Source organism: Perca fluviatilis, chromosome 6 (assembly GCF_010015445.1).
Source record: "Perca fluviatilis chromosome 6, GENO_Pfluv_1.0, whole genome shotgun sequence".
NCBI classification, from domain to species: domain Eukaryota; kingdom Metazoa; phylum Chordata; class Actinopteri; order Perciformes; family Percidae; genus Perca; species Perca fluviatilis.
Window position 1 is genome coordinate 13,120,808 of NC_053117.1, and position 72,089 is coordinate 13,192,896.

Consider the following 72,089-nt stretch of genomic DNA (forward strand, 5'->3'; position numbering starts at 1 on the left):
GAAACTTTAATATACTTAAAGGTCCCATATTATGCTCATTTCAGGTTCATAGTGTACTTGTATTTTGGGTTTCCACTAGAACATGTTTACACCCTCTATCTGAAACACTCTGTTTTAGCACCTGCCTCTTTAAGCCCCTCTTCTGAAAAAGCCCAGTCCGCTCTGATTGGTCAGCGTTTCTGGATCTTCCACATCAGCGCTCTCCAAGTCTCTTCACCATCATTGCAGCCGGGGAATGACTGTAACGGCAATGTAGCGGCACTTTCTACCTCTATAAAGTACTAGTGGTGACATCACAACCGTAGAGTGTTGGCTCGTAAAGGCACAGTTTCTGAAGACGGGCTGTGGGCATTTTTCTGTGTGGATTTACGGTGGGGACACAGGGGACATTCAACCCCCTCCCATCATTCAAACCAATTCAAACAGCCAGCAAGCAACTCAACGTTAGCAAAACAGACTACTTGCTTTGCACAACAGAATATTCTGCGGTCAGAAAAACCTTTTCATTGAAAAAATAAAAACACGTTCATGAAAGGAGGGCGCTGGGATTTATCATGCTTGTATTTACTAGAACATCTCTGGTGTTTCACTTTTCCCACTCAGTTTATTTTTGGGCTTTGACATTCTACCAGGCAACCTTTTTAAAAACATCAAAATAAAGTCACATTTTGTTTAATACAGAGCTGAGCTATTGTGGACATGTGAACATGGATGTGAGTAATGGTGGATTGGTCGTTAAATGGAATTTGAATGCCTCCCCATCTGAGCTCTAACAGCATTCTTTGTTGGCAGAGTTTAGAAGAGGGAGTGAGGGGGTGAAGTTAAGGGTCACAAGGCAATTGGAGCTCTTTTGAGATGCCATTGTTGTGGAGGGGTCAGACAGGAATGGATTTTAAGATGTGCAGGGGAGGGAAATGTGTGTGTGTGTGTGTGTGTGTGTGTGCGTGCGTGCGTGCGTGCGTGCGTGCGTGCGTGCGTGCAGGGGAAAGAGAGGGAGAGCGAGAGAGAGAGAGAGGGGGGGAGGATGAGATAGAGTACCCACAGCAAATTTTTGTCTGGAACTTTATAAGGAAGCCCATGAATTATGAACAGCGTTGTCCCTCCACTCTCAAGGGAAGTTGGGAAATGTTAGCTGGAATTTTTTCCTAAAGACAACACAGAATGAGAGGCATCACACTGTTACACATTCTCTTTAGAAAAAACTACCTTTTGAACTATTAACCTTTCATTCCAGGTGATTTAATCCTATTGTAGTATGTCTGACATTGCTTAAAGGGTAACTTCCTATTTTTTTCAACCTGGACACTATTTTCCTATGTTTTTGTGTCTAAGTGACTTGTGGGAACAACAATCTTTGACATTGGTATGGTATTAAGCAAGATCGCTGCTGTCAGCAGTCAGCGAAACAAGCTACAATGTAAGTTAATAGGGCAATTGTCCAGCTTGTATTTACCTTCACAACAGTGCTTGTTTTGCCACTGACAGGCTCAGATTAATATTCTAAGTGTCTGACAACATTATGGAAAGGATTTCTAAGGAGGTCTACCTTTCTGTCAAAGAGTAAGTTTTTTAAACATAAAAACATCTGCGAAATTGCATTCGCTCAAGCCACCAGACTCCATGTAAATAAACAGTAATTTTAGCGTCGTAAAATACACTTCATTCAAAGTCGACAGAAACTAAATAAAACTATGACAATCCGTTTTGGGTCGTTTTCCTACATTTCCAACTATCGCAACTCTAGGTTTGGTTGAAATAAACACATAGTTTACCGATGTACATGTGAAAGTATGTTGGCGCTATACACGCTAAAAGTATTGTTTTTATAAATGGAGTCTGGTGGGTTTAGTGCTAGTGACCTCAGAGCTGTTTCTGGTTAAACAGAAAGGTCTTAAAGAGGTTTTAAAAAGGTCTATCTCTGTAGGGATTCTTTCTATAATGTTATCAGACACTTATAATATTAATCTGAGCCTGTCAGTGGCAAAATGGCACTTTTAGTGGACCAAATTTACGATGCACATTTGCCCCATATGGTTACATTGCAGCCCGGTTTGTGGCAGCCGCTACAGCAATCTCGTTTAATACTGGACCAATTTCAAAGATTGTTGTTCCTATCAATCACTTAAGGCCTTTTTATAGTTGTCCGGCGTAGACGCAGACCCCTCCGCGTCTACGCCGGACCCTACACCGTAGCCTGACGTGCACCTCTTGAAAAATTTAACTACACGTCGCGGCGACGCACGTCGCTCGGCCGTGGCTTGGTAGCGTTGCATTTCCCCCGACTCATTTCCTGGTTCTCCTTCTCCATAAACAACATGAAATCAAGGAGAGAGTTAACTTCTACTGCTCCAGATTTCCCACCATGGTCAGAAAACACAGGGGAGACACTTTGTTTCTCTCACTATGACTCTAGAGTCGCTACTCGCGCCGAAGTTAATCACCGGCACTCTCTCACTTCTCCCTCTACCACACACTCCCCCCCCACACACACACATGCGGCTCGACACACACACCAGCGCACAAGTATAAACATCAGGCCACTTATGTAGGCTATGGCGATAGCTCTGCGTGGAGCCTCCGCACAACTGTAAAACGGCCTTTACACACAACAAATAGGAAAATAGGGTCCAGGTTGAAAAAAATAACGAAATTACCCTTTAAAAAGTTTGTTAGATTGTTATTTGGACTTTAGCATACCGTTGTGGTTACTAAATTTAATGAGCAGTGGGCAATGATTGACTGTAATAAACCTCTATAACCATTCAAGAAGAATTAGCATTGGCTGCCCATTAGCAGACAGCTGCTGCTCTTCCCACTGCTTGTAAAATACCACCAACAGTGTTTCCTCTTTATCTGCTTTGTACCAGTGGAAACTTGAACAGAGATAAAGACACAAGAGCATGTGCATTGTTTATCCCAGAGATTATACGCACTTTAACAGATTGTGAAAATGTTCATTGTAATTCGAAACACACACATGGTCCGTTCTTTATTTGGACTTAACTGTGTTGAATTATGATTGTATATGTCTTACAAAAAACACACATTCAAGCACTATGCCCTATTTGAGGTTGTAGATTCAAAAAAAAAATAATTAAAAGATGAGGCTGATATTCTATGTTTTTTCTTATTTCAACAGTCAATCTCTCACTACTTTCTGACTTCGCTACCCTGTCTGTAGCACTGTTTTTTTTTTACTGAAAATGTATAGTAAATCTTGAAAAAGGCTCACTAATTTCCTAAAACAGCTGGTCACTTTGTTTTTTTCATCAAACGCTACACAAACAGAAGGAAATAGTGTTAGGGACTATTTTAATCAAGCAGATTCATCCACATTTAAGGACGGTGTATGTGGGATTGAGTCAAGAAAGTGGTTTACTGTGTCAGTCCCCCCACTTTGTTGACCCAAGCTACAGTACCACTCACTCCTGACCCCCTCCCTCAGGTATTTTGTGATGGTGTGTTGCCCGAGTGCTTGTGCGCATACATTTGAGTATCTGGTGTGCCTACTAATCCACAAACAATAAAGTGAAATAACACAATCCAGTCCAACCCCTTTTTTGTGGTCTGCCTAGATCAGAAAACATGGGATTTAACAAGACATTCAGATTTGGCTCCCTATGCAGGCTTATTTGGACATACTGCCCCACCTAATCTGAGTATCTCCACCCATGGCTTGAAAACTACCTATAGAATGTAAAAATAATGGACGTAGCATCCATGTCGTCACCCATTGGTTTGTGGACTGCCGTTTTGAAGCCTCAAGTTTAGCAAAACTCACCATCTTGCGTTTGGGAAGATGATGCAACCAAGCCAGTGTTGTTTATGGTTGCAATAGCGCTTCGCTAAGCTAGACGCTAAAGAGGGAAAGATGCCAATCTTCTGAAGCCAGTCATCCAGTGGAGATTTACCTGCAGGTAAATATCTCACTATTTATCTACTTGTACATGTACGGTAGAAAAGAAAATCTGGAAACTTTCCTTTAGTTACCAGCTAATGATAGATAGATAGCTTGGTTGGCAGAACGCTGAATAAGGCATTTCTAGGTGACCCAAATATTCCAATTAACTTTAATGAAGTGTATGCCTAAACACAGAGTGAGAGGGTCAAAGTTTAAGATGAAATCATGGACAACACCCCAAAAGAAAAGTTTTAGATGTTTGTGATGTTGTTAATCTGTGAACTAAACTCTCGGTGTCTCTCTGTATTACCATACAGTGCAGGCGTAAAGGAGGAGGGAGTGTTGGCATCCTGTTAGTAGCTGTAATTTTCCTGGTGTGAAGTCTATAATTGTTGTGACTGTATTGTGTATTGTAAGCATGTTTGTTTATCCACAGACCACTGCTCTGTATGGCCCCATGGGTAAGATGCAAACACTGACAGTTACCACCTTTGACTCGTTTCCTGCTTCCAACGTTAGCTAGATGATAGCTGACATAAGCCAGTCACTATATAGTATTATGTTGCTGTGAGCTGTAGCTTACATTCACCACTTCTAAACAGAGGCATAACATGATGTAATCTCAGAGATTATTCCTTCACAGTGCTGTGCAATCTCAGAGGTGAACTAGGCAGACACAGCACTTTTCATCAGACTCAACCTGGGTCGGGTTAATTGAGTCTACTGCTAACTTACAACACTAATAACATTACCGTCACCAAAATACTTCACTGTTAACCATCAAGCCACTTAACCTGTATGGAAATGAACACCTCTGCTGAAGTGTTAAATTTGTTAACAATCATAAGACACAAGACATCTCTCTCTCTCTCTCTGCGCGCACACACACACACACACACACACAAACAAACAGTCCGGTTCTGGTGGTTGATGAACGCAGACATGTGCTGATTAACGGGCCAGGTGAAAATGTGGAGTAATCAGACATTAGCCTCATGGACTCATGGGTAGCGCACTGCCATGAGTCCATGAGGCTAATGTCTGATTACTCCACATTTTCATTGTGATATTTTGTGATTACATTCTGAATATGCAACGTTCTCTGTCAAGTTAATATAGAAGTACAATGTCTTCCTCTGATGTAGAAGTAGCCTACACTGTAAGTCATACAGTGGAGTTGCATATTAAGTGGTTTGGGGTCCTTCTGTAAGTAATTTTGGGGTAAAATTTGGTTTTGAAGAATTACAAGCAGCAATACCACAGGCCGAGCAATACCACAGGAGAAGCAATCAGCCCATTCCAAACGGGCACATTTTCAATGGGCACTGTACTAGTTTAGATAATTACAGGTGATACTTTAATACAATATCACTTGTAGACAAGAGTGTTTATTTATTTGCCTATTCTTGCTTTTTATTTTCATAGTGAAATACTATTCATAATCTAGTCTAGACACAATAAATCAGTGTGCTGGTACATTTGGTTCCACAAAAGTATTGAAAATAAAATGAATTTCAATAAGAAGTGAAGTCACCCTGGAAGATTTTAGAACTTTCATCACACACAATAAACAACTAATATGACTCAGTATTGGAGTCATTGACATCAGAAAGAGAAACCATGCCAGATAGACCCATTGGATACCATAATTTAAAATTTTCAGTGAAGTTTTGCAAAGATTTTGAGGAATTTTACGTTAAATACAGAATACTCATTTCTCATAACTATGAGAGAGAGAGTCTCAAAAGGATGTTCTCATAGAACATTATCATTATGATGTTTTATCTTATAATTGTTATTCATATCTTAAAATTACAATAAACATTGTAATTATGAAATTCATCATTTTGAATGAATTGTATATAACCGCGCTGCGGAGGAGGGTCTGGCTAGTCCACACAGCATTCCGGGATGGGACAATAACGTGCTCTGGTTTATTGGCATTTCTTTAAACCAATCACAATCATCTTGGGCGGTGCTATGCACCGTACACAGAAACAGTGCCTCTGCAAAATAGCCTCGGGAAGGAACTTGTTTTGGTGGAACGTGTATGTTCAAAGGTTGTTTTAGTTATGCAACAGAAAACTCAGATTGGACAGATAGCTAGTTGTCTGGATTTACCCTGCAGAGATCTGAGGAGCAGTTAACCATAGTCCTCATTAATCCACCGGAGGTTAGAACGCCAACACAAAGAAAGAGGAAGGTGACGGACATCCGGCCGAAATGAGGGACATCCGGCGGCACCTGAACAATCCCGGAAGTGAAACATCGTTGATATAGATCAGTCTTTGACATATCACAAATACGCTTCTAATTAAAGTCTGCAGATGTCCATTTTCAATTAAAAATGATTCATATATATTATTTTGATTCCCCAAGTATGTTATAGACTTTTTACTAAATTATTTCAATTATAAAAAATCCTTAAACAGTGAGACCAGTACAGTGGCTTGAAAAAGTATTCATACCCCATTCCACATTTTGTCATGTTACGACCACAAATGTAAATGTATTTCATTTGGGATTTTATGTGATAGACCAACACAAAGTGACACATAATTGTGAAGTGGAAGGAAAATGATACATGGTTTTCAAATTTTTTTTACAAATAAAAAACTGAAAAGTGTGGCGTGCAAAAGTATTCAGCCCCCCTGAGTCAATACTTTGTAGAACCACAAAGTCTTTTGGGGTATGTCTCTACCAGCTTTGCACATCTAGAGACTGACATTTTTGCCCATTCTTATTTGCAAAGTAGCTCAAGCTCAGTCAGATTGGATGGAAAGCGTCTGTGAACAGCAATTTTCAAGTCTTCCCAGAGATTCCCAATTGGATTTAGGTCTGGACTTTGACTGGGCCATTCTAACCCATGAATATGCTTTGATCTAAGCCATTCCATTGTAGCATTTTCGAATGATGGATTGAACAGTACTCCGTGAGATGTTCAAAGCCTGGGATATTTTTTTATAACCGAACCCTGCTTTAAACTTCTCCACAACTTTACCCCTGACTTGTCTGGTATGTTCTTTGGGCTTCATAATGCTGTTTGTTCACTAATGTTGACTCTAACAAACCTCTGAGGCCTCCACAGAACAGCTGTATTAATACTGAGATTAGATTACACACAGGTGGACCCTATCTACTAATTAGGTGACTTCTGAAGGCAATTGGTTGCACTGGATTTTATTTAAGGCTATCAGAGTAAAGGGGGCTGAATACTTTTTCACGACACACTTTTCAGTTTTTTATTTGTAAAATTTTTTTTTAATAATTTTCCTTCCATTTCACAATTATGCGCCACTTTGTGTTTGTCTATCACATAAAATCCTAATGAAATACATTTACATTTGTGGTTGTAATGTGACAAAATGTGGAAAAGTTCAAAGGGTAAGAATACCTTTTCAAGCCACTGTATATAAGGTCAGAGTGTCTAAACACTGGAAATTGTATTGCTAAATTTTACATATGAATTTTATGGCATTTTGGTCATAGGTCTATTGTGATATGTATGTTAAATATTATTCTTGTATTTCATTTCCCTACTTTTTGTTTAATCTGTTATGTCAGTGGTGCTTATGTTTTGTTAATAAAGAGGTTAATAAAGCATTAATAAATCATTGGAAACCATTTTAATCAATGATTCAATTAAATGTCTTCTGTGCTCCACTTAGGGAACCCTAATTTACCATATCATTTTCCTGACTGAAATAACTGTTAATTTAGCTTTAACGTATCAGTAGCATCAATAGTGTTACATGAAAACGTATAAGTATTATCCTCTTGTGACAGATATTTAAGTGCTAGGCTACATGTGATTTCAAATGCTGAAATATGTGGCAGGGACTAGCATATTCATTGCCGAGTGATTTTCTTTCTTTCTTTCTAGGTAAATGCCAGTGTTTCTGTACAGTGCTGTGTTGTCTGTGTGTGTTTCCCCCCAATAAATCACCTCTGCCCACACAGAAAGCTTGGCTAGTTTTCACCTCCATTAACTGTGCAATAATGTTGGTCTGTTGGGCCAGGACCGTGGCAAGGAGCAGGGCTGTAGTAAAGTTCACCTTTGTCGAGTCCAAGACAAGTCCAAGACCAAGACTAGTCGAGACCATGTCAAGACCGAGTCCAAAGAGGTTCAAGTCCAAGTCAAGACCGAGTCCAAATGAGAGACCGAGACAGAAAAAAAGAATCCTCTTCAAGACCACTCACTTACCTGTTCATGATTTGTGTGATGAGAGGGACAGTATATTGTCTACTTTAAGATGATAACTTTGCTTTAATATTTGTAATAATCAAGAAACCAATGCAGAGTAACACACTATAGGATCAAATTAGGCCATATTAAAATATAAAATGGAAATGTTCCCATTCTTGAACTTATTACTTGTCCTGAAGAATTCACAGTACAAAGTGATCGCTGACATTGGGTCTGTGACTAAAATGATACTTATTGATGCCTGATGGTTGAGGTATATGATGCAGCCAGGCGTATATCCCAGGCGACCAATCTCAATGCCTGTTCTAGATGGATTTTGAATTAAACTAATACCTGTTTTCTGAACGAGTGTGCTTCATCAATGGTTTTGTTTTGAAGGAAGAAGTTACTTTAGAACAAAAGCATATAGTGCTGTACTTGGTCGAGACCAACTAGAATATTTGGTGAGTCCGAGATAAGACACAGTCCAAATACGAGTCCAAGACGAGTCCGAGACAACAGAAAACCATCTCGAGTCCGAGTCCAGACTCAAGTACTACAGCCCTGGCAAGGAGGGTATAAATGAGTTAATAGAGAGACCAAATTGCCATTTCGTTGCTCATTCAGTTTAATTTTTAGATAGATGTTTTGGTTTGGAATCTGCGGGGTTGTGTTGCAGTCTCAACGGCCGCAAATGGAGACCTTTGGCAACACCAACACTGACGCCAATGTTTTGCCGCCTGATTGGATCTCGTTCTCTAAGACTAAGCTACTAATGTTACCATGGCAACTACCAGCAACTGGCGGAGTATACATGCTGCCTCCTGTTTATGCCTAGTATACGAGAATGTTGATGAGATATGGGCGTGTTAGTTTAAATAGAGATTAGTTCTGGAACTAAAAACACTTGTGTGCACGCAATTTGCTTTTGGCTCAAAACTCGTAGCGATGTAAATGTAGCCTGAGTTTGAGTTTGAGTTGTACATAACCAAGACATATTTCTCTTTAGAGGCACAACAATAATAATGAACTGTGCTGAACTCAAATCTAGAGATCTCGAGCTGCGAGCCCAGCTACGAGACAGGTACCCATGCAGAAACTCTCTCAAAGGGACATAAATGTGTTTCTAGTGACGGTCATTGCTCCACCAGACTCCCTGTCCATTCAGTGGAGAAAGGGAGTCTGAAATTAGCTTCTCATGGCTGGTAAGCTCTGACTACCAAGCAGTGTGTTGATGTCCACGCTACACTGAGTGGTGGTCCCCTGACCGCCAGCGTTAAACACTCATTCCATTGTTGCATTTTTTAAATGTACTGGGAGGGAAGGGTCTTGCACAATTTGAGGGTGTATCACCCTTTGATCTGACGCCTAGAAAAACACTTCCGAAAACTCTATTCAGATTGTTTGCCTGGAGAAATATCAGCTCATGAACAGGATAAAGATCAATGGCGGTAGAAAAACAAAAACTTCATTGTCAAATATCAATTTGTGTTGTAACATATCTATTGTCATATAAAGAATTACACTAAACAACATTTTCAAACTCACACCCAGTAGTTAACATGCTAGTAGATTAGCTTGCTTGCAGCAGTGTTACCCCTATTTTCCACCGGACGCGTCTACGCTGCGTTCTGGAATTTCGGCTCCGCTGCGCTAAAGATACGCGCCAGCATCCAGTCAATTTACCAAAAGTACAATATCCACCCCACAATATCGTATGTGTCTCCTCTCCAACAGCCAGGATGATGAGAGATTCATCTTGTGGTACTCCGCGTGTCAGAGCACGGAACCAAACCGTGGCGCAGCCAGAATGCAGCACAGATGCGCCCAGTGGAAAATCAGGGTTAGCTCGGCTACTCCCATCATTCATCCCTCAAGAGTATCCCCAAAAAAATCTGAGATGTGGGTGTAAATTAAGAGGTCTGGAACCTGGCCACTAGTCCACTGTTTACAATGGAGATCTTCTCTGTATGTTGTATCATGTAAGTATGATGTATAGTGGGATCATCAAACAAAGTATTTAGACTTTAAAATTCAGGGAAAATATCACATCACAGTAAAAATTAAGAAATGTGTACCTCACTTTTCCTTGACAGAAAGACAGACTTACAGACTTACAGACAGACAGAGAGACTGTCAGCATCCTCAGCCTGGCTGAGACTCCGTGTCAGCCTGCCGTCTATTTCTCTATTGTGTTTCTGCTTTAATGAAAGCGGCAGCCAGTCACTGAGGAATGTGAAGCTGTGGAGCTGCTGTGACTCACTACTTTACACATTTGCATGTTGCTTGTTGAAGGCCACCTGCACCCCCTCCCCCTCCCCCACCCCCTCGCTGTGCGAGTGTTTAATTAAACTTTTTTGGTTGTTGTGAACGCAGCAGGTTTAAGCCTGACGCTGGGATCAGCGCCTGGGGATGGGGTTGGGGGTGGGAGTGTATGTGGGAGTGGGAGTGGGAGTGGGGGTGAGTAAGGCATTCGTTATACCAAAGAGGCCTCCGCCAAGCAGATAGATATAAGCTCTCTGCTCCCAAAGGTGGGGTGGAAGTTGAGGGGACTGGGGAGCAACAATCCATTGATCCACAACCTACACTTGTGCAAATACTTTTTTAGAAAGTCTTGGTTAAACACTGAAAAAGTCAACAGGTGACACGAGAAATTATGTGTTTACTTTCTCAATATCAAGAACTTAATACTTCCTCAACTGAAAAAAGACAAAACAACATTGCCAGTGAACATAATTACATATCCCCTATAAATTATTCCAATGTTCTGACATTTTACAGACCAAGCAATTAACCCATTGATCGGGAAAATAGTCAGCCGCTTAAGCGACCATGAAAAGTTGTTAGTTGGAGTTAACTGCAGCCATAAACATGTCCATGTGTGGGATGTTGAATCCCAGCATCACTGTGATTGATTGGAGCGCATGTTCGATGCGTAATGAAGAAATTCCTTAAAACAACATGTAAATGTAAAAAACATAACCGCAAACATCGAAATAATGACAGTGAACAGCGAGTCAAGTTCTTAACTGGTTTAGAGAGAGACAGAGAGCGACCAATCCAGTACTCCAGCTCATGTTTTCCTCCCTTCACCCTCTGCTGGGGTGATTACTCTGCTTTACTCCAGCCCAGTCTGGTCTCCAGAGAGACGCACACACACACACTCCAAAACCCACGTTCACACACACACACACACACTCAGACCCAGAGTCCCAGTGGTCGGGCATGCATGTGTTGGAGCTCACTCTCAGCAGCTAACTTGGAGCAGCCTGGATGGAGCACTGCCGTGTGCTGGATGGAGAACCTGTGGACTGACAGCATCGTTCTGCACTGACTGGAAACCCTTAGCAGCCTGTTTTACCATGGAGTTTGGAAGAGTTTGGTCCAGATATCAGAGGACGGTGCTAATTACCATGATGATGTTCAAACTGGGTAAGGCTTCAACATGTGCAGTTTACCACAGCTGCAGGAATGTAAACACATCACCTTAATATATGCATTCATTCCATACATCAGGGTGGAACACTTTACACAATTTTTAAGTTTTTCGGGGGAAAAAAATAAACCATCCAGAATTATAGCTTTATCCGTTGCGTGTCTGAAGTGTACAGCATGTGTACAACCCTGTTTGTTTTCAGTACGTGCACATGCATGGCCATATATTGCTATGTGTGTTTAGAGAAACTACAGGACCATCCTGTAGAAGTATAATAGTTTGGTAACCCTTTATTTTATGGGTCTGTACTTTTATCATTTCAACATTAAGTGAATAATGTTCAATCAATAAGTACACTTTCAAATAATATTTTCATAATATTTACCAGTGTTAGCTGATGGGTCTTTTAGTCAGTGCACAGCAGGTCAGCTGAACATACACACATGGAAATCTGTCAACCATACAGTTAGTACACATATGGTGATGAATACATGAAAATAAATAAGGTGCCCAATCATAAATGAACAAAAAAAGATACTTATTGTACCTGTAATTAGTGTCAAATAACAACGTTATTTCCAGGAAACTTCCTAGGAAATCATTGGGAAATGATGCAGCTATAAGATAAAGTTTCCTTATTTATTAAATACCAGCATCAAATGTTACTGCTAATTGCAAAGAGAGAAATCCATCTTTTTAGCATCTTTTTTTAACATAATTTGTTTTGTATACTAAATGAAAAATGTATTTATGTAGTGATTTCTAAAGGTATCTGTGTGTATGTGTGGGTTAGGTCTCGAGACAGTACTCTACGTTACAACTCCCTGATTCACAACAGATAATCAACTCATTTAACAAGCTCTAAGTAGTTTCCTCATGACTCCCTAATATTGGATGAATCTGCAGCTGGTCCTGGGGGGTGTGCGTGTGTATGTGGGGGCGGGGGGGGTCGTTCTTGGTCGACCCTACCACCTTATGAAGCCCTGTTGACCTATTTTTCCCGCGACCTTCATTTGTGTGAAGCGTCTGAAGCTCGTTTAAACGGTGGCGCACCAGCAGCAGGGATTGGCTGAGGGTGGCATTGTTGGAGGTCACCATGGTAACGAGCTGAGCGTCCGGCTGCACTGCTACGCAGCTTTTTTGTCTTAGCTTTGAATGGAAGGAGTTATGGCTCTTAAGGACCATGGCAAGAGACCTGGCACTCTGAGCTCTTTAGGATTTCAAGAAAAAACACAAACGCAAAGCAGAGAACATACATGTTATGATAAAGATGAGGGTAACAGTTATTGTAAGATACAGGGTTTGCCTAGTAACACTGCCATATTCAAGATATTCTTTTAAAGAAAAGTCCACAAAAAAACATTCATAGTGTTTAACAACTAATCTACTGTGGAAACAGCTTTGAAAGTTAACCCTCCTGTTTTCCTCGGGTCAAATTTGACCCATTTTCAAAAAGTTTCTATATATCTATCTATATATATCAGAAAATTGTCAAAAAAATTACGTGGATGGTTCTATACAACTTTCTTCCAGAGTAAAATAAATGATCAGTTCACTACATTTATTTAATTTGGGTGTTTTATTCAATTTTATGGCATTTGAAGAAAAAAAAGTGATAAAAAAACGTTGAAAAAAGTGACAAGAATGTCGGAAAAAACAACAACAAAAATGTCCCAAAAAGCGCTGAAAGAAATTGACCAAAACATCAGAAAAAGTGACAAAGAACTTCGTGAAAAGTGACAAAAACACAGGGGAAAGAAACAAAAGTTTCTTGAGGTTTTAATTTGAAATTTTTACCCAGAAAAACTAAAAGTTGCATGGTCGACGGGAAGACAACACAAGGGTTAATAAGGATAGGGATTTGATTGGAAAAGGTCCCAAAACATGCAGGACTGTTGCCTGAACAACAGCAGTTTTAGGAAAGACAAAAAAATACCAAAAGAACCGTCCTCTGTGGGCCTCTTAAGCCATCTCCGGATGATACACAGAGGAGGCAACTGCATTCTTGGCTGTTCATTTAAAACTGTGACTAAGTCGAGGAGGATTTGCTCTGATAGAGAGGAACTACTGACTCAAAATACTGAAAATATGGGTGCATCTACAGTAAATTTATTTTAAAGGAGAAGCTAGCTGATAACGAACTAACTCCTTAGTAATTCCTCATTCCTCTTAATACTAGAAACAAACGCACATTGATTTTTTTATTTATTGTGATTGTAATGACTCGTTAAAAGCACATATTTTGCCCCCCAAACTAGACAAAAACATTGAATCAGAAATGAAGCAGTCTTTGCAGCAGCTCACACAGGAGACGATGTGCGTCTCTGACTCAGTGTGTAACTGTGACTGATTCAGAGAGGATTTGTGCATTTCTTTGTACAAAGCAAAGCAGCCACCTGCTGGGAAGCCTTTGGAGCACAAAGATGAACTCAGGCAGAGCTGCTAGTCACTTGTTGTGATTCAATAAAATTCCTCTGAGCCCAACTTGTGCGTTAGACAGGGGCTTCCCTTTTCTCTGTGATTCATAGCGTTGCTGCTTCCTCTGCCCTGCAGCGAGACTCTCTGTTGACTTTGTGTTGCTGTTTTTTAGTGACTCGGGGCAAACACTTTTTCTCACTTTCCCCCTGCCTTTTGCACCTGCCAAGAAGAAAAGTCCTATCTAATTTAAGGGTGTCTTTATCTCATTAGACTTGGTATTTTGAGAAATACAGAGGCCCTTAAAACAATAAAAAGTATACATTGTTTTAGCAACATATATTCTTTCAGCATAACATATTCTCACTGCCCTTAACTTTTATTTCCTACACACAGATTCTTGCAAAAAACACAAATCTATGTACATTGGCTTTTTAGATTAAAGGTCCCATGGCATGAAAATTTCAATTTATGAGGTTTTTAGACATTAATGTGAGTTCCCCCAGCCTGCCTATGGTCCTCCAGTATCTAGAAATGGTGATAGGTGCAAACCGAGCCCTGAGTATCCTTCTCTGCCTTTGAGAAAATGAAAGCTCAGATGGGCCGATCTGGAATCTTGCTCCTTATGAGGTCATAAGGAGCAAGGTTACCTCTCCTTTCTTTACTTTGCCCGCCCAGAGAATTTGGCCCACCCATGAGAGAGAAGACATCATGGCTTTCAAACGAGCAAAGTGTCAGTTGGTCAAGGCCACACCCCCACCCTCCACCTTGCCCCTGCTCTCTCCTCCTCAATAGCTACAGACACAGAAATGGCACATACTAAGGAAAGCTCATTGTGGGACTGGCTCTAGTGGCTGTAATTCTGCACCAAGGCAGAATTTCGGGAAAGAGACTTCAGATACAGTATTAGGGGACCACTAAGGTTTATATAAAAGAGACTTCAGATATAGTATTAGGGGACCACTAAGGTAAAGCATACAAAGAGCACCATGTCATGGGACCTTTAAGGTTTTGCTCTGGGTGTTCCTAATTTTAAAAAGTTGGTTCCCCCAAATTACAAAAAAGACTTTTCGATATATTTCAAACGTAAGTCTGGAGTTGTTCTATATTTTTCTTATTGTGAACAAATCTCACTGAAAGACAAAAAACAACTAGTGCGTTTACATGCACTTTAAAAAAACGATTATATTCCGTTAAAGGCCATACCCCGATTTCTCAAACGTCATGTAAACACCTTACCCCGGTTATAATCAGAGTTCTCATAACCCGGTTAACAGAGGTAGAGAACTCCTTTAGTAACCGGAGTATACACCTTAACCGGACTGTGATTGGTTTAAGCGTCTGCTTCAACTGCCCTCCCAACTCCGAGAAAGTTGATTTTGAACCGGACATACTCCGTCAGCGCGCTGTGAGCATGGATGTATTAAGAGAACGTAGTCGTTGCTATGACAGCGCACAACAAAACTGCGTTACCCGAATCAGCGGCGGTCAGCAAAAAGCAGTGTGTCTGTTTTACTTCCTGCCGAGGCAGCAGCGGACATCTGGAGATGGCTAAACCGACTGTCCATCTCCGAGGCTGTCAACGCTGTGTCTCGGCAAAAAAGTGGAGGGAGCGGGCAGCCCCCGCTGCGGCCCCTGGCTAATATTAACGTTAGCTAGCTAACAAAGTTAGCTTGCTAATTCCACCCGACACTGGTTCCAGATAATGTTATAATCGGTCGTCTGGCGGGAACATTGTGCTGTGTTACGCTGAAATAATAATGTGTAAATTAAACATTAAGTTGTTAAATTTGACTAATTTAGTGATCGGTCAACCGGAAGAGAAAGCACCGGAGGTAGAGTTACTCCTGTCAATCTCCCCATTCTTCCCCGCTCATGTATACAGGGAGAACTGGCCTAACCCGGTTAGTCACTTAACCGGAGTAAGACCATACATGTAAACGTACTGAATGTGTTAATACTCTCGGACTTCCCTACCCTGTCTGTGGCTCTAAGCCCCAAGTCCATTGGTTTCAACTGAAGACGTAAATCTTTATATATTATTATAAAATGTATAGTTTTTTTTTTTTAATGGATCAGTAATTTCATTTCATTTTCATCATGTTAACGTTACTCAAAAAGGAAGAAGTAGTTAATAATTAATCCACATTTTGTGCTCTAGTGAGTATTTCCAGCAGGAGGGCGGTGTATGTGGGATTAAGTCAAAATAAACAACAGTGTGTACTCATTTTAATGAAGTGTGTGGATCACTGATGTGTTTTAATAGTTTTTTGACAACTTTATGAAAATGACAGGTCTGGCTACTTCGCTTGTCATTGGTTGGCTGTCAAAAAAGCGCTTAACGTAGGGCATTTATTTCTAGAAAAGTTGAACTTTTTTCAACTTCAAAAAGACGCCCTGAGCTGCAGAAAAGAAGTCGTCGGTGACGTTTAAAAAAGTGCTCACGACTTTTTCGAAAACACCGTTTACGTCATAGGATTATAATGTAAAACAGATGCTGGCAGCGTAATAAAAGACGCCAAGTGTGAAGATAGCCTTACATGTGAATCTACTCCCGGCTTTGCATCAGAGGGAGTAGTGATCTGTGTTAAACCAAACCCCCACTGAACAGACTCTGGAAGAGCAGTTTAATCCTGACATCATTCTACCTGCCAACAGACAGTGTCTCTGCTCAGTGTTATTGTTGAACTGAGATGCTGGTACCAGTCAGTGCCAGGGATCAACCCTGTCTGGCCATAACCATGATCTATGAAGTGCTCCGTAATGGGGGAGGTGCTGGGAGGAGCTGTTATCAGCTCCCTGGAATGTGTGAAGGGTTGATTGGGTTTGGATGGAGGGGTGAAGAGTGAAGAGACTATCAGCCCTTCTCCTACAGGTTTCATGAGATTACAGGTAGCGCAGGTTAAAGTGCATGGTTCTGACTGAGATCAGCTTTACATTCTGTAGTCCAGGCAAAAGATCTTGGCTCTCTTTCACAAGTGAGGCGAAAGAGAACATTAATGCAAAAGAGTCAAAGATGATCTCAGTACTAGTGAGAGCCAACACAGGGAGGTAAAAGAGGGAGGTGATGCAAGACAGTAATTGGCTCAACTTGTGAAAAATTGCAGATTGAGGGATTTACGGCATTATCATCCTTCACAGGAAAAAAAAATATCTTTCTATTGCTGTGTAAACTTTCATGGTTCTTTGAAAAACCACAGTATACCATGTTATTTTCAAATGCATGTTGACACTTTCTTAGATATTCATGTTGAAATTTCATGACTGTTCTATGATGCAGCAGTTTCACATGCTTTACAGTTGCGTGTACAAAAAGCACTTGAATTTGTGGGCGACAGTGATAATGAGTGATAGATAATTGCCAAGAGATAGCCAATTTTGTATGGATTGCATTTATTTTTAAATGGTGCTAGGTGTTCCTGCATAGCAAAAGGCATACAGCAGACCAGTCACTGCTCCTGTTGCTACCATTTTTTTCAACCTACTTTCCTATGTTTTTGTATGTGTCTAAGTGACTGATGGGAACAACAATCTTTGACATTGGTCCAGTATTAAGCAAGATCGCAGCAGTCAGCAGCGGCGAAACAAACTACAATGTAAGTTAATAGGGCAGTTGTCCAGTTTGTATAAAAGTGCTCTTTTTGCCACTGACAGGCTCAGATTAATAGTCTAAGTGTCTGACAACATTATGGAAAGGATCCCTTCAGAGATAGATCTTTAAAACCTCTTTGAGACCTTTCTGTTTAACCCGAAACAGCTCTGAAGTAGCTAGCAATTTCGCAGACGTTTTTTATGTTTAAAAAAAGGATCTTACTCTTTAACAGAAATGTCAACCTCCTTAGAAATCCTTTCCATAATGTTTTCAGACACTTCAAATATTAATCTGAGCCTGTCACTGGCAAAACAAGCACTTTTGTGAAGGTAAATACAAGCTGGACAAATTAATGCCCTATTAACTTAGATTGTAGCTTGTTTCGCAGCTGCTGACTGCAGCAATCTTGCTTAATACTGGACTAATTTCAAAGATTGTTGTTCCCATCAGTCACGTAGACACAAAAGCTTAGGAAAATAGTTTTGTACACTTATATGCCTCGCACATGAAAAATTACAATAACAAATACATTTTGAAAATGTCCAATACTTTGCTCACCAAATACTGGCAAAACTAGTAACATAATAACGATAACAAAAAATAACCCTTAAAAGCATTTTGAGATTTTTCCTGTTAATTCAGCATTTAAAGACAGAATAAGGAATCATGGGCGCCTGAGTAGCTTACCTGGTAGAGCGCATGCCCATATAGAGGTTTACTCATTTGCTGCATGTCATTCCCCCTCTCTCTTCCCTTTCATGTCTTCAGCTGACCTATAAATGCAACTTCCAATGCAAATTGTATTGATTGATTAATTCCATTGCTAATTATTGTTAAATGTATAATTTTTTTATTTGATTTTGATTTAACTGAAAAAGTCTATAATTATTCCAGCGGCCCACTTTATACTCTGTGGGAGTATAGTATTTGGAGTTAGACATTCGACTAAGTACTATTTTACACAACAAAGCCATCAAAAGAGCAGAAAACATTTCCAGTCATTATAAATTCACTAACTAAGGTCTGATTGCACTTCACTGCACCTCATTCTAACAGTGTAAACATAGGTTATAAACACTATGCTATATTCAATTTAAACAGAAAGCAGAAACAACATAGCACTTCTCTGGATTTATCAGGTATGGAAAGCGTCAAGATGGTGGGAGGAGAAGTGAGAGACTGATGTGAGGAGAAAGAATTGGTGTTAGAGCAGATGAAGGAAGTTCTAGCAGATGCATGTGAGAGGAACTGGGGGTGTTTAAGTGGATGCAGTGGGAAATGAGAATAGTAGGTGTTGCAGGGAAGATAAAAACACATTGTTTCTGGGATTGTTGATGATTTATCCAAAGCAGCCAACAGGATACCGATACATTTCTGAGTATGGGTGCTTGTGGTGGAAATCAAGCACCTTTTTTAGAAGACACAGTGGGAAAAAAAGTGTGGATAGTTGTGATAAAGAATGGCAAGATTGTTGCGGACCATGGGGAGCATCACATAGGCGGAAATCGCTACAGCAGGGTCAGGACCCACCCCATCTGAGAATTGCCCCCTCCCCCCCAGATACATCATTAAATAATATATACTTCAAATAATTGTGTAAGTAGTAAAACAATACAATAGCAAAAGTGGCAAAAAAAAGTGTTTTAAGTTTAGAAACATTTTGAGTCCCCCCTCCCTTGCTTCACAGTGGTTTGGTCCACTGTTTGGTTTCTTCATTTAACTGTATGCAAAAGGCCCTGTCTGGTGGGACTCGTGGGAGAGAGCTAATTGCTTCAGTAAGTAGGCTGGAAGTCTGTTTTGTTCACTTTAAACATCGGATGAAGTGATTATTTTTTCTAATACAGATGATGCTGAGTCATTATTGAATTAGTCATGACAAAAAAATATGTATTTTCCAATGAGTCCGCTATGTTAGCAGTTATAACGTTACTTGCTAGCTTGTTTGGTAGCTTGTTGGATAGTAAGTTAGCTAGCTTGCGAATTCCACCCACCGGGCTTTCATGCTACACACTGGTTATAGAAAATGAGATGAACACACTCATCTAGCGAGAGCGTTGTGCTTTTCCACGCTGTGACAAGAGTGTGTAAATAAAACATTAAGTTGTTAAACTTTACTAATTAAGTGGCTGGCCTGCTGGCTGGCTAGTCAGTTAGCCTGATTGCTAGAAGGTGCAGTTCTCAGTTCAGCATCATCTGTATTAGAGAAAAGAATCACTTCATCCAATGTTTAAATTGAATAAAACCACTTTGCCAGCCTACTTACCAGAGTTCCACAACTAAAGTTACACATATTCTACAAGTACAATATTGTGTGTATTAGTTGTGTCCCCTTCAATAATTGCTCTTAAGAAATTTTATGTTTGATGTCCCCCCCCCCATCGACACCCAGTGTCAATACATTTTTTACATTTTTGGAGGGCAAAATAGACTGTAAAAATAGTAGAGATAGCATCCTTGACGTCGCCCATTGGTTAGTGGAAAGCCATTTTGAAGCCTCAAGTTTTCCAATACAGGCATCACCACCTTTTTTTGCAACCAGATGTGACGGGTTTTGACAAGAGTGTAAGCTGAGGAGGAAGACGCGGCCAAGTGTTGTTTATGGTTGCAATGGCACTGCGCTAAGCTAAACTCTAAAGGGGGTAAGTTGCTAAACTTTCAAACCTTCTGAAGCGCAACATGGCATCATGACTTTGCGTAAATATATACGCCACTTTCATAAAGCCAAATGGCGTGTTATTTCACGCCATTTTCAGCTATCCACGTGTATGATACACGCTGGAAACAGCTGATGTAAACAGACCCACCACGTGGCCTCGCCACGTTGCGCGTTATCGCGAGAACAACGTCACACGCCTGGCAAGAACAAAAAAAATGGTTGAGTTTAGGAAAAGAACACAGGGAAAGGCTTTAGTAACAAAACAGTGACAAAAACACGGAAAATAATGACTAAAACACGCTTACGACAACAACAAATGGTTGGGTTTAGGAAAGAAACATTGGGTAAGGCTTATTAAAAACAAAAAATTAAAAACAAAAAACGGCCGAAAAATCACCACACGCAAGGAGTGAACCCAGCTCTCCCAGGTGAAAGTCCTGTGTTTTACCCATCCACCACGTTCCTTTATACCACTCACTACGGCAGAAATGGACTCGCAATATAGGCCAATGGCGGCCGATTTGCGTTGATATACACGCAAAAATACGATTATGCTTCTTCATAACACGCAAAAACGGAATACAAATTGGCGTGTCATACATACGCCAATTCATGAGATCAGTCTGTGAAGCGAGTCATCCAGTGGAGATTTACCAGCAGGTAAAGACGGACCTCCAGCTACTGCCGCCATTCATCTGCGTGTACGACAGTACAAACTTTCCCTTAAGTTACCAGCTAACGATAGCGCTAGCGCAAGCTTGTGTTGTAAAACAATCTGATCAGGATTGTTTTGTGGTTCGAATCCGATCAACTACTGGCTTGAAACATGTGAGTTGATTTTGAAAAAAGTGGCGAGTTCTCGGAGAACAAAGCAACACAAAGCAGGTTTCAGTTCACAATGTTCTAAAGGTTTAGTGAGACACACAAGGATATACATGTTTTCGAACAATCGCTACATTCATTTAGATGACGTGTAGTAAGATACAAAAGAGTAAGGATGGGCAAAAGGATTGTCTCAAGGTTTGCTCACACAGATAGGAAAACAGTGTTGCAATTTAGGATACAAATAAAACGAAGAACGACTTTCTTCCGAGTTCTCACAGAATGGAATGTGGAATGTAACATTACTCACAACAGCTTGGTTGGGAGTACACTGAACAAGACATTTTTAGGTGACCAAATGTTCCAATTAACTTTGATGAAAAGTATCAAAGTTTAAGATGGAAACATGGACAACACCCAAAAAAGAGTTTAATCATGGATGTATTACATTGGCTGGCGCATATACCAAAAAGGTTTCCAAGATTCCTGGTTTACTTCTGTGATATGCGGCCCACTGAATATGCACAGGAGTGTTTCTCCTGCAGGCAATGCCCGCGAATTCCCGCTTGCCCCAAAGACTTTACATTGTGATGACGTCACATGTTTTAATATTGCTTGAGCATTATATAGCTTTTTTACAATGGTGGCCTGTGGGGAAAATCCTTTGTGGGACGCAGGGGGATTTCTTTTAGCAATATTGCTAGTGGCCACTAGAAAATAAATGGCAGAAAGGCTAAGTGCTATTCCTGCTGGGGCTGATTTTAATGTACACAGTGCCATGGTTAGCATTGCTAAGCTTCTAACCTGATTGACAGGTCAGCGTGTAGCCACATCCCTAAAGCATCCCCAGCTTTTTGGTCAATTTTTAAATAAATAGGACCATAATTTACAAAATAAACATCATGCTGCATTGAAGAAGACTTGAATGTAGCAATTGAGCAGTAGAGTAATTTTCCCAAAGACTTCTATAGAAGAAGACTTCTTTTTGCTGGAAATCAGATAGAATGCAAGTTTAAGGCACTTCCGCATTCACTTCACTTTTCATGTCTAGTAGATTCATCCATTATTTTTATAGTCTTTGTTTGGCAATTAGGCCGGTAGCTGTTGAGCCATCTTGCTCTGAACCAATGTGTTGGACAGATGGAAAAAGTGGTCAGACTGAAAAAAGAAGCAGCTAAGGGGTTCATGTTTAGCATGAGTGTGATAGATAATCATTGCATTTTTTCAGGTTAGTCATATTACAATTGTTCTACACATCACAGTCTTAAGTTCCAAACTGTTCATACAGTAAGGAGTGAAACTTTCATTGGCAACACTGACAGCTGCTAGCTTGGCCATGTAATAAGTTTACTTTTAACACCATCTGCTGTGTCCTTAAGTTCAGAGGAAAGAGGGGCTTGTCCCATATAGCACCGCTAAAGATCAGAATTCTATGTAGACCACTGTAAAAGCCGGTGGGTAATGCAACTTAAGCCTACTGTATGAGGGAAGATCAGTGTACTCTGTTAGCCAACAGGTATTTAGTTCCCTTAAAGCCAAGTGAAGTGCCAATTCTCAGTTGTATACCTTCACATCAATCCTTTGTTATTATTTAGTATGTCCCATTAGTCATATTCTTGGGAACATACTGGATCACGGAATGTAAAGAGGTAATCTGTGAGTTTATCTGTATTTTTGGAGATTAGCGCTCTCACTTCTTTGGTGTAGTTCACTGAGGTCACTTTTTAATCAAAATGTGTACTGTAATGTGTTTACTTGTAATTTCTATTAATAAAAATTAACTTTCTTTTGATGGCACTCTTGTCTTTGTCTGTTCAGCCATTGTTGCTAACTTCTTACATGATGTAACTAAATCCACATTCTAGAGTTTTGCCACTAATAAATAACCAAGACGGTGAAAACAACTTGTAACAAAATGTACATACACTACAGGTCGATAGTTTTAGAACACCCCAATTTTCCAGGTTTTTATTGAAATTCATGCAGTTCAATGTCTTATTGTACTCTGAAATGAAAGAATAGAACAAATAAATAATTGAAGTTAAAAAAGAAATCATGGAATCAATTTATAAACCAAAATGTATTCTCAATTTTTGACTCATCAAAGTAGCCCCCTTTGGCAGATATAACAGCTGAACACACTCGTGGCATTCTTTCTACATTGGAAATCAAATATTCTTCAGAAAGTTCTTCCCAACTCTGTTGCAGAAGTTCCCATAAATATGTGGCACTTGTAGGTTGCTTTGCTTTCACTTTTCTGTCCAGTTCATCCCAAACCAGCTCAATGGGGTTTAAGTCTGGTGACTGTGCTGGCCACTCCATGTTTTTAAGCTTACCATCTTGTTCTTTTTTGCTAAGATAGTTCTGGCATAGCTTGGACTTATGTTTTGGGTCATTATCTTGCTGTAGGATGAACCCCTGACCAACTAGGCGCATACTAGAGGGTACTGCATGGCACTGCAAAATGCTGTGGTAGCCGTTTTGGTTCATCACCGACCCTGGATCCAGCAAAAAAGCCCCAGACCATCACGCTTCCTCCTCCATGTTTGACAGTTGATGTCACACACTGAGGAACCATCCTTTCGCCTACTCGACGGCGTACAAAAATCCTGTGTGATGAACCGAAGATTTCAAATTTTGATTCATCAATCCATAGCACCTTCTTCCAGTCTTCAGTAGTCCATTGATGATGTTTCTTGGCCCAAGCAAAACTCTTTTTCTTATTCTGACGTCTTAGCAATGGCTTTCTTGCTGCAACTCGACCTCTCAAACCTGCAGCTCCAAGTCTTCTCTTTACAGTTGAAACTGAGACTTGCTTATTACGACCACTATTAAGCTGTGGTTGAAGCTGTTGTCCTGTGAGCCGCTATCATGCAAGCTGTTGACTCTCAGAAACTTGTCTTTCTGCAGTACAATACTGTTCAAATAATGCTCACGAGGGTACGGTACCACAGTGTGTTCCAACAATACTTTTATAAAAAAGGGGGTAGTAAGTAATCCAGACAAGTTGGAACACCTGTGGGAACTGGTAGCACCAACTTTCAAAGCTGGATCAACCTCCATTGCTGCAGAACAGCTTTACATTGTTTACCCATCTCTTGTTCCCTGAAAAAGGCCTTTTTGTTAAATTCTGAGATGTACATTATTTTTCAGTTTTGGGTAACCTTACTTTTTTTTTAACCTCAGGCAGTTCACCACTTACCTTTGTACCATTTCAAGCTATTCATTGGACTTGAACTGCTAAAATTTCAATAAAAAACTAGAAAAATGGGGGTGTTCTAAAACTTTTGACCAGTAGTGTATATATATATATATATATATATATATATATATGTAATTTAAAAAAGGTCTTTACTTAAACCTGCATTATATGAGTTGTTTGACCACTTGGGGCAACAAGTTGTAAACACAACAAATGACAAATTCTCACATTCTAAAATTGATATTCAATCAGATTAGATTAGACTTTATTAATCCCAAATTAGGAAATTTCATTGTTACAGCAGCAAAATATCAGACACACAGCATACATACAGAATATACAAGAAATACAAATAGGATAGAATGTATTCAAATATTCCAAAAATATAGTACATATGTACATACAATTTGGGAATAAAAATGTACGACTACTTAAACAGTATTTATAAAGATGTAAGTATAACCTGTTTGTGGAAGTTGAACTTAGTGCAGTATTGCGATGTTTATGAGTCTTATCTTACATTTAGTGATGAAGTTTTATTGCCTGTGGTAGGAATGATTTCTTGTAGCGGTCAGTGCGACACTGTAGCGGTCAGAGCCTCTTGGAGAAATTGTTGGACCAGTGTGGGGTGAATATTGCTAACGTTTTAGCATGCATTTGCGTATTTAGACTGCCAAGAGACACATAGCAAAATTTGTATTGATTTGGAGCTGTCAAACGCACTGCAACTAAAAAAGAAGCACATGCAAATAGACAAAACATAAGCAAATTAAGGAAACATCGTTCATTTGACAACACATGCGCAGCATTTATCAAACACGCTGCAAATACACACAACACAAGCAAATACACAAACATTGCATCCAGTTTACACAACAGAAGTTCTGCAGGCCTCTAGGGGGAGTGCTAAGTGGAACAGTTTGATTGAGAAAGAGAGAGAGAGAGAGAGAGAGAGAGAGAGAGAGAGCAGATGAGAGGTTTGTTTTGGAAACGGGAAGGAAAGTGTAGAAAAGAGGCGACATAAAAAGTTGCATATTCATTTTGGCCCTAGTCTTTTACAGTATTATAAAAGAGCTAACGTGTCAGAGACTGACTTCTACAAGAGCTTGCGTGCTAACACTAGTTAATGTTACTGAAAAGTAGAACACTTATTAAAAATCTAATAAAAAAATTTGATAAACAAAATATCCACTCTCTCTGACATAACTGCACCTTCCGTTGTGTAAAGTGGATGCAGTGTTTTTCTGTTGCATTTGTTTTCGGGGTTTGTTTGCTTCTCATTTTGCATCGTTTCTCTATTTGCAGCGCGTTTATGTATTTGGTTTTGCTGTGCATGTTTGCAATGTGTTTGCTAAATGCTGCACATGTGTTGTCAAATTAACGAAGATGTTTTCTTAATTTCATTGTGTCTTGTCTATTTGCATTTTGTTGTCTTAAGTTGCAGTGCGTTTGCCCCTGTTGGCCACTGTAGTTTATGGTCTTGGTATATGCAAAATTTACTTTCCTTTTAATTCACTTTTGGTCTCCATCAAATAAAAATATACGTTCACCAGATAGTCTCTACATTTGTCTGTCAGCCACCCCAACGATGGACTGTTACATCTGCTGCTGTCTGGCAAGCGGTAACATAGCCTTAAGGTATGGCCCAGCAGGGTCTAGGACAGTTCTTTTCATCAGGCAATCAGGCTTATGAACAATGGACATTAATGACCTGTTGCCTGGGTGGGGGAGTGAACCAAACAATAAAGTAGTGTGCTGGTAAACAAAAAAATTAAAAGTCATAGAGCTGGGGGAACTGCAGACCTGGTCGTAGTTCTCATTCAATTTCAATTCAATTCAATTACATTTTATTTATAGCATCAAATCATAACAAGAGTTATCTCAAGACACTTTACAGATAGAGTAGGTCTAGACCACACTATAAAACTTACAAAGACCCAACAATTCCAGTGATTCCACCAAGAGCAAGCATTTAGTACGACAGTAGCGAGGAAAAACTTAGGGAGAAACCTCGGGTGGTGAGGAAAACTTCCTTTTAGGGAGAAACCTTGGACAGACCTAGGCTCTTGGTAGGCGGTGTCTGACGGTGCCGGTTGGGGGTGTGATGAAAAGTGGCAATTATAGTCACAATAAAGATAATGGCACTATGACTAGAAATAGTAGTTCTAGTAGTTCATGGCGTAGCATGGCACTGCAGGGCGTAACTGGGTGTAGCAGGGCATAGCAGGACATAGCAGTATGTAGCAGGGCGTAGCAGGGCACTGCAGAGCATATCAGGGTGTAGCAGGGCATAGCAGGGCATAACAGGGTGTAGCAGGGCACTGCAGGGCATAGCAGGATGTAGCAGGGCGTAGCAGGATGTAGCAGGGCGTAGCAGGGCAATGCAGAGCATAGCAGGGTGTAGCAGGGCATAGCAGGGCGTAACAGGGTGTAGCAGGGCATAGCAAGACGTAGCAGGGCACTGCAGGGCATAGAAGGGCACTGCAGGGCATAGCAGGATGTGGCAGGGCGTAGCAGGAGGTAGCAGGACGTAGCAGGGCACTGTAGAGCATAGCAGGATGTAGCAGGGCATAGCAGGGCGTATGCACATAGTCATTTTATCCATTGTTATATAAAAATATTAATTGGCGCAGCTTTAAAGCTTAAATCTGCTGTAGATGGACAGCAACAGTCAGAAATGGTCCACCTTGAATGAACTCAACCTTCGTGTGGCAGTGGGGAGTCAAATAAAAGCACACAGAATGATTACATTAGACAGTAATACTTAAGCAAAGGAAAAAACATGCATAATATACACATAGTATGTTATATAATGGCAGTATGATGCAAAACATTTTTAATTGTGTAAATGTACCTTACACAAGAATTTGGGATGGACCAAGACGAATATGCAATGTTTTGGCAATTGGATACCACCTCTCTCCATCCCTGTTTGGGATTTAGTCTGTTTAGAAAGATAATTCTTTATAGAAAGATGTCTATTGCATCTTAAATTCCAATTTTGTCTTCCATTCCAGGCCTACTGTGCACAGTAGCAGCAGACTCGTGTTTGTCATCTCCCTGCAACAATAATGCCACATGTCTTGACCACCTGGGTGACTATGTGTGCGTGTGCCCCAAAGGACCGGTGTGGTACATGGGGAAAAACTGTGATGAGCTGTATGACGCATGTATTATGGCGCCCTGCAGCAACTGTACCAGCAAGCCTGGGACTGACGAGTTCACCTGCCATTGCCCGGACGGCTTTACAGGGCTAAACTGCACCCAGGATGTAGATGAATGTCAGAGCAACCCCTGCAAAGGTAACCAGTCCTATTGTGTCAATGGAGTCAATGGCTATTCCTGCCACTGTCCCCTGGGAATGGGAGGGCAGGACTGCCAGGAGAATGTGACTACTTGTTCAGAGAAAACATGCCAGAACGGTGGCACCTGTATGGACATCCCTGACATTGGGCACATGTGCCAGTGTGCGGCTGGGTACCAGGGGAGGAACTGTGAGGAAAACATTGATGAATGCCTGTCTGAGCCCTGTCAGAATGGAGCCATCTGTAAAGACGGGGTTAACGCCTACCAGTGTTTCTGTGTGCCTGGATTTCAAGGCTACCACTGTGACTTAGACATCAACGAGTGTGCATCTCGACCCTGTCAAAACAATGGCACATGTCTGGATGAGGTGGATCACTACAGGTGTGACTGCGCTCCGGGCTTCAAAGGTAAGCCAATGTGTATAGTAAGCCAGGGTTACATCTGGCTGGCTTTTTGAAAGGAGAAATTGTATTTATTTATTTATTTATCCTTTATTTAGCCAGGAAGTATTATTCAAGTATGTTTTGGATCAAAGCTTCTTAGCTAATGATCTGACATTTTGTTATTGATTACCTAGAGGGTAAGCCCTAGGGCTCCAGACCCTTGGTGGGTTAGGGTTAAAATACCAATTCCATGTGTGGCAATACATTTGTGGTAATTTTGTTGATTTTATTAAAAACCTATATTTGGTGTGTATTCCTTAATCAGAAAGGGTTCTGGTTGGATTCGCATTTCAATCCCATTATCTGTCATGTTGGATAATTCAGCACGGAAATTACTGTTTAGTGAAAGAAGTAGTGCACAGTAGCAGCTGAGTTTTTATACCACTGAGTACTCTATGAAAAGAGGTTGCATGGCTCTATTTAAGTAGAATTAGTCTGTGTAGCAGTTGTCCATCTGCAGCTGAGTTCTTGGCAGCTCCAGTGTTATTGTGTTGTATCTGTACGTGTGCAAAGATAATTAGGTGTGTCGCCAATCCCACTCCTTGGCCCACTGCCATCCCTGGTCTGTTTCCTGCAGGGATTAATTGCGAGGTGGAGATCGATGAGTGCGAGGTGCAGCCCTGCCAGAATGGCGCCACCTGCCGAGACCACATCGCCACATACACGTGTGAGTGCATGGCCGGCTTCCAGGGTCAAGACTGTGAGGTCAACATAGATGAATGTGCCAGCATCCCCTGTTTGAATGAGGGCAAGTGCATAGACGGGGTCAACAGGTAGGATTACACACAGGCATGCTTTGAAATGCAATACAACATCATGTATAAACAGTTACACTGATACATACAAATGGAGTGTAGTACATGTGAGGCAGAATGCAATTTCTTGACAAACAGACCACTGATGTTTGAGTTTTTTTAACTAACAAAATGTAGACATATACCGTCAGCTGGTGTGATGTTGATTACCTGAAACTTAATAATACCAGAATTAAGGAGGTATTGACCTTTAAAAAAATTAAAAAGGTGCAGGCTGAAATGAAATTGTTTCCTCTTCTTGATATGTAACTGAACTTGTCAGAAAATTTTGATGCTGTTTGTAACATGTTTTCTATCCTTTGATTGTAAATCCGAATTTTGTTTCCAGTGTCATGTTTATGTAACAACATCCATGCCAATAACAGAAAAAGGCTTAACAAGGCTAATTTTATAGTTGGTTTGACTCAAGATTCTCAAGAGAAAGGTATTAAAGGAAAGAAAGAGGGGAGTTCAGAACTTACTTCAGACCCTTCTTCAGTTTGAAGGTTGCCCTTTGTAAGGTTTAGCAGTCCAAAAAGTATGTTGGTTGACCAGTCACCCGCTTCAAATGTTATCAGCCGATTGAATGGGTGTTACCAGTTAACAATACCATAGAAATAGATAGATAGATAGATAGATAGATAGATAGATAGATAGATAGATAGATACATACATACATACATACATACATACATACATACATACATACATACATACATACATAGATTTGATGCGGTAGGGCCAACTCTACCAACCAGTTGACTCAGTTGGTTCTTGTCCTGTGTAAAACCAAATGTGACAATTACTTTTTTGAAGTTACATAGTACATAGTAACTTTTATCTCACGTCATACATCATGTTCCTTACGTAAAGTCCTTAACTAACACCACAAACGTTGTTATTTCAACCCAAACCCCAATCTTTTACTCAACCTATCTAAGTAGTTTTTGATGAGATGTCCGACTATGAATAATGTGAGCTTTGGTGGAATTTAATCAAATGCCCAATTATATGAAGGTTATATATTGAGTTAGATGGGGGGCTGTAAGCGATCACCGTCTTATCATAATTAGTGCAAATTTCTATATGACTTTCTATACTCTGTCTGTGTTTATATTTCCCTCTCATGTTGAGCCTGGTAAGGCCGATGTGTCATCCAGCAGTGTGTTGTGTCAGCCTGAGGCTGCATGGCAGACATTAAAGTTGACTAGCAGGGATAAGAATTAATCCACTTACTGTCAGCCATTGTGATGAGTCATTAGATGGCTGGAGGTGCTGAGAATACCTGGTAGAACAGCAGGGAGTGAGGAGGATGGGTAGGATACGAGACAACTGATCTAAACTGGTCCAGAAAACAGTATATCAGTGAAGGTTTCAACAAGAGGATGAAGTTGTTAGACGCCACTCAGCTGATCACCCTGAGCACCACCGTTTTAAGTGCACCTTCAAAAGGTCAATACAATGATGAGGAAATAAGTGCAGTTATTTTCTTTTATTGTATGAATCAGCTGAAATAATGCTGTTTTATTAGTTGTGGCCAATGCACAAGGTTTTCAGATTTCTATTAACCTTGTTAATTACAGTCTTTGCAACGAGTACCGCAACATTCTGTTTGTCTGTCTATTTAAAATCTTGTCATATATGTTTGTATTCAAATATTCTATCATCTTTCTTTTCTATCTATCATCTTAGTCTGGTATGACCAGTAACATATGGTTGTTAATGTCAGCAAAGTTTATGTAGATATTGTTGGGTACAGTTACTGAAATAACATTATAACTCTTTTATAGACCGATCACCGTGATGTCTCACTAACAAAAATGGGTAGACAACTGGCCGTTGATTTAAAATCCAGAGATATGTGAAATCGGCAAAGTTGTTTATTTCTGTTGTCATTTTCTACTGTGACATTTTGGTTAGACCTATCTGTGGTCTCTGCTGTGCTTATTTTCTGAACTGTGTTGCTTTGCTAGCGCCTTTGATAAACCAAATCTAAAGTTACAAACAGCAACATGTCACCGCCGGTCGGACTGACTGCTACTGTAGTTTGGGTGGTGTCATTTTCTTTAGTCTGTGGCCCAACAGGCAAATTAGGTGTGTTAGTGTTGACATATGAAAGCATCAAAAATGCATTTTAGATGATTGAGAGTAGTAAACAGTTGTTCCTTGTCCCAGTTTGCTCAGCGCCGTTTAATTGGATGTATAGGGACTTTTCTACCAGGAAGTTATTACAAACATTGTGATTGGGTATATACTTGGTTTCTGTTGTATCATCAACATGTTTGAATGGTTTTATAACTAGAGTTAAAACAAGTGGTAACCCAACGCACCTGAACAAGAGACATATTTGTTGTTTCCTACTTGTGGTGCCACTTCACTCACTAGGTTACCTAATCCGTTAAAGGGTAACTACCATTTGTTTTTCAACTTGGACATTATTTTACTATGTTTTTGTGTCTAAGTGACTGATAAGAACAACAATCTTTGAAATTGGTCCAGTATTAAGCGTGAACGCTGTAACCGACAGCCACAGACAGGGCTGCGATGTGAGGCAAATGTGCATCGTCAGTTAGGTCCACTGAAAGTGCTTTATTTTGCCACTGAAAGGCTCAGATTGATATTCTAAGTGTCTGACAACATTATGGAAAGGATCCCTACAGAGATAGACCTTTTCAAAACCTATTTAAGACCTTTTTGTTTACCATAAACATCTCTGAGGTTGCTAACGCTAAACCCACCAGACTCCATTTAAAAAAACAATACTTTTAGCGTGTATAGAGCCACCATATTTTCATGTAAATCTATAAACTATGTGTTGTTGGAAAAGCATAGTTTTATTTTGTTTCTGTCGACTTTGAATGAAGTGTATTTTATGATGCTAAAATTACTGTTTATTTACATGGAGTCTGGCGGCTTAGCTTTAACGCAATTTTGCAACTGTTTTTATGTTTAAAAAAAGGATCTTACTCTTTAACAGAAAGGTCAACCTCCTTAGAAATCCTTTCGATAATGTTGTCAGACACTTAGAATATTAATTTGAGCCTGTCAGTGGCAAAACAAGCACTTTTGTGAACGTAAATCCAAGCTGCAAAAATGATTTTTATTGACTATTCCTTTGTCTTTATTTATCCTTCCTCCAGCTATGAGTGTGACTGTGAGGGGACAGGCTTTGTAGGCGACCACTGTGAAGAGGATATTCCTGAATGTGCTTCTGACCCCTGCCAGCATGGAGCCACTTGTTTGGAGGGGACCAACAAGTACAAGTGCCTCTGCTGGCCAGGTACATCATTACTCCGGACTCTCACACAGCAGCAGTCACTGCTCAGTATAAGGTTATCATACTTTATATAGCCATTACATTCAACATAACATAATTACAGTGTGAACAATTTGTTAATATTCAGTAGATTGCAACAGCCACAAAGGGCTCTGCTTGAACACTAAACATAAAGAATAAAAGACATTCTAAGGAAAGACATTTAAGGAACTTTAAAAGAAAAAGCTAGCTAGATGCTTGTACATATAAAAAGCGTCAGGCTGGAAGTTTCCCATACATACATCTAACTGAACAAAAGAGTTGGTTGATCTGACCCTTGAGTTTAGAGGACAAGAGGGGACAAAAGAGCAGGGCTGTGCTTTGCAATATGCAGCATGTATGGTAGAGCAACAAAAAACAGCAGATCTAAGCTCTTCAGGGCTATAATGAATTAAGAAAAGGGATGCATGAGCACACTGCGACAGAGAAAGGTGCAGACGTCAGCAGTCTTTGTCACATTTTTGCTTTCATAATTGTATTTTTGTGTGTCCATGTGTGCGTGTGTGTGTGTGTGTGTGTCTGTCTGTGTGTGTGTGTGTGTGTGTGTGTGTGTGCGCACGTTGTGTGCCTGTCCTAAAAATACCTTGTGCAGATTTCACAGATGGATTTAAAGATTTAAAGAATAGGTTCAGATTTGTATTAGTCACTGTAATACTGTCCATACTAGCTATAAGCAATTCAGTGTTTCCCACAGGTTGAGAATTTACTTGTGATGGCTGGGTTCAGTAAAAACTAGTCAAACAAAGGTTTATGAACTATTTATTGAAAACAATGACTAGGCTACATAACATCAACAGATACTTTTGAAATAAATAACCATTTACATATTAAACATATCAGACTAAAATATGATACAGATATAGATGAAGTGTAGCCATGATGTGCTTTGTCAATTAAATCTGGTTGGTTTGTTGTTTGGTTCAGCAGATAAAATACCTGATTACCCCCTGTCCAAATAGGCTATTATATGTAACATAACCATAATACAGTGATCCATACAGAGAGTTACATGTTATTAAAAATCTCAACACTGTATCCTCCTAATTCCTGTTAAATCATATAAGACTAAGGCTATCTAAAGTAAACATAAATAAAAAATTGTTAGATCTTTGTTCGTTTTCCGTGTTTTGGGGATTGTAAACACTTTTTTGTAGGCTACTATAGCTACATGTCCTTGTTGCATTCATTAAGATCTTTTCTGAAGATTTCTGTCATTCAAACACCTCTGAGTTGTAGTTTAAAACTTTTACAGCCAACTTAATGAAATTTCGGGTTTTATTCGGGCTTAAGTCCATAAATACATGGATTCAGGCACGGAGAACGACAACTGAGGGCTCAGTTAGCAACGATTAACTCCGTTCGCGGTAAGCTACATATGAATATATGGAGTGGAGGAGACTGCCGCGGACAGGGGTATCAACCGAACTCTGATAAATGACTTTCAGGGAGCTTTCACAGCGCTGTGGCCGCGGCATTTCTACGGTTTGTTAATACAGTTAATCCCACGATAAGACCACCACCAGCATGCTACTAGCCTGAAGTGAAGCGTTGACGCTGTCATGCACGCAGAGCGCGACTTCACGAGGGGCTGGTGGCCGCTGGTCTGTGTGCGCTGTAAACAATACATTGTTGATTGGGAAAAAAAATGTATTCGGATTTTATCTATCTGGGCGGGTCTCAATCTACCTGTGCGGTGCGCCCAAGCAGAACCTATGTATGGGAAATACTGCAATTGTGATCGAGCCCTTGTGTGACTGAGGACGAAATCCACAGTCCTTGTTAGTGTTGCCAACTATTTTCAATGGAAGGTAGCTCAAGCATCCTCGAAAAGTAGCAACATGACTTCCCATGTTCCCATGGCCAATAGTAGTGTGTGAATGCTATTGAAGGGCGGGTCTTGCCTAGAAGTTGCATAATAACGCATCAGTTACATCAAAAGCTTGAAAAAAAGAATAACTTTAAAAACAGTCTCTCTTACTAATTTAACACTGGCCATTATTTTTCAATACATAGGCCTGTATGTGGACTATATTGGTGTATGCATGTATATTACGACAGGATGACCTCACGGCCTGTTTAAAAGAAATGATTACAGTGAATTTAATGTACTACTGTACATCCTTCAAACATGTAATTGTGTCTAGGTTACGAAGGAGAGAACTGCCAGCTGGATAGAAATGAGTGTGAGCAGCATCCCTGTGAGAATGGTGGCGAGTGTTTCCAGCGCTCAGATGTCCTGAACTACGGAACGCTGCCTGAATTCAGCAAAGCCAATTTCAGCTATGAAGAGGCAGCTGGCTTCATCTGCCACTGTTTGCCAGGATTCACTGGTAAGTCAGTTCACAACAAAAACCTTAGTTTCTTGGTATATTGCCTTATTAACTCACAATGAAGTGGTGAGGACAGAGATATGAATGTCATTAATATGTTCTGTTGGCAGGAGACAACTGCTCAGTCAATGTGGACGAGTGTGAGTCTGCTCCGTGTCAACATGGAGGAACCTGTCAGGATCTGGTTAACTCTTATCAATGTGTGTGTCCAGATGGCTTCACAGGTAGGAAAAAAAACCCGCTTATCTGCTATTTTCTTATCTCCTAACAAACGAAACTGAGCTGCTCTTCCTCCAGAGGCACCCCGCAGAGTTGTGTCCTGTCCCTGTTTTCTGTTCACCCTCACTGACTGCAGAAGAACAGACACTTACCAAATGGTCAATGAGCTTGTACAGCTGTGATGCTAAGGCTACTTGTCCACGGTGGCGTTTTTTGACGGGAGGGATCGCCGCGCTTCCTGATGGGCTTGCCACTAGCTAGGTCTCAATTTCTCTTCAATGTCCAATGACATGCGAAGAAAATAGGCTATTGGAAGAATCGATTGGAAGAACACTTTAATCGTGAGCTTTGAAACAGACCAACAAGGTCTTGTTTGGAAACCTTCGCTTATTTTACAAAATGAGTTCATTGAAATGTGTTTCTGAAAACAGTGTATGCCTAAAATAAGCTATGCCGCTGTATCTGTCTTCAGTTTAGATTGACCAAGGTCAGTTTAAAAGATTTTTGTGAGTTTTCGAGGGGCGGCGAGTCGAGCTGACCCCCCACCCCTCCCCGAGATATGCAGAAAGTAGCCTGGACCTCAACTTTATGCAAATGAGAAGCGAGCAACTCAACACCCTGTCTCTTGAAAGTCACTGCAACACTGCCAGAATGCATTGCCCAGCTGCTTACATAGACAATGAATGGGAAGCGTGGAACTGACACTGCCATTGGAAATGTACCTAGATTTAGGGAGGCTGAACATTACTACAACTCTAGTCTCACTTTGCCAGACCTTCCTCCACAGCGCTGCTGAGGAGGGTTTGGCTAGTCCACACAGCTTTCCAGGATAGGAGGAAAAACTTGCTCTGGTTTATTGGCATTTCTTTAAACCAATCACAATCGTCTAAGCGTCGGACGGAGCCACGGTGCCGCTGCAAAATAGCCTCGGGAAGGAACTTGTTTTGGTGGAAGATGTGATGTGTTACTCATGCAACAGAAAACTCAGCTTGGACAGATAGTCTAGCTAGCTGTCTGGATTTACCCTGCAGAGATCTGAGGAGCAGTTAACCATAGTCCTCATAAATCCATGCATCTTCATCAAATGTAAGTAGGCATTTACTTACATTTCAGAAGTGCATTTTGGGGTAGTCCGTTGACTTGTATCAGTGCAAAATTATGAGGATCCAGTCAAGCTAGATCAGCATAAAGTTCGCTGTGCTGCAGAAAACGGCGATGCATACATTCTGATGCTGTATCGAGAATGACGTTATGGACATTGATTCTATAGTCTGTCTGTGAGTCCGTAGCTGTGTCCGCTGCATCCACTGCATCACCAGACTCCCCTGGCATAGCTTTTCTTTTTTTTTGGTGCGTTTTGCTGGCAATGCGGCCTGCACTTCCATTTCAGATTCCTCACTTTGAAATCTTGCGTTTGTCCAGTTCACAAAATTGTCTGCGGCCTTTTTCACTGTGTCAAAATCTCTCACATAGTTTTTTCAGTTGCTGGTGTGTTTTTTTAACCATCTGATGGGTGCCCAGGAGATTCATCCCGCTGGTTTGGAAGTACTTTGATAAAGGCGAAGTCAGTGAAAAAATCCGCAGGAACACAGCACAGTCAAAACAGCACAGTCTCGTACTTTAAAAGTGACTACATGTAGGCGTGTGCTTTAACCCGCCCAGCTGGTTTAAAGTGTGCAGTATGTGGAGGGCCACATACAAAGCATTGTCTGGCTTTTGGTCAAGGCATTCTCATGAGCGGGTCTGTATGATATTGTACGAAAATGTATGCCCACCAAAATGTATGATATCCTACGAAATCAGGAGAAATCTCAGAGCGTCGCAACGCGGGCTACGGACCTCTGTCACAGCTCAGTCGTATCAGCGGCAGTTGGTAGATGTGTTTAGCTGAAAATGAGTTTGACTTTGACTTTGAGCTGGGTACAGGGCACCGCGAGCTGCTGCTTGTTTTGGGGAAGATTACAGTTCAATTTAGTCCACAAAATATGAGCTTTTTGCCCCGACGAAAGTTAAGATTAGGCACCAAAACGACAAGTTAAGATTAGGAAACACTCTCAAGGAACACGAGTTTCCTGGGTGAAACTCTCTTCTAGTTTTCCCCGTGAAGCGAACTCCGTTCCATGGCTAGAAAGTCCTCTATGTTAACGCCTACCCATCCACCCCGACCATCGCCCTACGCGCGACCTTATACATCGGCCATCAATGAGGTGAATACAGGAAAAAAAAAAACGTGATATGCTTACGAATTACAGTGCTTAACGTTTAGTAGCTTTTTGAACGACTGGTTCATGAAAACATGCTGTTCTGGTAAGAGACACAGGTTTCTGAAATGTTTTCTAAAAGTGTTAATTCCATGAGAGAAATTTCATCAACAACAATCTTTTGAATTCTTTTTATTTTGAAGGGGGGATTTTATTCTTTGTTTGGAAGACATAAACCATCAATCAATACATCAGATAAATCAATAATTAACATAATGGTTAGTTTCAGCTCTAAATTCCATGTACAATGAACACTCAACTGAACATTCAAATACCAGTATATTAGAAAGTTCCTTAGAAAGACATCTTATTTACATAATTGATAAATTGATTTGATTGATAAAACGTCAAATCCTCTGAAATGTATAACAAGCCAACTCCCTTTTACAATAATAACAAGTTTTTATGTAATAGTAATCATTGTTTTTGTGCTGGTTTGGCTCACTGCAAAAAGAACTTCCCTGTGGAGGACAAGAAAGATCTTAAGTGAAGTAAACAGAGCGTGCAATAGAAGCTTGACAGATAACCTTCATGCCTTCAGGTCTCAGAATCTCCTTGGCCAAACAATAAAGGGTTAATCTTCCTCCTGCTTATCATTCCTCATGGCCAGCCAAGGTATTAATTTCTAATTAAAGGAGGTTTGTCACCGCATCACTCAAAACAGGAGGAACCGCACCAAAAACTGACCGTGAAACTCAGAAGTGAGGAATTCTGCTTTCATCAACAAAATGAGAGGCTAATTTAATTTGCTAACAGTATTATGGCCATGCAATGTGGAGGCAAAAAACAGAGCAGAGGATTGGAGGGGGATGAGCGTGCATATGGTATGGAGGAGCATAGAAGAAAACAACAAAGCCAATTAAAGGTGCCATATGTCAGGCGTCCTCCTTGGGTATTTAAACGGGGTTCTCCTATGAAATTTGTCAGGGGGAGGGGAGATTACAGCAAAGCTGCTTAGCAGCCTCATTAAAACCTGATGAAAAAAAAAAAAGACGATACAAAACATTTTGAGCAAAACAAGGGCATTTTTCCAAATTATCTGTATTTAATTTTTCTGGTATGCTATGCTGTAGACATTTCACTATTGTGCAACAGTGAGGAAAGATAGAGGAAAACCCCATGTGGCTAAATAAAATAACATTGTATGGCACGTGTGCAAGAGGTTAACTTTCCACGTGTGTGAGGTGGTCGTCCCTATAACTGGTTGTTAAGCCTGTAGAGATGAACCCTGCTTGTGCTCTCTACATTGTACTTGGGCCATGCTTATAGAGAAAGGAGTAAGGGGCTAAGATTTTAAAGGCTGATGCAGGATCTGTTTGGGTTAGGGCAGTGGTGTCAAACATACGGCCCGTGGGCCAGAACCGACCCACCAAAGGGTCCAATCAAGCCCACTGAATGACTTTGCAAAGTGTGAAAATTTTAGAGAAGTAATTAATGCCAATTCCAAATTTACCACTTTAATGTCAGAGAATATCCAAGTTCTTTTTATGTAAATTTACAACTTTAATCTTCGAAATTCAGAGTTTTTTCTCAGACTATTACCCCTCTCTCCCGGGTCCGTAACATTATTATTTTTGCCTTAGAACGCTGTCCTAGCAGAAACATCTTGCTTTTGCCAAAATCAAGCTGACAAGAAACTCTGTGGCAGATAAAGTTTATGATCTTTCTGGAGTGGTTTACTGGTCTGGCCCACTTGAGATCAAATTAGGGGTATGTGGCCCATGAACTCAATGAGTTTGACACCCCTGGGAGTGGGTTATTAGTTTGGTCATATATTATGAATAACGCGTTTCACATTGTGCCTTCCCCCGGTTTTGCTCATCACATCATCAGCAACAGGTGGATGCTTTTAAAGCTTGGTGAAGTCAACACAGACCATGTGAAAAACAAAAACAAATCTGCATTATTCATACACTGTATCTCCAGATTTCCAGCTAGTATCAACCCCATCAATGCTGAAGCATGTGCTGGTTCTATCAGAGTTCCATTTTTAAATGTTCTTTCGGAGGCTTAGGTGAAATGTTAATCATAGCATTGGCTCACAGAGTCCTTGGCAAAATCTGGTTGATTTAACTGAAAGAGTGGACACCCATAGTCAGCAGATTAAGATGTAAGACAGTGAGAATGAATGAGAAGGTTTCCTTTCCTCCTTTCCTTTCCTCCTCTTAACTTCTGCTAAGCCTCATTTAAGGGAACGTATAATTCAAACATAACATTTGCAATTAACTTTTATCCCACACACCCCCTTTCCTACCCAACCCTGGCGACCATATAACAAAACACAGAATTGTGACAATCAAATGCGACACTCTGACAGCAAGGTCAGAATAAATTCAGAGAATGTAAGACTTAAGTGTCACCACAGGTTAGACAGTCTGGCTTTTGTAATTCAGAATTTGGATTAAAGGTTAGGATTGTGAGGTTAAAATCACAATTCTGAGACTTTAATCTTGTAATTGACTGACTATTAATAATTTATTTCAAACATTATAACCATTAAAATCTATAAATCTGATTATTTCTTCCCAACATAATTTCAAAATAATTTCTGAACTCCAAATGTCATTTTATACCAGTGTAATACTAGTGTTGAATCTACTTAAATTGTCTTAGATTCAGTCCAGAAGCAAGTCTTAGCTGCTATACAAAAGTTAATAACAGTCCCGTCATATGGACATCAATATGGGCTCCGTGTATTGTCCAGCCGTGCTCAGGCCTGTAACCTAGAACCTGCAGCACCTCCTGCAGGTTCATTCTCGTAGCTCCAGCCACTAGTGGGCATCCACAGCACAGCACATGGAGCAGGGAGGGGATGCAGCACTGCATTCCTCTTGTCAAACACTGACAGGAGCCAGCTGGAGGCTGGAAGCTTACTGCTCTGCCAGGGCTGGGCTGCAGACAGGAGAGGAGCAGGGGGTGTGAGGGAGGGATTCGGGGAGGGACGGAGGAGGGAGAAAGAGAGTTAGAAAAAGAAGATGTGGGCAGGGCTGCCTTGTAATCACTTCTGCCTGTCTGCCTGATACAGAGTGGAGGAGTGGAGGGACTTCTGCTTTGTAAGCTAAAGCGAGAGAAAGAGAGAGAGCGAGAGAGAGGGAGAGAGAGAGAGAGAGAGAGAGAGAGAGAGAGAGAGAGAGAGAGAGAGAGAGAGAGAGAGAAAGACAGAAAGCAAGCCTGGTTGTGTCACTTCTGTCAGCCAGCAGTGTGAGGAGTGCGTTGGCTGTTGACTCAGTGGATCATGGGGGGAAGCAGGTTGATGCTGCTGCTGCTGTGCTGCTGCTGTGGGCTCTGGTGGCTGACAGGTACAGTATGGTACAGCACTTTAATGCTACATTAGCAAAGAAGAAAGTTGCGTGCTTGTGAAGGAGGGTGGAGTCTTGGCACACAGAGAGGATGAACAGCTTTAGGGTTCCTTGGGTGTAGAGTATTTTAAAGGACTATGTTAATGCGAGTTGACTGATGCTGCCAGGGCTTAATGTTGAATGCGGTTTGATTAGATGGCTGTGACTACTAAAACCAGACACATTCAGTAGACTGTAATTCTGGCACAGGGTGCGTGCGTGTGTGTGTGTGTGTGTGTGTGTGCACACAAGTTTGTCTGACAAGTATATAGTGCATTATTTCAGTGTGTAGCTGATACAGTCAGTATGACAGACACTGGTTTAATTGTGTTAAGGGATTCTGTGCAGATCTAATTATTCTCTAATTGTGCAATTAATGGCCATTTCCTCTAGTCATTTCCTCATCTGCAAATGACTGATTAAAAAATGTTTGTCTCGCCTGAACCAAATCTGCCTGTTCATCTGTATGTGCTAAGTTCTGTGTCTAATTAAGTCATCTACTGTAGTTTGAATTTCCAGGCTCCCAGTGCATCCCCCTTGATTGATTAAGTAAATTTATGTGATAACTAAATTATCATTAAATATGACTCCCTTTACAATCCATGTGAAGGCGGTGTTTTGGCTGCCAAGGACGAGTTGAATCAGCGTTGTTAAAGTAAGTTGTAGTACTAAACGTGAGTGTCTCTCCATGCAGGTGTACACTGTGAGGTGGACATCAATGAGTGCGAGAGCGATCCCTGCCAGAATGGCGCCACGTGTGAAGACGCTGCCAACTCCTATAGGTGTCACTGCCCTGTGCCAGAGCCTGGCCAGGAGCCTTGGGGTGGGCGAGACTGTGACATCCATCTGGTCGGCTGCCAACAGCACCAGTGTCAACATGGAGCAGGTTGCGTCCCTGTACTGACCGATAATGGAGAGCACAGCTACACCTGCCTCTGTCTGCCTGGCTGGACCGGAGAACGCTGCAACACCTCCACCACCTTCTCCTTCAACTCTGAGGGCTACATCCACATGCAGCTGCCTATTTCAAAAAACAGGACGAAACGAGAGACTAAAGACCACAATCACGGGCTCCACATGCAGCTCCGATTCAGGAGCACTCTGCCCGACATGGTGCTGTACTACCGGGGCAGCATGGAGCTCTTTGTCTCCTTGGAGCTTGTTGGAGGCTCCCTTCAGGCCAGGGTGAAGTCAGGGAAGGTACTGCAGGTCATTTACCCTGGCCCAGTCAATGACGGGGAATGGCACCAGGCCACTGTGACCATGGATGAGAGTCTGGTTCTGGTTGTAAAAGGACCCGGCTGTGATGAAGAGTGCCTGGTGAAAAATGAGGGCTACAATCATCTTATCTTCCTACAGCGCAGCTCCTTTCAACATTTGTATGTCGGAGGGGCACCGCAGGAATATTTGGCCCAAACTTCCAGCGGAACGGGGTTCATTGGCTGCATGCAAGACCTTCAAGTTGACCACAAGCTGCTTCTACCTCAGGATCTCATTAAAGAGGAGAACCAGGGCTTGGAAATAGGATGCAGCAAAAATGATTGGTGTCAAGATGACCCATGCATGCAACGTGGGCAATGTGTGGACATGTGGGTTCGTCCCAGCTGTCGGTGTCATCGGCCCTACTATGGAGAAAGCTGTGGGAAAGGTGAGAATAACTATTGTATACTTATATGTTTGCAGCAAAACCACTACTTATAGACCACTGGATAGATTACTTTGTGGCTAGTGATCAGAGTGGTGGTCTCCAAGACTATGTGTAGGAGGAACTGTTAGAATGCCTGTGTACGTGGGATTCTTACTCTACGACCAATACTTGAGACAAATACAGATTGGTATCCCAATTTGTTCTCTTGGTATCTCACTCAAAGTGAGGGTCTTGTTTTTTAGTGAGGGTATGACAAATCAAAATGTATGAATGAAATCTAAAGTCCCTCCTAATGAGCACTTAAACGCTTTTTCTGGACAAAGCTGGATATATCAAAGTCTAAGCTTCTTTACCTTCCATTATGAAATAGAGTTAGCTCTTACTGCTGTTTGGGACTGCTATCATGCCAAATCACAGAGTTTGGTGCAAAAAAACCTAAAACATTTACCTATAATTTGTTAATGGAATTTTGTCAGTCTCATAGATACAAAGAGATACAAATAAGCTACCAAAAATTCAGCATGATGTGTTAAATAATTACTCCAGCAATCTAGTATTGCAACAGCAAAGCCATTCAAAACGCTTCACATTAGACATAAAAAATGTAGTAATGCAGCAGAGGCCCAGTCCTGACATGTATTCTATACAGTATGGGTCAAAAAGCACTGCATCCTGCACTTACCATGATGCAACTTAACCATTTACCTTCCTGGCACTTCTTTCAAAATTTCTGTTAAAAAAGTACGGTTCAAGCCAGAGCCGAGACACACACGTGTTGTGTCTTGAAAATGCTCCTCAATAGCATCACAAGACATTATAAAACCATGTCAGTAGTATCTCCCCAAAATAAAGTATTACTGATGTAGGTACAACATGTGCCAGTGTGTTGGTTAATATACTGACAAATGTGCGCTTCCCATCCCCCCCGCCCCCCAGAGTATCCATCCTGGACCTTCGGACATGAGAACACCACCAGCTACGCCGGCTTCAACATCTCGGAAACTCATGGAGACAACTTCACTATCTCCTTTTTAATGCGCTCCCTCAAACACAATGGTCTGCTCCTGCAACTCCGCCGAGAAGGAAAGCCCTACCTGACAGTTTATCTGAAGGAGGGCACTGTAGCTATTTACAGCCCTCACACCACTCTGCTGTCAGAGGCCATGTTCGTCACTGACGGCAACAATAATTTAGTGACTGTAAAGGTACAGTATGGCCATGTGGTCTACCCCAAAGCAGGGAATCATCGGGCATTAGGGAATGTGAGTGTAGAGGCAGGGGACGTGGTGTATGTGGGAGGGCTCCCTGCAGGCAATAGCATGAATGCCTGGGGTGGAAATTTCAAGGGCTGCCTGCAGGACATTCAGCTGGACCACAAGCATCTGACCACTGAGGATCATGCAGAGGGGGTGGAAGTTTACCAGGCAGGCCCAGAGGAGAACGTGCTGCCAGGATGCCAAAGTGATGACACATGCAAGGTAAAAGAGAAATGTATAACCAGCTGTATTATTATGACCTTAACTACAGAATTGACACAAATTTGACGAAAAGTATGCTTCTCTCAAAATCGTGAAATGTAGAGAAAGGCTGAAGTGATATTCCGTTCCGTTACTAATATTTTTGTACTAGAGTACAATTACGAATCTTTACACCGGACTATTTTTACACCGCAACACAATTCTATTTAATTTCGAAACAACATTTGGGTCAGGGGTCTTTCCAACCTAAACTACTACTCAGCTGTCACTAAGACTACCTCTGCAACACATTCTCATGAATGTGTTTGTATGATATCATACGAAAACATATGCACACCAATTTGTATGATATCCTACAAAATTACACAACCGCCGGCTGGTTGATGTGATAACCAGTCACATGACAGTTAAGTTTAGCGGTCTTAACAGTTAAATTTAGCCAAGAAGTCATTTCAGAGGTTGTTGCAGTTGTGTTTAGTCAACAAAAGGAGACTGTGAGCCGGGTAGAGGGCACTGCGAGGTGATGGTCCTTTCAGGGGCCTTTGCAGTTGAGTTTAGCCGACAAAAGATGACGGTCATACACCGACGACAGTTAAATTAAACCAAAATGACGAGTTAAGATTGTGGTTTGGATTTACATGTTGGTCCCCTTAAGTAGAACTCAGTGTAGTCGAACTGCCCACCTCCCAGCTTGAAAGCCCTGTGTTTTATGACCACAGCGGTCTTATACAGCATCATGGCCAGTGGTGGAAGAAGTTTCAGATCCTTTACTTAAGTAAAAGTACTAATACCACACTGTAAAAAGTAACAAGTAAAAAGTCCATTGGAAATCTTAGTTAAGTAAAAGGATGTAAGTATTAACTGGAAAATGTACTTAGTAATTAAAGTAAAAGTACTCAATGCAAAAAAATCCTCACGTTTTAGAAACTGAAAACGATCCAAACAGTTCTGTCCAACAACTATGTGTTTAATCGTCTAATCATTTCAGCTGGACATGTAGGCCGTTATATTGTTATAATCCAACATCGTATTTCATAAATGTGTTTTGTGTGCTAAAATCTTAATGTGTAAAGTAACTAACTAAAGCTGTCAGATTAGTGTAGTGGAGTAAAAAGTACAATATTTCTCTCTGAAATGTAGTGGAGTAGAAGTAGAAAATGGCATTAAAAGAAATGACTCAAGTTTTTACTTGAGTTACAAGTACCTAAAATTTGTACTTGAGTAGAGTACTTGAGTAAATGTACTTAGTTATATTACACCACTGATCGCGGTGCATACTACAATAAATACGTGGAATACATACGAATTAAAGTGCGTTACTTTTCGAAGCGATATGTACGAATGGTTCATAAGAACAGCCTGACCTCTGTTACTTATACTATTTCTACTACGATTCTCTACAGCACATTTTTCTACAACTCCCGCTTCTGCTTCCGCTACTACAGCTATGCTACTGTCAAACTAACAAAGAGAAAATTAATGCACAATAATATGGAATCTGCTTTATTTGTTGCATCATAAATATTTTTTTGTGTTAGGCTTGGTCAAACTTTGTTGTAGTGATAAATTGTTCAATAGAGTTCAATGTCTTGAGCTACCCTGCCTCCAACAGTGAGGCTGTAATGCACAGTGTTAGATTGACCCCGTTACATTTTTACCACTATTGTGGGAAATGGTGTACAGTAAGGTTTGGTTTGACAGGCCATGGTGTTTAAAGCTCTACGTCTCCAGCTTTAGTTGTACTCCATCTCAGTTGTTCTTTGTAGAGCACTAAAGTAGAGCTGCAAAGATTGATCAATTAATCTAATCGCCAACTATTTCGACAATCTATTAAGTGGTTTGAGTCATTTTTACTGAAAAAATTAAAGCTTCTTAACTGTGAATATGTTTTAGTTTCTCCACTCCTCTGAGAGTAAACTAAATGTCCCTGAGTTGTGGACAAAGCAAGACATTTGAGGATGACAGATTATGAGACAATGAAAATAATCATTAATTTCTGTGCTACACTAAAGTCAGCAGGTAAACATACAACTACTGGATGTTTACATGCTATGTTAGCATTGCTGTTAAATTGTAGCTCAGGCTAATGGGGAATGTAACTTCCAGATCACCAAAGTCATTTGAATTCATTCTCTGGGGTCTGTAGCCTACCACATTTAATTCCATTGAGCCCATCCAATAGATTTATTTTTTTAAATTTGAGTTTGGACCAAAGGTGGTGGACCAACACAATGACCAACCAACATTGCCATCTCTAGAGCCACTTTAACATGGCGTGTGGCTAATATTCAGTTTTAATAAAAAGCCCCAGATAAAACCTATTACATTTTGCCAGTGTGTAGCTCTTACAGCGTCTGATAGCTGATAGACTGTTTTGCCTCAACCCTATTAACATTGATCTGATTGTGAATCCCTTTGATCTGTAAGTTACCGCTCAATCCTCTCTGCCATCGCATCAGGTGGGAGATTTTACAAGTGATCATCTAATCCATCCATCTGTGTTTGTCTTGTCACAGGATCAGCCCTGTTTTAATGGTGGACAGTGTCAGGTTACCTGGAATGACTTCAAGTGCGACTGTTCCATTATCTTCTCGGGCCGGCTGTGCGACACACGTTTGTGGTGCGTCGACAACCCTTGTTCCGACGCAGTACGCTGTGTGGACCTACAGGACGGATATGAGTGTGAGTAAACTTAAACTCTTGTCAAGGTAGGGCGAGTCAAGTCAAGTCAGGTGAGGTCAAGTTTATTTGTTTAGCTGTTAATTTCTTAATTAGACTTACCGTCTTGAAACGTTTCTGAAGCTCCATTCAAGGACAACCTGCCAACCTTAGACCATTACTGACATCAAAGGAAAAACAAGAGAGAGGGAAGAAACTCCATGACCTCAACAGTTTGACTGCAAAGGGTGCTAAGAAGAGAAATTATCCGACCTACTGAAATACACAAACAACAAATAAATAGTTTATGGTTGATGCTTTTTCCAAGTAGCAGAAATAAAATGGGAACAGGAAGCCTCAGAGACACACTGGAAATGCAACACTGACAACAGATCTAATTAACAAAAATCTGTTTACTTATGGTTTATTCCAGTGATCTTGATTACCCATCATGTGTGACTGCAGTGGGATTTGAAATCCTGACTGTGTCGATTTGGGACTCATCAGTAGATTAAGTGCGATGTTGATAACGATTGATAACGTTAGCTAGCTAGCTGCGCTAGCATCACTTACACTTAGCTTATCTTTCTTTATGCTTCCTTTCTAAGTGCCGAAGAAAATTTGAGGTGGTCCTAGCTGTCTAAATCAGTGTTATATTGCAGAATTTACACACTACTGTGTGTTTTCTTTTAGATGTTTTTGCAAATAAACTAGGTAGGTAGCTAAATTGTATTACCGATGATTTGGCTGACATCTCCCAGACAGCCAGAGCTTTTTCTCCTTTCTCCCTTTTCATTCACTTTCTTTGAGTGTGTGTTAAGGGGGCAGGGAGAGGGGTTTAACAGTAACACATTTCAAATTAGAAATGAGTCAAGTTTTTGGTTTCATTTGAGGCAGGAAGTTTTACATCCAATCACAGTAATGATGTTATCACATACTGTAAATCAGACAATACACAGGCAATTTAATGATATCCCTGCAGTTTTGGTCTTGACCAGTCTTGAAATAAAATCCAGAGTCCTCTTTATCCGAGACAGAGACAAGGCCATGTAAAAAAGTGGTCTATTCCTAGACGAGACCTTCAAAAAGTGGTCTTGAGACCGATCTTAAGACCAAGGTCGATCTTGAGTACTACAACACTGCCTTTAGATCTGGGAAAAGTAATTAAGTTAGTTTCGAAGCAGTCCATTTTGACTCTACATTCATTTGGCTTAGTTGGTGTGGCCCAAAACGGCTTGGGTGCTGTACCTAAGCCTTATAATGGGAGGGAAAACCCTGTTTAGTCCAAACACCAAGTTAGTGGAAACATTAAAAGAAGAATGGGCGAAACCAGTGCGTGAGATGTAGAAATGTCCTGAAATTTTCTCTTTAGTATAGACCAAGCTCCCAAAACAATCACTACACTACATTCCCCATAATGCAATGGGATACTTTCATTAGACCTTTGCCTGGTTAATGCTCATGGCTTTCAAGTTCCATGCCCCCAGTATTTACTGATGGCTTTCATTAAAAAAGTGTAGTCCCATAGCTTAAACTGAGAAATTATGACATAATCAGGGTAATTGTCCCAGACTACATCCACATTACTACTTTTTCATTTTTAAACAGCCTTTTGATAGAAAAATTATCTCTGTCCGCACAAGTTTTGAATCAGCATGTAACTTGTACACAATTCTTGGTGTCAGTAACATTTCAAAACTGCTCACATGCTATTTTCCTCCCACAGGTTTAACTGAAGCCATTTTTCAGGACAACGCTCTTCAGTATGTTTCCAACAGTTCCCTGCTGAGCCCTGTTACCAACATCACCATGGATGTAAGGACGCGGGACGAGAACGGGATCTTGTTGCGAGCCGGCAGCAGAGCCGAGGTATTCTGCATTGGTCTGCTCAACTCCTCCCTGCTGGTCAAAATGAACAGCGGGGCGGGTGCAGAGCTGCTGGCCTTCACAAGTGACAGAGCCATCGCAGACGGAGCATGGCATCACATCCAGCTGACCATGGTCGATCCCACACAGTTAGCATCCCGCTGGCGCCTTACCGTCGATGGGCAGAGAGTGGGTGGTAGCTTCGGCGTTGGTGGCAACCTTAACTTCCTGAATGACACCAAAATCTGGCTGGCGGAGAATTACACTGGATGTTTAGGGGAGGTGAGAGTGGGTGGAGTCTACCTGCCGCTCATAAATGTACCAGACGCCCCGCAGATGAGCCGGTTCTCCAGATTGGGTGGGCACGAGCCAATCATAGGATGCCAAGGTGCACCGATTTGCGATTCCCAGCCCTGCCTCAACCAGGGTGTATGCCAGGACCAGTTTAATGAGTTTAACTGCAGCTGCAGCGCAGGATGGGAGGGGGAACTGTGCGAGATGGAGGTTAATGAGTGTTCTTCAGGTCCCTGTGTCTACGGTACATGTACAGACCTTTTGGCAGACTACCAGTGTGACTGTGAGCCTGGATACACAGGGACAAACTGTCAGGAAGAGGTGGATAACTGTGTGGAGTTCAGCTGTGTGAATGGAGGAACCTGCGTGGACAGGTTGGGAGCTTATACCTGTTCATGTCCTCCTGGCTACATCGGCAAACGCTGCCAGTGAGTACAACGCTTTCTATACAGCACAGTTTAGGCTTTTTATATTTTTCACATATTTATGAGAATTACCATGACTCATCAGTGACCTGATTATGCTGCAGTGTAATGACATCACTGTAGGCTGAATAAGCATCCTTTCTAGTTGGCTGTTTGTGTAGACATGCTAGTGTTTAGCTGTGGGCTGGGACGATATGCTTTTGTCCCGAATCGACTATTTCCTCGATGCATGGGTGCCGGTTTGATTTGTATTGTGAATTTCATTTATTGTGATTCGATAGTATTTTCCTTCTTTACCAAAAACAAAAGTTGAATAATACACTTCTAGAGACAATATATCATGAAACATTTCTAAAATCTTAATTGTTTTCTAAGAAGAATGCACATCACGTCAGTCAGTCAGTCTATTTATTTAATTTGTAAAAAAGTACATAACATGTAAAAAAAATCCAATTTTCTTTCCCACCCCTACTATTTAGCAGAGATCTGTGCATGATGCGAACACTGAATATTGAATGGTGCGTGACCTTCCACACCCTGCATTGATCACGCACCTGGTTTTGCTTAACATTAAATGTGCCGTTTTCTTTTTTTTTTTTTCTTTTTGCTGGTTATCAACAAAAAAGTTGACATATTTTCTTATAAAGTTGATTGGCAATTGTGTAAACAGACATTTGAGAACTGCAGAGTTGGTTATAATTCTCTTTGGCTTCATCACTACGAGCAACATTTTATTATTAAAAAATATTGATTAGTTTTGTTTCATTGCTACACATAACTGGCTTCATGCCATTCGTATAAAAACATTGTTTCAGATAATTCTTTGCTACTTAAAATATAATAAAAGCAGATTCAATAATGACAACAGCAACAATACAATTGTATGCCCAAAAGTCATTTAATTATATTAGTAAGTTGCCTGTGCAAGGAAAAAGTCAGAAAGTATTCATTTGATGTGGCACAAGCCACTATCAATGCAAAGTTTCAAATCACACCCACTCTTATTGTATGATTGTTGGATTAATTAGTTTACCTGCACAGACTTTGGGTCATTATTAAAGTTCATCTAAATGTATAACTACAATATCATACCTTAGTGTAATGAGTGTGTGTGTCCAATAGGTGGCATTTCCCTCCAGTGGCGTGCAATGCACACACAGAGTGTCTTAACGGAGGGGTTTGTATAGGAGGCGACTCTGGAGGCAACTGCACCTGCAAGCCGGGATACACGGGTGCCAGGTGAGAGCCGCACAATGCACATTCCTCACCACACACACAACTGCTGCTCAGGAGAAAGTTTGTCTGAACCACATCCAAGTGTAAAGGTCAGGAGTGTGTGCTTGCGTGCGTGTGTCTGCTCTGTCAGTCAGGGTTGTGTTAAAACCCTTCTGATGTGTTTCAGGTGTGAGACAGAAATAGACGAGTGTGAGTCCAGCCCTTGTCTCAACGGTGCCACCTGTCTGGACAGACTCAACCACTTCCAGTGTGTGTGTGTGCCGGGTTTCAGCGGCACAATGTGCGAGAGCAACGTAAGTGACAGACAGCTTTTTTTCACTTACACTGGCTTTGAGTTTATTCACTTTCACGGCACATGTGCAAAATTAGAACCTGAATCTGAGTGGTGGGTTTAATATCCATGGCTTAGATGCAAGTAGCCTACCCTTTAGCTGCTACAGTTTAAATAGGAAAACTTATTTTTGTGTGGTTTGCATTTGTATTGTTTAACTACTTATACAATTATTTAAAGTATATATTATTTACAATACACAGCGTGACTGAAACCTATGAATATAATAAGCCAGGTGTTCGCCAATCAGAGAGCTTGTTTCCATGCTAATTTGCATTGTCTTTCCAACTAGCACCAGGCCCTAAAGGCTCAGGGAAAGCCTAAATGAAAGGGGAAATTATTTTCGAATCGGTTTTCGAATTCAATTCAATTCTATTTATAGTATCAAATCATAACAAGAGTTATCTCGAGACACTTTACAGATAGAGTAGGTCTAGACCACACTCTATAATTTACAAAGCCCCAAGAATTCCAATAATTCCCCCAAGAGCAAGCATAAGCAGTGGCTATTGCGACAGTGGTGAGGAGAAACTCCCTTTAAGGAAGAAACCTCGGCAGACCCAGACTCTTGGTAGGCGGTGTCTGACCGTGCTGGTTGGGGTTATGATGAACAGTGGCGTAATAGTCACAATAAAGATAATGGAACTGTGACTTCAATGGTAGTCGTAGTAGTTCATGTCATAGCCGGGCACAGCAGGGCGTTACAGGATGTAACGTGGCACAGCAGAGCATGGGTGACGCAGTGGACACGGCAGGACGCAGCAGGACGTAGCCGGACATTGCAGGGAATCGCAGAGCTATACATAAGGTCTCCCGGGAGTTAACTCCCCAGAGCTAGGTTAGTAACAAGTTTTTCTGGGACAAGATGCACATAAAAGGAAAAAAAAAGAAAAGAGAGAGCAGCTCATTGTGTCATAAGAAGGAAGAAACTTCCCCGGCAGTATAAAATAATAATAGATTGACTAAGAGAGGCAGGTTAAAGAGAGATGCCTGGTCGGGCTAGAACTCTCCCCAACCGGATCGGGCTGTACTGGCCTGCCTCCCTCTACTCTCACTATATTATTGAATATATGATAGGTAAATCTGATGACCATAAAGAGAAGCAGAGAAAAGCAGGGGGGCTGTGTCTGCAGCTATACACCCTGCCCCGCCGGGCTAGGTGTACACTGCAACTCCTCACTCCTTAACTATAAGCTTTATCAAAGAGGAGAGTTTTAAGTTTAGTCTTAAATGTCGTGACGGTGTCTGCCCCCCGAACCCAGATTGGGAGCTGGTTCCACAGGAGAGGAGCCTGGTAGCTGAAGGCTCTGGATCCCATTCTACTTTTAGAGACTCTAGGTACCACAAGTAACTCTGCATTCTGGGTGCACAGTGCTCTAGTGGGACAATAAGGTTCTAAGAGCTCCTCAAGATATGAAGGTGCTTGACCATTTAGAGCTTTGTAGGTCAGGAGAAGGATTTTAAAGTCAATCCTGGATTTTACAGGAAGCCAATGCAGAGAAGCTAATACAGGAGAAATATGATCTCTTTTCTTAGTTTTTGTCAGAACACGTGCTGCAGCATTCTGGATCAGCTGGAGAGTCTTAAGGGTTTTATTTGAGCATCCTGATAGTATGGAATTACAATACTCCAGCCTGGAAGTAACAAATGCATGGACTAGTTTTTCAGCATCGTTTTGAGACAGGATGTTACTAATTTTAGCAATGTTACGGAGGTGAAAAAAAAGCTGTTCTAGAGGTTTGTTTTAAGTGGGCGTTAAAGGATATATCCTGATCGAAAATAACTCCTAGATTTCTAACAGTAGTACTGGAGGCCAGGGCAATACCATCCAGAGTAATTATATCTTCGGATAATGAGGTTCGGAGGTGTTTATGGCCCAGCACAACAACTTCAGTTTTGTTTGAGTTTAACATCAGAAAATTGTAGGCCATCCATGATTTTATATCTTTAATGCATTCTTGAAGTTTAGCTAACTGACTGGTTTCGTCTGGCTTGATTGATAAGTATAATTGGGTGTCATCCGCATAACAGTGAAAGTTAATTGAGTGTTTCCTAATAATATTACCAAGAGGAAGCATATATAAGGAGAATAGAATTGGTCCAAGCACTGAGCCTTTTGGAACGCCATGGCTAACTTTAACGTACCTGGAGGAGTTATTGTTAACATTAACAAATTGAGATCAGTCAGAGAAATAGGATATTTAATGTTAATATGTTAATGTTAATAGGATAACAACCAGCTTAGAGCAATTCCTTTAATGCCAACTAAATGTTCCAATCTCTGTAACAGGATGGTATGGTCAATAGTGTCAAATGCAGCACTAAGATCTAATAAGACATGTACGGAAACAAGTCCTTTGTCTGCAGCAGTTAGAAGGTCGTTAGTAATTTTCACCAGTGCCGTCTCTGTGCTATGATGCATTCTAAATCCTGACTGAAAGTCCTCAATTAAGCTATTGCTATGTAGACAATCACATAACTGATTGGCAACTACCTTCTCAAGGATCTTGGAGAGAAAGGGAAGGTTAGATATAGGTTTATAGTTTGCTAAGACCTCAGGATCGAGGGTGGGTTTTTTCAGGAGAGGTTTTATCACAGCTACTTTAAATGACTGCGGTACATAACCTGTTAATAAGGACATATTGATCATATCTAGTAACAAAGTGTTAACCACGGGTAATGCTTCTTTAAGTAGCCTCGTTGGGATGGGGTATAAGAGACAGGTAGATGGCGTTGCTGAAGAGACCTTTAACATTATTTGTTGAGGGTTTATAGGATAAAAGCAGTTTAAGTATATGTCAGGTCTAGTCGTTCTTTCTAGCAGTCTGTCATTTAAAGGTGAACCGTTAGAGGTTGAGGGCAAGAGGTGATGAATAGTATCTCTAATTGTTTTAATTTTATCATTAAAGAAGCTCATGAAGTCATCACTACTCAGAGCTATCGGAATAGAAGGCTTATTAGAGCTGTGGCTATCTGTCAGCCTGGCTACGGTGCTTAAAAGAAACCTTGGGTTGTTCTTATTTTCTTCTATCAGTGATGAATAATAGTCTGATCTGGCCTTTCTTAGGGCCTTCCTATAGGTTTTCAGACTGTCTTTCCAATCTAAATGAGATTCTTCCAGTTTGGTGGAACGCCATTTACTTTCAAGTTTTTGCGAGATTTGCCTCAATTTACGAGTTTGGGAGTTATACCAAGGTGCTAGTTTCTTTTGCTTCATCATCCTCTTTTTGAGGGGAGCAACAGAGTCTAAAGTAGTCCGCAGGCAGGCCGTAGCACCATCTACACAATTATCAATTTGAGAGGGACTAAAGTTAACATAAAGGTCCTCTGTCTTATTAAAGCACGGTAATGAGTTTAGTGCTGTTGGAATAGCTTCCTTAAATTTAGCTGTAGCACTGTCAGATAGGCATCTAATGTAGAAGCTTTTATCTAATTTTGTATAATCGGGTATTAAGAATTCTAAAGTTATTAAGAAGTGGTCTGATAATAAAGGATTCTGCGGGAATACTATTACATCTTCAATTTTGATGCCATATGCCAGCACAAGGTCGAGGGTGTGGTTAAAACAGTGCGTGGCCTCACGCACACTCTGACTGAAACCAATTGAATCTAGTAGTGAGTTGAAAGCAGTGCTAAGGCTATTGCTGTCAACGTCCACATGGATATTAAAATCACCTACAATAAGTACTTTGTCTGATTTAAGGACTACACATGATAAAAACTCTGAGAATTCCGATAAAAATTCTGAATATGGACCTGGTGCTCGGTAGACAACAACAAATATAATTGGCTGTACTTTTTTCCATGTTGGATGTTGAAGATTAAGAACAAGGCTTTCAAAAGAGTTATAATTTAGTTTAGGTTTAGGATTAATTAACAGGCTTGAATCAAATATGGCCGCAACTCCCCCTCCTTGGCCTGAGCCTCTAGGAATTTGAGTATTAATATGACTGGGATTAGTCGCTTCATTTAGACTAACATATTCTTCATGGCCCAGCCATGTTTCAGTAATACAGAATAGATCAATTTGATTATCGGATATCAATTTGTTTACTAGTACTGCTTTAGAAGACAGAGATCTGATATTTAGTAGTCCACATCTAATTTTCCTATAATGTTCTATCATTGCAGTGGTAGTTTTAATTCCAATTAGGTTGTTAAGTATTGCCCCTCTTTTGGTTACCTTTGATTTAACTGATCTGAGGCGAGGAACAGACACCGTCTAATTTTTTGGGACAGGCTGTGGCTGACGTGAACTGGATGCTAAATTGACTATGTTTGCAGTCAACTTGTTATTACTTAGGGGATTCACCACTTTGTATGGTCTATTGTTGATTATAACTGGAATAGTACTAGTACTACATGTTACCCTGCAGAAAACATTTTCAGATTCATCCACTTGTAAAGTGCCATTAGGATCAATACCTGGGGGGCATGAATCTGTGATATTTTCAACAGAATGTCAATACTTAACTTTCAGTGTGGTCGTTATGTTGTCAGATATAATTGGATAAGGAAAAGCAGTGAGGAAAATGGGGAAAGGAGTTGCCTTTTTAAAAGCTGTATTCTTAGTTCAATTAGTGAATTCAGCTATTAATTCCTGTTTTTACAATTGCATTTTCGAATTCATTTGGAAATGTTCTTTTTTTATTTTGTAATTCATTAATGTATTTTTAAATGATGTATTTACTGTTTTAAAGTTTAACTTTGAAACTCTTTTCATAGTTCCTCTATTAAATAATGGATTAAAAGCTGAAGCTATGAATATTTTGACTAATAGTTAATTAAGATCAGAGGATGTTGAGTGGATCACAGACAGGTATCTGTCAAAGTTTAGTCAGGATACTGTTTTCAATCATTAACTTTTTTTTTTAAATGCTATAAAATTTAATAAAACCACCAAATTAAATGAAAGCAATCATTGATTTTATGTGCGAAGAATGTTGTGGTTCCAAACAAAGTCAAATTAGGACAACACAAGGGTTACAATCTTACAAAAGAACGTATGCATACAGTACATAACTAGGGTTTTAAATTGACACCTGGCAACTGGCCAAATGCGGGTAAAAATTTCCTTTGGCGGGTAAGATTGTTAAGTTACTAAGCCCTGCTACGTCCTGCTACGCCCTGCTATGTCCTGTAATGCCCTGCAGTGCCCTGCTATGCCATGAACTACTACCGCTACTATTTCTGGTCATTGTTCCAGTATCTTTATTGTGACTATTATTGCCATCGTTTATCACACCACCAACTGGCAGTCTGTCTGAGGTTTCTCCCTAAAAGGAAGTTTTCCTCACCACCCAAGGTTTCTCCCTAAAAGGAAGTTCCTCACCACTGTTGCACTAAGTGCTTACTCTTGGGGGAATTACTGGAATTGTTGGGTCTTTCTAAATTATAGAGTGTGGTCTAGACCTACTCTAGCTACTCTACCTAATCTGTAAAGTGTCCTGAGATAACTCTTGTTATGATTTGATACTATAAATAAAATTGAATTGAATTACTAGCCACTTTTGATGAAAGAAGCAAATGCAACTGCGTCTGTTTGAATTGGTCAGCTACAGAGAATGAAGTCAGTGTTGCCAGATTGGTCTGTTTTCCGCTAAGAAATTTGGGTGGTTTTGTGTGTGTTTGGCTTGGAAACGTAATCTTTATCTGGCAACACTGCGTATAGTAGCCTACTAATCCTACATTTCCCATGAACACTTTATCGTGAAGTGTCTTGCAACTGTTGGCTATGAGACTAGCGTGTGTGGTATTGGTTACGAACTATGCTGAAACAGAGAAGACGAGCGGAATGGGGCCAAACAAACCAAAGGAGCTGAAATTAAAGAAAAGTTAGTGAGGTAGAACACAAACGTGGAGATATTTTTCAGGAGTTAAGAAACCAGAAGAGCAAAATAGGAAGGCTGCAGAGACAGGTGACAATGAAGATGAAAGAGGAGGGGGAAAGAAGTGAAATTTGGCTAGTGGAAAATCTCATTGGCTGGTCATTTTTAAAATCTGCTAGCCACTTTGGCAGGTGATAATAAAAAGTTTATTTAAAGCCCTGTACATAACGATCTGTTCTGTGCTCTTGCAGAAAGCGGAGCATATGGAGCGAATCCCCTGGCTGGTGGTGACCATCCCCCTGATCACCCTGTGTGTGTTACTGGCCATCCTGGTGGTGTTTTGCCTCATCATGACAGCGCGGAAGAAGCGGCAGTCAGAGGGCACGTACAGCCCCAGCTCACAGGAGGTGGCCGGTGCCAGGCTTGAGATGGGCAGTGTCCTCAAAGTGCCCCCAGAGGAGAGGCTGATCTGAGGCCTGCAGCCCTGCCTCACAGCCTCACATCCAGTGGATGGATCTATGTAAAGGGGCAGAGAGAACATAAGGTCTGCAGTGTCACACTGGCGGGCCCTCCTGCCCTCTGAAGAAGTGATGGAGGATTACTCAGTCAGTGCGTTTACATGCACAGCAGGAACCGGGGCATGGTCTTACCCTTGTTAAGTGAATAACCTGGTTATGCCAGTTCTCCCTGCATACATAACGGGGAAGAATGCGAAGAATAACAAGAGTAACTCCACCTCCGGTACAGTAGGTGGTACTCTACCAACGTACAACTGGTAGGAAAAAGGTTTGTTTTCTTAAAATCACAACAGCTTGGAAAGCAAGGAGAACATGGACCAATTTTCAGCGCTGTACATTTAATACATTCTTCATACCTTACTTCTCGTACTGGCGTGGGTTTAAAGGTTTAAAGCTTGTGTTGTTGCTGTTGCTGTTTGGCGCTGTCGTTTCCAACTGCTCTCTTATATTTCCGTGCAACGGAGAGGGCAGGGGCTGTTATAACCTACGGAGCATGTGCAGACGCATAATACCCCGGTTACTAAAGGAGTTCTCTAGGTCTGTTAAGGTGATTACATGGCGTTTGAGTAACCGGGGCATTGCCTTAACCCGAATATAATCACTCAGGTTCTTAAACTGCATGTAAACGCACTGAATAATGACTGATCCTCCACCTGGAAAAACTACTGATGTTGAAGTCTCACAGATGTACGGTTAAATACGAGTGATAGTTACCCGATTACTCAGGCTGTCCTGCTGGGGCGAGAGTGGTCAAAGGATGCTCTGAAGCTGGACGTCCCCTCTGCAAAGTTGAGTCTTGAGGACAATCTCAAGCTTCACATGGGTGTACTAAAGAAAAGCCCAAACGTCTGTGGGTATTAAGGAATGTATTCACACAGGCTGGAAACCACAGCAACTGAAACTCTCCGACACCCTCCATAGGGGCAAGTAATTCATCATTTATGGTTTAGTCAAGCAAAACATTCAAAACCTTCCTCTGCAGATTGTGTTTTGCATGACAGGGGGACGAGGGATGTGTAAAGGGAGAAGAATACATGTGAAAGCAATTCTGTTAAACAGAGTTAAATTTGCATGAGTATGAATTGCATAATATTATCAGGGCGGCACTTTCTTCTTCACCAACATACTCCTTGTAGTATTACATTGCATTTACAAGGGGTGTCTGTTTAAAGGGAGATTTTTTGTTTTTTACAGACAAACACTAATTTAATGCTTATCCTGCATGACTTCAACTCTTCTGCCATGATGTGAGCTAATTTCTGCTTTTTTCTCTCTCCTGCCACGGTAAATTTGTGTTTTTTGTGTCTATGAATTTGGAAGAAGCAGTTGCAGGAATGTATTTTTGATTCAAAACTCATGTCATCTTATGCTGAATAAGACATTTTAATTTTTACAATATTGCCTTGAGCACCGTTGATTTCAGGTGCTTAATATAGGCTATATAGAGTCCTTCTTGTCCGACGGGGAAAACGTTCTTAAGTTGAAGGCGGTACTCTTCTATCATGTGGATGCAGGTTTTCATTCACTCAGTTACTGAGTAACTTCTCTTTATTCAAACTGCTGCAGTTTGTGAATGAAAAAAGTCCCCCCCCAAACCCTAACCCATAGGATGAAACATGACTCCAGAACCCCCAAATTAACGTGCAGAGCGACATCACTGCAGCTTCTGCAGGGGTCAAAAACTGCTGTGTTAATATTTGCTGTATTATATTATCAGTGTGCACTGTACAGGCTAACCACTCTGCCCATTTTTTGTGACTGTGTAAATATGCTGTGAGTGTTTTATCCATGTCTTTGTGTTGTGTATAATGTGCTGCAAAAGTTCAAGTCACTGTATTTCCCTTTTTGTAATATTTTCAAAAAGAACGGTATGTAATTGTAGGAATGTTATTGCTGTGCATTTGTGGAAATTTTCTGACACTTTCTTCAAGTGTCAGAAAAAAGAATTCAGCGAAGAATGTCTTCTTGAATTGGAGCTAATTTAAAGGAATAATTCAACATCTTTAGAATTCTACTTGTTCACTTTCTTTCCAAGAGTTAGGTTATATTTACATCGCTGCATTTTGGTTTAAAAACGAATACCTTTTGCTACGTTTACACATCCTCATTCCCCTCTGGCGTTTCCGAGCCCCTAAACCGGCGTCATTTGGAAACCTTTCTGATCCCGTTATGGTTTGGAATCTGCAGGGTTGTCTTGCCGTCTCAACAGCCGCAAACGGAGACCTTTGGCAACACCGACACTGACGCCAATGTTTCGCCGCCTGATTGGGTCATGACTTCTTGTTCTCTGAGACTAATTAGTGTTGTTCACCATTTAACAGTTCCAGACCCTAACTCCCCCTAAACCACAAGTTCTCATTTCTCAGTTTCCATTTCTGTTCATTTACGGATTAAATAAACAAGATACAATGTGTGAATTAGTGAACTTTAGGGAGCCAGGCTAGCGGTTTCCCACTGCTTCCAGTCTTTATGCTAAGCTAGACTAACCACGTCATAACAAAGCTAACTACTGAACACACAGACATGAGACTGACATCAATGGCAGAAAGAGTGTAAATAAGTGTTTTTCCCCAAATGTTGAACTATTTCTTTAAGTTTTAATATTAATAAAACATTGTCAAGTCACCGGTTTTGATACTATAATCTCATGGAGCTGCTTCAGACAAACCTGCATTCTAGCTTTGGGATAGTGTCACAAATACTCATCAGACTGCCCTAGTCCCTAAAAGTAATGTAAATATTTCAGAAAATTAGTCCTTAAACTTTGATGCCACTGCACTCACATTACTACTCCAGGATGTCCCACTGCTCACCTGCCTTTCACTCTGTTCTCACCAGTGAATCTAACTTTATTAAACCCCTTAACCAGGACGCTTTTACAGCTAACTAAAGGTGCTGATGTGTTTCAAATTCAGACTGACGCACTGTACCACTTTCATGTTAATGGAAATAGAACAGTTTGTGAAAGGGAAGTGGCATGCAAGTCACAGATGGATATGTATTAGAAATACACTGGTCATTACTGTTGCATGTAGTATTAAATGTAATTTTTGAGGGGTAATACATGTGGATTTTTTTATCATGATCTGTGGAGTATTAGGTAGGGTTGGTACCAGATTTTAAAGTTTACTTTGACTTTATTTCCACTGACCTAGTACAACTGGCCCAATATCGCTCAAATGTGGCTAATTAGATGCATTATATGGCCAAAAGTATGTGGACACCCCTGTCCGCATGCTTTGGCGTAATTGTAGTCTGGGGCTGTTTTTCAGAGTTTGGTCCAGGCTTTATTTCCAATGAAGGGAAATATTAAAGCTTTATTAGGTAACTTTTTTTTTATCTTAATGAACGTCTGTTACATTCAAGCCATTGCCAAATGAGTTGCTACAAATCTAATTAAGACAATCGGCTCTACACAACTCTTTCTGTATTTCTCAGTATGGCTAGGTTAAAAAAATGGTGTCGTCCGGCGACTTTCGCACGCAGAAAATCGAGCGAAGATAATGACCTTTTCTGAAGAGTCCATCATGTTTTTTTAATCCTCTGTGTCCACCTTGGTTGGTTACAAGCAACTGCGTGGAGGAGGGCTTGTAACATGTGGATGTGCCGTCATTTTTGTTGTCATTACTTAAAAAATCCTCATGGGGGAGACAGAAACTACGCACTATAGCTTTAATGTTGCAGCAGTTTGTGCTTCTCCTCTTTCAACATAACAATGCCCCAGTGCACATAGCCAACTCCATTAAGATTTGTTTTTTCCCAGTTTGGTGGGGAAGCACTTGACTAGCCTTCACAGATCCCTGACCTCAACCGTATTCAACCCATTTAGGATGAACTTAAAGGAATATTTCACCGCTGGAAAGCTGAATATATCTTTAAATTGGGTCACTTATGTAGTAGAAATGTGAAAAAAAAATTGAAATTGGTGCCTTCTAGGCCGAGAAAAGCCAGAAAATGTGTTTTGGTCTTATATGGATGAAAAACACCAAATCCCAGAATGCACCTGCTTCGTTGCTTTGAGTCCACTCCCAAGCCACGCCTACCGCTTGACAGACTGACAGAGGCATTCAACTCAACTCAAGCGTGTTTTATTGTCATTTCAACCATATACACGAAACAACGTTTCATCGTGACTCAAGTGGTGTTACACATTTAACATATATAAAAAGAAATTATATAAAAACGACATACAGCAACGGCTACATTTAGTACACACACTTTATAGGCTCCGTAAAGTTAAGCTAACGTATACTAGCATTAGCTTGCGGTGGGCTGTAAACACCGAGCATAAACACAGCCGTGAATTAGTGTGTAATGTAGAATGGTCGGCATTTAACAGTCACAAACTCCACCAGCAGTTAGCAGTTAAATGGATACAAATCACCACATTTCTGCACCACTCGGTGTTAACACAGCCCACCTCTTTTACCCGGCGACAGAGCATCTCTAGCTCGGAGGGCTAGCAGGCTTGGTAGCTGGACAGTCCGGTACACTATTCAGGCATGTTTCCACAACAAAAACACAAAGTCTCTGAACTCACGTTGGGAGTGTCGTTGAAGTTGGATGTAGTCCAGTTTGTGGTCTAAATGAGCGGACACTTGCAAGCAGGATCCGTAAGTTCAGCTAACGCATACTAGCATTGGTGTAGCTAAACACGGAGTATAAACACAGCGTGAATTAGCGTGGAATGTCGAATGGTCGGCATTTAACAGTCACAAGCTCCATCAGCAGTTAGCAGTAGCTAGTTGGATTTTATTTCTACACCAGTCCACCTCCACGGGCCGGTGAGAGCAGCCTGGTAGCTGGATAGTCCCGGTTCCGGTACACTGTTGTTCAGGCATGTTTCCACAACAACAAAAACACAGCAGTCACTGAACTCACGTTGGGAGTTTCGTTGTAGGAGGATGTAGTCCAGCTTGTTGTTTAATGAGCAGACACTTGCAAGCAGGATGGCTGGGACAGGTGGACAGCTAGCGTTAGCTTTCCACCTAGCCGATGAGGATGTCCCCTAGCGAGCGCGGGCATTGAGCGACACCGCTGGTCTCTGTGCGGAGCGAAGCTCCGCGTAGTGTGCCGAGTATTGCGTCTGTAATAACGTTTCCTCCATATTCTCCGATCTGTACCGATGTATCCCGGTGTTACACACGTCCGGTAGTTTGAATGCAGATAATTGTTGTAAATGTTTTCTGCTGAAAACCCGAAAGCCTGTTTAGCGAAGATTCAAGATGGCTGACAGTCGTTTTCATTGGAATACCTCGGCCGACTTCGGCAGTCCAACCCTGTTGGGCGTGTTGAAAACATACGGAAGTAGATCCTACTACTGGTTGTAGTCCTTTGCCTCTGGCCCAAAAATCTTCCAATGACGCAAAAATCGTCATTTTACGTCATCGGAAGATTTTTTTCCAGGCCCCAAATGCAGAAATCTCTCGTCTCAGGGGGACATGAGGGAGGGAGGCACGGTCATTCAGAAATACTATCGGGTTTCTACTGATACAAAGCTGAATGCTAAATCGGTGAAGTATCCCTTTAAACACCGAATCTGAGCCAGAAGTGATCACCAAACATCGGTGTTGGACCTCACTAATGCTCTTAAACGGGAGCAAATGCCTGCAGCCAGGTTCCAAAATCGTCCGGAAAGCCTGAAATCATAGTGGATGCTGGTAGAGTAGCACATCGATGTCCATAGTTTTAGAATGAAGAATATTCAGCAGTTAGATATTGGGGTAGTCTATATTCACGACGTTCCACTTCCGGCATTGCTCCGCTGGATGTCCTTCTTTTCGGCCGTATGTCAGAATTTTAAACTCTGTTGGATTTATTTAGGACTATGGTTAACTGCTCCTCAGATCTCTGCAGGGTAAATCCAGAGAGATAGCTAGGCTACTAAAACAACATTAGAACGTACACGTTCCACTAAAAGTTCCTTCCCGAGGCTATTTTGCAGCGGCAGATTGGTTTAAAGAAATACCAATAAACCAGAGCACATTTTTCTCCCATCCTGGAATGCTATGTGGACTAGCCAGACCCTCCTCTGCAACGTTGTAAAGGAAGGTCTGGCAATGCAAGACTAACATGGGTGTAATGTTCACATACTTCTGGCCATGAATTGCATGTGTATGGAGGTTAAAAAGTTAAGAATTATCTGATATATCATCATCTTTTTGAGGAAGATCTGCTTGGGGTCAGCTCTCCAGCATCAGACCTGGGCTCCGAGTCTCTACACTAGAGGTCTTCTGAAACAGACTCATGGAAACCTGCCCAAACCTGACTTAAGTTAACTTTTGAAAAAGAGAGACCCAGTCCGACGGGACTGATGTTCTCAAATATTTTCTCCCATGGTGATTAGGGCATACAGATTCATTCATATACTAGACATATTGACACAGAGCAGTGACAGTAAAATTAAACCCTTTCCAACCCGATCATATTTTGGACCTGGTCCAACTTTGTTCCTGGGTAAGGTCCCTGTTCCTCAGAGTTGATTGGACCCGTAAAAAAACCTTCTCTACATCCAACTCAACTCACTCCCCAGTTAATTTATTATATGGTTATTGTTTGTAATCCATGAAACACAAGAATGCTGTCTTACGCTACTTATTCAGGCAGTGAAAGCCTTTGTGTGGACTGTATTTTAAAGGAGAGGACACTGACAGAAACCTCAATGTGAGAAGTGTGCAGGGATGCAGCTCTGCTCAAATATTAAAATGTTGTTAAAAGCATCATGGTATTGTACAGACATGCAGTGCTGTGAATTTACAACAGAACATACACAGGAAGTGTCCCGGATAGGTACAAAATGGTAGTGATTTTACACTGGAGTTGTTTTACTAAAGCTGTACCATGTACAGCACACTGTACATCAGTACATGAAGAGTTCTATTCCAAAATATTACATATTCATGTTAGGAAATAAACAGGATTCAGTTTGTGAGTGATACTAATGGGTCAACCCAAGACTTGTACTGTAATTCACTCACTAGACACCCCTGTTTTTTCAAAGTGAGTATCTCATTTTGATATAAAACTCTTTATTTGTACTCAGTATGTGTATATGAGGAGGATTTGATGGTTTATGGTCATTTTGTGCATTTAGTTGGAAATGTTGCTACGTTGGCTGGTACGTGTCTTAAACAGTGTTCAAGGAAAAATAAAACACATAAGAAATAAATGAATAATGAATGGATGGTTTTTTTGTAAATATATTTTTTTCAGTTTTCCCATTTCCAACAGTAAAATAAAAGAACATATCCACACTTAAACAAGTTACCACATTCAAAAAAATCTGGTATGACAAGTACTTACAGTAGAAGTAAAGGCTGCAACAAAACAGGAAACTGAATGTCTAGGGCGATGGAGTAATAACAAAAAAGATCGTACAAAACAATTGGCTTAATTTACTAAATATATGACAAATATTGTGTTTGGTTTAAACTTTGGGAAAAAGAAGCAAATGTATCATTTATGTAAAGCTCTTGGTGCAACATTTGTCTCTATCCATCGAGGATAGACGGAATGAATGATTGTCAATCAACATATTTCTTCAATCTAAAATATATTGCTTCCCCAATAGAAAGAAATATATGGATGACTAGTAATAGCTGCTTCAAAAACAAACAAAAAACACTGCAATAGCAAAGATACATTGAACTGTTTAACCCCCTCCACATTCCCTCTCTGTCTTTGAAGCTAATGGTGCATTCCTTTGTGTCTCTGAGCGGCTCCCACCCAGGCTGGCTGCTGGCTTGGTCAGTGCTTCGCCTCCCTAATGGTGGCAAGTGAAGCAGGACAAGCATCCTCCTCCTCCTCCTCCTCCTCCTCCTTCTTGATCCCACAGTGTGGGGGCGGAGGAGCCAGGAATGCTGGCATGAAACCCTGAGATTCTCCTGCTACTCCACACCAAGTTCGAAAATTAGGAATTCTTTTTTTTTTTTAAACTAAAGAAACACATACAGGCACCTTCTCAGTGAGACTCAATGGAAATGTTCTGCTTCCAGTGAAATATCTGAAATTGGAAACTTAAAAATGCTGTAACATGAAGATCATAACGTGGACATTGTTTGTTGGAAAGACAAATTGTTGGAGTGTTTTATGTGTAACTTTTAAATTCGGTGAGCACCACAAACTAAACTCCATTCACCTTTGTTGATATGTGTTGGAAGTGTACATCTCAGAGACAGATATGTTAAATTACATGTCATTTAGCTGACATTTTTATCCAAAGTGACTTACAATTGCTATATATATGTCAGAGGCCACACACCTCTGAAGTAACTAGTGGTTAAGTGTCTTGTTCAGGGACACATTGGTTAATGTACCACAGTGGGAATTGAACCCAGATCTCCCACACCAAAGGTATGTGTCATATCCACTTTGCCATCACCACCAAACATGCACATACAATATAATTATATAATATATACCACTGGAGGGAAGCAGTGTTGTAGTCAAGACCACCTAAACCGAGACCAAGTCATCACCAAGACCAGAGTGTATCAAGACTAAGACAAGACCAAGACTTTGAGGGGTTGAGACTAAGTCAAGTCCAAGACCAGACCAGTGTGAGTCCTACACTGCATGCCACGATAAAATGTGGAAAATGCTAACCATAGGCACTCCTCAAATTGATCTGAAAGATCCACATTCTCATAAAAAAAAAAAAACACGGAAAACAAATTAAGATTCTTCTTCATTCACCTCTTTTTACAATAAATGTCTTCATAAAATAATCAAAAGGCATTTGTGGTCTTGAAATTAAATCCTGAGTCCTCTTTATTTGAGACAGAGTCAAGACCGAGTAAAAATGCGGTCAATTCCAAGACGAGGCCGAGACCTTCAAAAAAGTGGTCTTGGTCTCGTGACCAAAACCGATCTTGAGTTCTACAACACTGTTTGACGCAGATGCAAATTTGCGTTTCCTAGGATGGCGAAGGGATGTCCTGACCTGCCCTACTCTGCCTCTCATTGGCTAGTACTCGTTACCTTCGTTGGTTAGATTGGTTAGGTTTAGGCATGAGGGGATAGATTGGTTAGGGTTAGGGTAAAAATACCAGGGTAAGCCAATCAGAGGCAGAGTATGGCAGGGCCAGACATTCCTTTGCCATCCTAGGAAACGCAAATTCGCGGCCGGACCAACTCCGGTGGATTTATGAGCACTATGGTTTACTGCTCCTCAGATCGCTGCAGGGTAAATCCAGACAGCTAGCTAGACTATCTGTCCAATCTGAGTTTTCTGTTGCATGACTAAAACAACTATTGAGCGATGCAGGATCTCAAGGGAGAGCTAGGACAAAGTGAGGGTCATGCTACTGACTGACACAGCCATAGACATCTGTAGGCTACTTTTCTGTAATGCTATGCTAACATTACAGTCTAAACCCAACGCAGACAGTTGATGCACACATGCAGGGTTCTGTTTATAACCCGTTCAAACCCGTTCATGAGCGTTGACCAGAACCAAAGGAAAAACCAGCTAGCAACAGTGCTATCTCGGCTACACCTGTCTTGTATGTCATAGCTCTCCCTCAGAAGTTTCCCGATATGGTTCTGTGTATTTTCCTTTGCAGAAGAAGGGCTTGTCTGTAACAAGTGCAAAAGGTGTGGATAGGGAGCCTGGGTAGCTCACCTGGTAGAGCAGGTGCCCATTTGTAGAGGTTTACTCCTCGACGCAAAGGCTGAGGGTTCGACTCCGAGATGCATCCCTTTGCTGCATGTCGTTCCCACCTCTCTCTTCATGTCTTCCGCTGTCATATACAAATAAAGGCCTAAAATGCTTAAAAAAAGAAAAAAAATGTGGAGTTAGATGACCTTTCAACTTCTTGGTCGGAATATTTATCTCAAGAATGTTGGGAAACTGTACAGATTGCATTTATACCTATCTGAGATCTGATGATAGACCCCCTCCAGATGTTCTCTGGCTGATCTAATTGCATGCTGATATCAGTGTGTTTGCCTGCAATTTCATCTGCATTTATATACATTTTTCCAGATCCAGATAAGCAGAGGTGGAAAAAGTACAAAAATATTGTACTCAAGTAAAAATAACAATACTTTGATGAAATATTACTCAAGTACAAGTAAAAATACCTATTTGAAAAATTACTCAAGTAAAAGTTATAAGTAATTTATTTAAAATGTACTTTAAGTAAAAGTTACTTAGTTACATAAAAAAAACCTGTAAAACAGGGCAGGGGGGATCTCTCCCATGTAGTGACAATAGGACAAGGGGTCATGAATCCAAAACTATTTAGTTTTTAATTAAAGAAAAATCTACACAAATGTATAAACATCTATACAAATGTATAGACATGTAATAACAACATAACACATGTCACACATGACATGTAAGACCCTTAGAAAGGTATAATATGCAATTTTAGTTCAGACCATCCCATAAAACGTTTTCAAACAATCAATTGAAAGTGAAAGTACCATACATTGTTAGTTCTGAGGGCCATCCTTCTTTTCTTCACAAACATAAACAACAGTTATAATGCAAACCAAGGCCAAATCATGTGTTTTGACTCTAAATGGGTTAGACCCTAATGTTCACAGCCCAGACTAGCAGCTAGCTTCTACACACCTAAGTAGCCCGTATGAGCTAATTAGATGTATGTGAATTAATTTAGCCAGTGTCCTACATACGCTGTCCTACGGAAGGGGTGGGCCATTCATTTTTAAGTTTTTTTTTTTACTCAGTAACTGATAAGATTTGTAATGTAGCGAAATACAATACTTCACTCAAAACAAGTACATTTTAAAATACTGATTTTAAAAACTACTTGAAAAATACAAAATACACAACAAAACTACTCAGTACAATACAGTAACGTGAGTAAATGTATTTTGTTGCTTTCCACCTCTGCATATAAGATACTTTTGACTTTACTCACATCCAGTTTTTAGGTAGCCTAAAGTGTTTGTCACAATTAAGATCAGTGTCATCTTTAACTACAACTATCATTTATACCACTTTTGTGTTAAAGAAAATGTTTTGTGACATTCTGTATTCTTATATCTTCTTCCTCTGTGCCGTAGAGATCCATTGTTGTCCAAAAACTTTAAATATACATCAATGATCCACGCTGTTGCACTGAGTGTCATGGTCCTTCATTACCATGAACACACACACTGTAGTTTGTTTTGTACCAAATGTGGATTCATCCACTCCTGAAAATAGTCAACAACAAATAGACTATTAACCTTTTGTTCGAGTAACATTTGTTAAAAACTACAGTGACCAGCTGTTTTATGAAAAGCTCTATATATTTGTCACCTGTCACCTGTTGTGAAATCTTTTTTAAACCTTATTTTACACGTTTTATAATGGTGCTTTTTTAAACTATTAATTGTCTACTTTGTTAAAGATTGCAATATCCAACTCCTAACAAGTTGTGGAAAGAGCAAAATATCTCACCAACTACTGACCATATTCTACAAATATATAGATATATACAGTATCTCACAAAAGTGAGTACACCCCTATGTTAAATTCCCATAGAGGCAGGCATATTTTTATTTTTAAAGGCCAGTTATTTCATGGATCCAGGATACAATGCATCCTGATAAAGTTCCCTTGGCCTTTGGAATTAAAATAGCCCCCCCACATCATCACATACCCTTCACCATACTTAGAGATTGGCATGGGGGTACTTTCAATAAAATCATCTCTCAATGCAAATCAAACCAGCTATTAGGCTAACCGACATAAAACCATGCCAATCTCTAGGTATGGTGAAGGCTGTGTGATGATGTGGGGGGGCGGTTTAGACATTAATGGCTGTGTGTTGAGTTATTTTGAGGGGACAGCACATTTACACTGTTATACAAGCTGTAAACTTAATATTTTACATTGTAGCAAAGTGTAATTTCTTCAGTGTTGTCCCATTAAAAGATATAATGAAATATTTACTAAAATGTGAGGGACGTACTCACTTTTGTGAACTACTATATATATATTCCCCAGAGGAGATACTTCCTGACTTTTACCATATAACATCATCAAACTAATTTCTAATCGTACACAAAAAAATGTTTTGAAGTTTTGATTGTAGACCCTTTTATCACATTCAGGGAACATTTTACATGTTAGACCTACAAAGAAAAGCAAAGTGTATTGTTTAGTATTGTTTATTTTAGTTTTTAGTTATATTCATAGTTTAATAAAGTTCATATTACATTTAGTATATTGAGTTTAACGTCACTTGCAGCCTCTCATGCTGGAGAGGCTTCAGTCTTGATTATTATAAGTGTTTACTATTTATTTTTTTAACCCCTTAATTGTCTTCTTCCTTATTTCTCTAAATTTGTATTATTGTATGGGTAACCGGTGGTTTAAAATTATTATTAGATCAATTTACAATTTGCCGCCACCGCATTAAAATGTCCCACATATCCTTCAGAAACTATGACATATATTGACATTTTGCAATACAAATATACTTCATTATAGACTCTCCCTCCCTGGCCCTGAGAGTAGTGTGCATGGTGCACCCTCCCACACTCATGCGCCTCCTCCTCCACCCATCTGCCCCTCGCTCTCCCTGACTGGATGGCTGGCTGGCAAGTGACAGGACTGACAGACGAGGCCTGTTCCTGGGTTAGTATCATGTCGGCGGGGAGCGAAGCCTCCCGGCGGTGTCAGCCATCATAGTGCCAGCTCCAGGTCTAATGAGGGAGACTGCCGCCTCGGCATTCCCTCCCCGGTGTCAGGAGTCGGCCGACAAATCAGCAGTGCATCACGGGCCCAGCACAAATGATATGTTGACAAATGCAGATATTTCACTTTTAATTGACACTAAGAGACAGAGATGATCCGGCTGCCAGGGCTTCTGAGGAGACAAGGACAAGACAAGATGAGAGAGAGATATGGAGAGGGAGAGAGAGAGCAGGGGCGGGGGTTTAAACAGTGTTAGAGAAAAGAAGATAATGGAATAGGCCTTGGAAGATGTTTAATATTTGCGCAGGTTGTCATTTTTTCTGTGTGTTATGGCTGAGGGGGAGACGAAAGGGGGGTTGAGATTAGAGGTGTGTGTTTCTGAGGCTTGTCAACGCTGACAGTCACTGTATTATACGGCAGCCTCACAGCCTACTGATTCTTCTAAACCCTGACAACATTGCCTATTCATTTAGCCAGGTGGGCTTTCTCTGTAAAGACCCCTATCTGAACTCTGCCTGACAAAGACTGGATCAGGGAACACTTGATATTCTATGTATTTGCTCTTATTGTCTGCTTGCTGATTCATTTCGTCGGTCATAAAGGCCTTTCTTTATTAGTAAGTCAAACCACTGTCCATCAACTACATTATGCATACAATGCAATTTTAAAATTGATGATTATGATGACCTTTTATTATTAACCAGATCCAGTATGCTGTATACATTTTAAAACAATACTACAAAGAAAATAAAGAATATTAGTTTACATAAATTGACCTTCACATGTACAACTAAATGAATAGATTACTGGTAATAAATCAAATCAAAGTAGGTTCTCTATAGCTTGCATTCCTTGAGTAAGAGTTACGTAACTTACAGTGCCCATATTATGAAAAAAATCAAACTTGGAAAAAAAAACATCCATGCTGTTTTGAGTGAGATACGGGTTTCTGAATGTGTCCTGCCTTCAGTCTCTGGGTGAGCTATTCAAAATCGTCAGGGTTATCTACATCATTGGCCGAAACATTTGGTTTTTGCTAACCACTTTAGCTAATACCACATTAGCTAGCTGTTTCTCCAACTTCGGTCAGTAAAAGGCAGGATTAGCCGGGAGACTTCTTCTAAACGAGGGCGCACTTCCAACTTTGCGCGGTGCTAGCAGTGGTACTAGCATCAGCGCTAGCAGCGGCGCTAGCAGCGGCGCTAGCGGTTAGCCACCTCGTTCTCAATGGCAAAACACTGCTACAACACACATGAGTTCACCCTAATCTGCAAAAGAAATTGTATATAACTACTTAAATGTCCCTCGTCTGCTAGCGCTGCTGCTAGCACCACTAGCTAGCTAGTAGTAGTAGCTAGCTAGTAGTCCTTACCTAGCTACTGCGCATGTGCGACTCCCAACAGAGATGGGATAGAAGTGTGATGCCTCACTCTCTGGCTAAAACAGAGAGCTCAACACACAGGGTGAAAAGAGTAGCTGCAGCAATGTGCAGTACAATAAAAATATGGTGTTTTTTGAAAATTAAACCATGTAAACCTATTCTGGTACAATCTCTAAATACAATTATGAACCTGAAAATGAGCATAATATGGGCACTTTAAAAACATCAGGATGAAACAACCTGTCTAATATGAATTCATCAGTACCTTCCAATATGTCAGTTTTGTCAAGCAATTCCATTAAGAATTGGCCATTTTAAATCATTGTATGTAGTTTCCACCAGTCCTGAATGACACAGTTTACACAATCTGTTTTCCGTCTGAATATTTTTAAATCTGCTAACTTCAACAGCTTGAGGAAGGATAGTAGTTCTTAATTGTGCCACTAAAGGTCATTGGATTCTGGATAAGTGTGATGTAACAGCTGACTCTGGGCTATATTTCTGTTCAATATGCATGTGTCCTGAATCTTGGTTTTGGCAGGATATTTTCTGACCATTTTCTTCAAACATGGACAAAAGCTTACTTGATGATGTTAACATTTCAACATACCGTCAGTTATTCTTACAGATAAGACATATTAGGCATTAATTAAAGCAATTTGTGTAATTTACCCCAGATAAAATCCATACTTTGTCTATCCTCTACCATTCAAATTAAGAAATTGCACAGTAAAACTGCCTGAATTGCCAACATGTGAGTGAATCAATGAACCCTCAAGACTGCATACTAATTATACTTTATTTTGTGTGTTCTAAAGAAAGCAAAATCATTACTTACTGCAAAATGTAAGAAACGTTTTACTGAGCTATTTGTTATGACATCCTGATGGTGACAATACAGATTTTCCTTCTTCATACCCTGAGTCCCCGCTTTATTAGATAGAATTAAATGCAGTATACAACTAAGGTCCGTGTACTTTTTCGTTCATTCGATTTTCATTTCATAAACAGGTATTAAAAAACAAAAAAACGAATGGTTATTTGATTTTCATTTTAAAACACGACATTTGAAATTGAAATACAATGCGTTTTTTCTTTTTCATTGTCGAAATGGGATGGGAGAAATTTAAAATATGCTGTGATTTTCATTTTCTATTTTATATAACAAAAATAAAATCACTCGAAAACAGAAACGAAAAAAGGCTTGTTTTTTCATATTCAGAGACCGGATGTTGTCATTTCCAAGGCAACAGCGCCAGCCTAGCCTACCAGTGTTCAGCCCAGGCCAAAATTACTTTGGAAACCTAGCTATACTCTTGATAATCCTTGGGGGGAATTTTATTTCATAATGTCACATGTATTTATTACCCTCTCTCCCTGCCTCCCTGTGTCTACTCTACCCGCCGCAGGCAACTTCGCCCGAAGAGAGTCGAACCAGCGGAGCAAATAGACTTTCAGTTCACGGCTGTAACGTTACCGTTACGCCACCGTTAACAATCCCAGCAAACGTTCTGTTGCTGCCGTTAAGCTTGCTGATCTGGCAGAGAGTCACCG

At 40.7% G+C, this 72,089-nt stretch overlaps 1 protein-coding gene across 1 annotated transcript; it reads left to right on the forward strand.

Moving 5' to 3' along the window:
• The first annotated feature begins 11,290 nt into the window (after positions 1-11,290).
• On the forward strand, positions 11,291-59,562 carry LOC120560904 (protein crumbs homolog 1-like). The gene is made up of 13 exons (XM_039803795.1): positions 11,291-11,519; positions 27,228-27,923; positions 28,537-28,732; positions 31,894-32,033; positions 34,214-34,399; positions 34,510-34,623; positions 40,912-41,865; positions 42,802-43,343; positions 45,860-46,025; positions 47,728-48,589; positions 49,709-49,825; positions 49,989-50,115; positions 56,233-59,562. Exons 1-13 carry the CDS (start codon positions 11,450-11,452, stop codon positions 56,452-56,454), a joined length of 4,392 nt encoding a protein of 1,463 aa, XP_039659729.1. The 5' UTR covers positions 11,291-11,449; the 3' UTR covers positions 56,455-59,562.
• The last annotated feature ends 12,527 nt before the right edge of the window (positions 59,563-72,089 follow it).

Excerpts from the sequence above, each read along its gene's own strand:
- LOC120560904 (XM_039803795.1), top strand. The coding sequence starts at position 11,450 with ATGGAGTTTGGAAGAGTTTGGTCCAGATATCAGAGGACGGTGCTAATT. Across the intron at positions 46,026-47,727 it reads CCTACAGGACGGATATGAGT|GTTTAACTGAAGCCATTTTT; the intron begins GTGAGTAAACTT and ends TTCCTCCCACAG. Across the intron at positions 48,590-49,708 it reads TACATCGGCAAACGCTGCCA|GTGGCATTTCCCTCCAGTGG; the intron begins GTGAGTACAACG and ends TGTGTCCAATAG.